Source organism: Anabrus simplex, chromosome 8, assembly GCF_040414725.1.
Source record: "Anabrus simplex isolate iqAnaSimp1 chromosome 8, ASM4041472v1, whole genome shotgun sequence".
In the NCBI taxonomy this organism is placed as follows: domain Eukaryota; kingdom Metazoa; phylum Arthropoda; class Insecta; order Orthoptera; family Tettigoniidae; genus Anabrus; species Anabrus simplex.
Genome location: NC_090272.1, coordinates 5,044,565 through 5,116,653, shown reverse-complemented (window position 1 = coordinate 5,116,653; position 72,089 = coordinate 5,044,565).

The window sequence follows — 72,089 nt, the reverse complement described above, 5'->3', positions numbered from 1 at the left end:
AAATGCGTGCGTTCAAGCCTGAAACTCGAACGGTACCTAAAAAAGAAAAGAACAAACATATATGAATGCAGTGTAGGGTGTATCAGCTAGCCTAGTTATCTTTACAACTCAAAGTTCGAAAACATACCTTTAAAAAAATGAATGTGCTGCAGACTGTTACTCGGATGAATAAAATGCGTACTTTCAAGCCTGTAACTCGAACGGTACCTAAAAAAGAAAAGAACAAACATATATGAATGCAGTGTAGGGTGTATCAGCTAGCCTAGTTATCTTTACAACTCAAAGTTCGAAAACATACCTTAAAAATGCATGTGCTGCAGACTGTTACTCGGATGAATAAAATTGTTGCGTACTTTCGAACGGTACCTAAAAAAAAAAAGAACAAACATATATGAATGTAGATGTCTAACGTAGAAGTTGCTTTGCAAATAAAAAAAGGTAATTAACAGTTCTACCTTACCTTAAGATAAAGGCTGAAGAATAATATTCACTGCAGACGGGAGATGTGTGTGTACGTAATAAACGCATACAGAGAACTGTGAGCACTTCGCGCAGACTGCTGCGGCTAAATATTCTGCTTGTTACCAAGCGGATGTGGAAAAATCGCTGAGCTGACAACTGCGGTACAGTCGGAACGAATGCAACAAGAGCTCCCACCTATAGTCCCGCAGGCTGACGTATTTAAGCCGGAATCGAACCTCCTGTTGACGCCGAGGTGTCAGAATTTAAGAGTTCGATCCTTGGAAAGTTAGCGTGTGATCCTCGACTTCTCGAGGGTACATACGCGGTATTCCTTACCTGTAGGTATTGAGCTAAAGCTAGATCATGTAATGACGATCGCGCAGGCCCCTCGCCTAGCATTTACGGCTTCTAGTTCGAACCCGCTATCCCCGTTGGATGGAGGCGTTAAGCTGCCTTCTTCGGTAGGAGTAGGCTATGTCGGGATATCGATTTAAAATCCTAGTCGGGAAGGGCAGCCGGTCGTATAAAACTATGGTGTGAGGCGGGGTGTGCAAAAAAAAAGCTAGCAATAAGTAAGGGCTGTTGATGGGGACGTTAAACCTTGTGCAGACTCCTTCGAAAATGATTTTTTTGAGTACAAGAGTGTTGATGCTGATTCATTTGTCGGATGGAGGCAATAAGCCTTGTGCAGGCTTCTTCAGTCGAGTAGGCTATGTATCGGTACCGGGATATCTAGTTATAAAACCCGCTACAACAAATTTATCACGTATACTGCGATTTAAAATCCTAGTCAGGAAGGGCAGCCGGTCGTATAAAACTATGGTGTGAGACGGGGTGTGCAAAAAAAAGCTAGCAATAAGTAAGGGCTGTTGATGGGGACGTTAAACCTTGTGCAGACTCCTTCGAAAATGATTTTTTGAGTACAAGAGTGTTGATGCTGATTCATTTGTCGGATGGAGGCAATAAGCCTTGTGCAGGCTTCTTCAGTGGAGTAGGCTATGTATCGGTACCGGGATATCTAGTTATAAAACCCGCTACAACAAATTTATCACGTATACTGCGATTTAAAATCCTAGTCAGGAAGGGCAGCCGGTCGTATAAAACTATGGTGTGAGGCGGGGTGTGCAAGAAAGCTAGCATTAAGTAAGGGCTGTTGATGGGGGCGTTAAACCTTGTGCAGACTCCTTCGAAAATGATTTTTTGAGTACAAGAGTGTTGATGCTGATTCATTTGTCGGATGGAGGCAATAAGCCTTGTGCAGGCTTCTTCTAGTCGGGAGTAGGCTATGTGTCGGTACCGGGATATCTAGTTATAAAACCCGCTACAACAAATTTATCACGTATACTGCGATTTAAAATCCTAGTCAGGAAGGGCAGCCGGTCGTATGGTGTGAGGCGGGGTGTGCGAAAAAAAGCCAGCATTAAGTAAGGGCTGTTGATAGGAGGCGTTAAACCATGTGCAAGCTCCTTCACCAGGAGAAGCCTACATGCCGGTACCGTGCAGGTTCTTTCGATAGGAGTAGGCACTGTGTGTGTTTTAACCTCTCCGTACAATCATGATAGTTTACGTTAGGAACTTACATAGGCTAAATGCTACACATTCCGTGGCAGAGCCAGGAATCGAACTCGGACCTCCGGGGGTAGCAGCTAATCACACCACAGAGGAGGACAATTTCAGAATATTTTACAACCTTAATTGGTACTGTGTTTTAAGAGCTTACACTCAGCTAAGAAGACGTTCGCGAGTTACAAGTGTCCTCGCTCAAGGTTGAGCCGGAAGATACGTATACAATTTCAGCTAACACATGCATTCCACACAACTCGCCCAGAATGACTGTGCTGATACTTATAGGACTGTGGAACAAACCTATAGCCTACAGTATGCATGCCTCTCACCCGGTAGTCTCGGGTTCGATTCTCTTGGGAATAAAAATGTGTTTAAATCACATGAATGTGTTGAGTTATCCTTCCTGATGCAAAACTAGCAGTATCTAACCTCATACACCATGGTTTTACGACCGGCTGCCCTTCCTGACAACTCGGATTAAGAATCTGTTTTACAACGTCTAACACGGGGAATCGGGGATTTACAGCTAGATGCACTTCTTAGATTTTAAATCACGAACTATTGTTTTACGGCCGGATGCCCTTCCTGACGCAAAACTAAGATTTTAAATCGCAAGAATTTGTTTTAAGACTAGTCGCCCTCCCTGATGCAAAACTAGTAGTATCTAAGCTCTTAGTTGCCCTTCCTGACAACTCGGATTAAGAATCTGTCGAGAATCGGGGATTTACAGCTAGCTTAGATTTTAAATCACGAACTAACAAGAGCACGTAGAATTTGCCACCACCGGGGCAGCACTGTTCTCTCTGGATTAAAAGCTTTGTTTCCAAACAAGAGCACGTGGAATTTGCCGTCACCGGGGAGCACGGTGATTAAAGATGGTGGATGACAGCTCTGTCGGAAAAACACATGGGTTTGTAAAGCATTTAGAATTTGTCGCCACCACATAGAGTGTAGCACGGTGATTAAAGATGGCGGATGACAGCTGTCAAAAAAGCACATGGCTTTGTTTCCACGTGGAATTTGCCGTCACCGGGCAGCACGGTGATTAAAGATGGCGGATGACAGCTGCACATAGCCTTGTTTCCACGTGGAATTTGCTGTCACCACATAGAGGGCAGCACTGTTCTCAAAGATGGCGGATGACAGCTGTCAAAAAAGCACGTGAGTATGTTTTCAAACAAGAGCACGTGGAATTTTTCAATTTGCCGCCACCACATAGAGGGCAGCACTGTTCTCAAAGATGGCGGATGACAGCTGTCAAAAAAGCACGTGAGTATGTTTTCAAATAAGAGCACGTGGAATTTTTCAATTTGCCGCCACCACATAGAGGGCAGCACTGTTCTCTCTGGATTAAAGATGGCGGATGACAGCTGTCAGAAAAGCACATAGGTTTGTAAAGCACATAGAATTTACCGCCACCACATAGAGTGCATACTGTTCTCTCTAGATTAAAGATGGCGGATGACAGCTAACGAAATTGCCCGCAGCACAGTGCTCTATTGATTAAAGATGGCGGATGACAGCTGTCAAAAAAAAGCACGCGGCTTTGTTTCCCAACAAGAGCACATAGAATTTTTCAAATTGCCGCCACCACATTTCAAAGGTATCTAGCTAAAGAGTACAGCACTGTGCTCTGTTGATTAAAGATGGTGTATGGTAGCTGTCAAATAAGCACGTGAGTTTGTTTCCAAACAAGAGCACGTGGAATTTGCCGCCACCACATAGAGGGCAGCACGGTGCTCAAAGATGGCTGCTGTCACGTAGAATTGTCTGCTACCACAGGTATCTAGCTAAAGAGGGCAGCACGATGCAATATGGCTGCTGTAAAAAGCATTTTTCAAATTATCCGCCACCACATTTCAAAGGTAAGTAGCTAAAGAGGGCAGCACTGTGCTCAAAGATGGCGGATGACGGCTGCACGTGGCTTTGTTTACCTCGCGCTAGTTAGGTTAAGTTGGTAGCACTAAGGTTTAGACCCGTCAAGATGGCAGCACTGCCGATGACAGGTGACGAAAGAGGGCAGCACGGTGCTCAAAGATGGCGGATAGCAGCTGTCAAAAAGCATGTGGCTGTCAAAAAGCACGTGGCTTTGTTTACCTCTCGCTAGTTAGGTTAAGTTGGTACCACTAAGGTTTATTCCCGTCAAGATGGCAGTACTGAGGTTTGCGATGCGGTGTTGTCTGTCAAAAAGCATGTGGCTTTGTTTACAAATCTGTCAAAAGCACGTGGCTGTCAAAAAACACGTGGCTTTGTTTACCTCATGCTAGTGAGGTTAAGTTGGCACTACTGAGGTTTAGGTCCATCAAGATGGCAGTACTGAGGTTAGCGATGCGTTGTTGTCTGTCAAAAAGCACGTGGCTGTCAAAAAACACGTGGGTTTGTTTACCTCATGCTAGTTAGGTTAAGTTGGCACTAGTGAGGTTTAGGCCCGTCAAGATGGCAGTACTGAGGTTAGCGATGCGTTGTTGTCGATGACAGCTGTCAAAAAGCACGTGGCTTTGTTTACAAATTCAAATCTCCCGCCAAAATTCAAATTTCCCGCCAAAATTCAAATTTCCCGCGGGAGGAGGAGGCCTCTCCCGAGAGCCGCAGGAGGAGGAGGCGCCAGAACCATCCAATTATACTACTGTCGTTAACCTTAACATGTGATCCGATACAACATGTTAGGGGATACCTTTATCCTAAGAACCGAACACTGTACAACGGTTCTACTTGTTTAGTGATCTGAACACATCAATCAATGTTCTGATTACATGTTGTATCGAGTGCTGTGTTCAATTCTAGTCTTGTTATGTTTCAATCTGATCTTCTTAGAACAAAGCTATCCCCTAACATGTTGTACAGTGTTCGGTTCTACTTGTTTAGTGATCTGAACACATCAATCATTGTTCTGATCACATGTAACGACATCGAGTGCAGTGTTCAATTCTAGTCTTGTTATGTTTCAATCTGATCTTCTTAGAACAAAGGTATCTCCTAACATGTTGTACAGCGTTCGATTCTACTTATGTAGTGTTCTGAACACACCAGACAATGTTTTAATCACATGTTGTATCGAGTACAGTGTTCGATTCTACTTATTTTGTATTCTGAACACATCAATCAATGTTCTGATCACATGTTGTATTGAGTACTGGCTGTCTCATAAGGAGCTATGTATAGCCGCCATCTTGCATGCGCCATCTAGCGCAAGCATCCTTAGGGCGTCTCTAGCCAAGGATCCTTAAGCCGCCTCATAAGAGCAACCACCATCTCGCGCAAGCATCCCTAGGGTGTCTCATAAGGAGCCTTGTATAACCGCCATCTTGCGTAAGCATCCCAAGGGCGTCTATGTATAGCGATCATCTTGCATAAGAACCTTTAAGGAGTCATGTATAGCCACCATCTTGTGCAATTAGCGTCGAGAGATGGCTGCTGTAGAATTTTTCTTTTTAAATTATCCACCACCATTTTTCAACTAAAGAGTGTAGCACTTTCTTTCTTTATTCGTGTCAGAAGTATCAACTTATAGATATTTAACAAAAAGCAACATCTACATTTCTACTATACAAATATACAAGTCTATTATACAATCACAGATAGAGCAACAATATTCAAGAGCTAGATGATGCTTGCCCAGTATTGGGCGACGTCAATAGCGTTGGGGGAGGCTGCAATCAAGTCTTTCATAGTGCACATTGAAGGACATAAAACACACTGACATAGATGTTGGATCGTCTGCTGCTCTCCGCAATCACAAAGTGATGAATCACTTGAGAAGCCCCACTTCCGCAAGTTTACTTTGGTTCTGCCGACTTCTGTACGGAGTCTGTTAAGGGCTTTCCATACTGTCCACTTCTCCTGGTGTCCACATGGAAGACTTTCCTTTGGCTCTATCCAGTTGGAAAGGTGGTGGATTCTTTCTTTCCACATTGTGACTCTAGCATTCTCTGCTTTCCCCTCAAGGTTGACTGATGTGCGGAGAAAACTTTTCCTAGATTTTAGCCTCTGTGTGGCTGGTTGGTATCCATAGAGAGGATGTGCTTCTGAAGAAGATGACTGGAGCCTTTCTTTGTTAGCTGCTACCTCCCTACGAATCTCACCGGGAGCAATACCAGCTAAAAGTTGGACCTTCTCAATGGGTGTAGGTTTCAAACATCCAGTGATGATCCTGCAGCTTTCGTTTAAAGCTATGTCGACCTGCTTCGTATGAGCTGACCTGTACCAAACTGGGGAGGCATATTCTCCTGCAGAATAGCATAGAGCTAGAGCTGATGTTCTAATTGTTTGTGGTTGTGTTCCCCAACTTGTTCCTGATAACTTTCGTAGAATGTTGTTTCTGGCAGCTATCTTTTGTTTCAGGTTTTGGCAATGTTTCTTATATGTTAATGTGCGATCCAGCATAACTCCCAGGTACTTTGGCGTAAAGCAGTGTTCCAGTAAGTTCCCCTTCCATAGCACTTTGAGTTTCTGAGAGGCCTGCGCATGCCGCAGATGGAACGCACAGATTTGAGTCTTAGCTGGATTTGGTTTGAGTTGGTTTTTCTCATAATAGTTACCTAGCTCTTCTAATGCAGCAGTTAAAGAGATCTCTGCTTCATCAAAGGTATCAGTTTGAGTAGTAAGTGCAAGGTCATCGGCATAGATAAAGCTTTTAGTATTTTCTGGTAATGGCTGGTCATTAGTGTAGATGTTGAAAAGAACAGGAGCCAGTACACTGCCTTGAGGTAGTCCATTCCTTTGATTCCTCCATCTGCTTCGGCGTCCTTGGAATTCGACAAAAAAGCGACGATTTTCCAGGAGAGTAGCTATCATCTTGGTTACCTTGATGTCTGTAATCATTCTATAAAGTTTGTGTAATAATATCCTGTGATTTACTGTATCGTAGGCGGCTGAGAGGTCCACAAAAGCCACACCAGTAATCTTCTTCATTTCAAACCCGTCCTCGATATGCTGGGTTAGATGTAAAACCTGTGCTGTGCAACTCTTTCCTGGGCGGAAGCCACATTGCTGAGGGATTAGGACTTGGTCTACTACTCCCATTAAGCGATTGAGCAGCATTCTTTCCATTATTTTGTATAGGTGGCAGAGTAAGGAGATTGGTCTGAAATTTTTAGGGTTCGAAGGTTCCTTTCCAGGTTTCAGAAATGCGATCACCTTGGATTTTCTCCATATTTTTGGAATTTTTAGGGAAGTAAAGCAGTTGTTGAAGAATTTTAAAAGCCATGCCTGTGTGGTTGAACTGAAGTGTTTTATTTGTTCTATTGTGATATCATCTAATCCTGCCGCTTTTCCATTTTTGGCGCATTGAATCGCTTTCTGTAATTCCGTTATTTCAAATGGCCGGGATAGGTTACTGGACTTCATTACCTCGCTTTTTAGGATATTATGTTCCATCTTCCTTATTGGGTGATTTGTTTTCCCATTGATGGCAAGCTGATTTGCGATTTGGTTTGCCGTAACATTTGCATGGACTGGTCCCTTTGTTGGATCGTTGCTAAGTCGTTTGAGAAGCTTCCAAGCCTTTCGGCTATCCCTTGACATGTCAGTTTCCTCCATAAGTTTGATCCAAGCATCTTTCTTTGCCTCTGCAATTGAGGAAAGCAGTTTCCTTCCAGCTGAGATAGTGTCTTCACTTAGTGGATCTTCCTGAAACAGTGAAATATATGTGTTCATTTGGGCAGCTGTGTCTGAAGTTAGACCTTGTATATAGTTAACTCTGCATCCTCGTGGTATGGAAGCGCGGGAAGCTTTCTTCACAGCTTCAACAAACTGATCATAAAACTCTGGTGTTGGGTGGATATCTGATATTATTTTATCAAGGGTTGAGCTGAACTTCTCCCAGTCTGCTTTTTTGAAATTATATCTCCTTCGAAACGGAACCTTTATTGGTTGAATTGCAGAGAAAAGTTGACACATTACAGGCCGATGCTGGGTATTTGGAATAGGATTGCACATTGATTTCACACATTGCTGTGCCACGTGTTCACTCACAAATATCAGGTCTGGGTTGAAGCCTCGTTGCCATCTACTGCTGTTAAAGGATGGAGGTAGTTTGGGGTCATGAATAAGTTGTAATTGGTAATCATCAGCCCATTCTAATACAGCTTCTCCATTATTATCATCATCTGTATATCCCCATGCACTGTTATGGCTGTTGAAGTCTCCAACCACAAAGTTTGTCTTTTGCTTGAAGTGGTTATCTGGAATTTTAAAGGAGAAATCTACATTTGGTGGTTTGTAGATGCCCGAAACGGTGCAGTTACTGAGTTCCACAGTTATTATCTCGATTTGATTTTCATTGGTGGTTGCAACAGACAAAATTTGTAAATTTGGTTTGGCAAAAACAGCGCTGCCATACTGTCTGTGGGGAATCTCGGCCACAAGTCTCATTCCCGCTATTTTTGGTCGCCGTAGTTGCTCATCCCTGTGAGTTTCCTGAAGGCATAATATATCACATTTGTAAGTTTGACAAAGCTGGTGTAATATTCCTTCTTTAGATGGAGATAAACCTTCAATATTTACAGATATAATGGTTAGTGTTGGTCTTGATAAAGACCGTTCTGAATATAGCGATTGGGTCATATTGACTGGTAGATACTTCTGGAATGCTGACGTTCAGTTCAGTACTGGAATTTTAATCCAGGTACCTATGCAGGGGCACCACGAGCAGGAATCAGCTTCACCCCCAGTGTAGCACTGAGGTTTGCGATGTAAGATGGCGGTTGACAGCTGCGCGTGAGTTTGTAAAGCACGTGGAATTTGCCGCCACCACATAGATGGCAGCACGGTGCTCAAAGATGGCGGATGACAGCTAACAGAACTTTTCAAATTACCCGCTACTACAGAGAGCAGCACGGTGCTCTGTTCATTAAAAGATGGCGGATGACAGCTAACGAAATTGCCCCGCATGAGGACAGCACGGTGCTCTGTTCATTAAAGATGGCGGATGACAGCTAACGAAATTGCCCGCATGATAGCAGCATAGTGCTCTGTTGGTTAAAGATGGCGGGTGACAGCTGTCAAAAGAGCATGTGGCTTTGTTTCCAAACAAGAGCACGTGGAATTTGCCGCCACCGGGCAGCACTGTACTCTGTTGCTTAAAGATGGCGGATGATGGCTGTCAAAAAAAGCGCGTGGGTTTGTAAAGCATGTAGAATTTGGCGCCACCACATAGAGGGTAGCACGGTGCTCAAAGATAGCTGCTGTCAAAAAGCATTTTTTCAAATTATCCGCCGCCACATTTCAAAGGTATCTAGCTAAAGATGGCAGCACGGTGCTCAAAGATGGCGGATGATAGCTAACAGAACTTTTCAAATTGCCCGCTACTACGTGCTTAAGGTAGTAGCCATAAAGAGGGCAGCACGGTGTTCTGCGGATGACAGCTGACGAAATTGCCCGCAGCACGGTGCTCTGTTGATTAAAGATGGCGGATGACAGCTGCACGTGGCTTTGTGTACTAAACAAGAGCACGTGGAATTTGCCGCCACCACAGGTATCTAGCTAAAGAGGGCAGCACGGTGCTCTCTTCATTAAAGATGGCGGATGATAGCTAACAGAACTTTTCAAATTGCCCGCTACTACAGAGAGCAGCACGGTGTTCTGTAGATTAAAGATGGCGGATGACAGCTGACGAAATTACCCGCAGCACAGTGCTCTATTGATTAAAGATGGCGGACGACAGCTGCACGTGGCTTTGTTTACTAAACAAGAGCACGTAGAATTTGCCGCCACCACAGGTATCTAGCTAAAGATGGCAGCACGGTGCTCTCTTGCGGATGACAGCTGTCAAAAAGCACGTAGAATTTGCCACCGGCATAAAGAGGGCAGCACGGTGCTCTCTGGCGGTTGACAGCTGTCAGAAAAGCACATGGGTTTGTAAAGCGTGTAGAATTTACCACCACCACATAGAGGGCAGCACGGTGCTCTCTGGATTAAAGATGGTGGATGATAGCTGACAAAAAAGCGCATAGGTTTGTTTCCAAACAAGAGCACGTTGAATTTGCCGTCACTACATAGAGTGCAGCACTGAGGTTTGCGATGCAAGATGGCGGATGACAGCTGTGACGTACCACATTTCAAAGGTAAGTAGCTAAAGAGGGCAGCACGGTGATTAAAGATGGCGGATGACAGCTGCACGTGGCTTTGTTTCCAAACAAGAGCACGTGGAATTTGCCGCCACTACATAGAGTGCAGCACTGAGGTTTGCGATGCAAGATGGCGGATGACAGCTGTGACGTACCACATTTCAAAGGTAAGTAGCTAAAGAGGGCAGCACGGTGATTAAAGATGGCGGATGACAGCTGCACGTGGATTTGTTTATCTCACGCTAGTGAGGTTAAGTTGGTAGCACTAAGGTTTAGACCCGCCAAGAGGGCAGCACAGCCGATGACAGGTGATGAATTTTACATCTAAAGAGGGTAGCACAGTGCTCTGTGGTTTAAAGATGGCGGATGACAGCTGTCAAAAAGCACGTGGCTTTGTTTACCTCGCGCTAGTTAGGTTAAGTTGGCACTACTTAGGTTTAGGCCCGTCAAGATGGCAGTACTGAGGTTAGCGATGCGTTGTTGTCTGTCAAAAAGCACGTGGCTGTCAAAAAACACGTGGCTTTGTTTACCTCGCGCTAGTTAGATTAAGTGACAGCTGTCAAAAAAGCACGTGGATTTGTTTATCTCGCGCTAGTTAGGTTAAGTTGGCACTACTGAGGTTTAGGCCCGTCAAGATGGCAGTACTGAGGTTAGCGATGCGTTGTTGTCTGTCAAAAAGCACGTGGCTGTCAAGAAACACGTGGCTTTGTTTACCTCACGCTAGTTAGGTTAAGTTGGTACCACTGAGGTTTAGGCCCGTCAAGATGGCAGCAGTGAGGTTAGCGATGCGTTGTTGTCGATGACAGCTGTCAAAAAGCACGTGGCTTTGTTTACAAATTCAAATCTCGCGCCAAAATTCAAATCTCCAGCCAAAATTCAAATTTCCCGCCAGAATTCAAATTCCCCGCGGGAGGAGGAGGAGGCGCCCGAACTCTCCCATTATACTACTTCAGCCTAAATCCCATGAACAGTTGTTAGTGATCTGTTCCACAGTCTGGAGAGGCATAAGGTTTGCATTAACAACAGATTTGCATCGTTTCGCGACCAGAATATAATGAACCCCGTTTTTATGGATACCGTCAGGGGAATGTAGTCGGGTGTATATGATGCTGAAATAGTGTGTTCGTGCTCCATGCAGAACTGTAGCAGCTTCTCCCCACGATCATTTTGTTACCCAGTGTCGTAAGGTCCAACAGTGTATCTAAGCTAATTGTAATTGCATGTCTCTCCAACCTCTGCTGTGTAATCCACAGGAACCATTATTATTTCTGGCTTGGAATGTTTTATAGAGTCATCCAATTGTCCATACAATTCCTCGATATCATCCTCACTGGAAGCAGCTGTTGGGAAGTGAAGATTACATGGTGTTGTCTTCAGTGTTAGTAGTATAATAGACGGGTTCGGCGGCCTCCTCCTCCTCCGGCTCTCGGAAGAGGCCTCCTCCTCAGCCAGTGGCCTCCTCCTCCTCCTCAGCCAGTGGCCTCCCAGTGGCCACCTCCTCCTCCTCCTCAGCCAGTGGCCTCCCAGTGGCCTCCTCCACCTCAGCCAGAGGCCTCTTCCAGTGCTGCCAACTTAACCTAACTAGCGCGAGATAAACAAAGCCACGTGCTTTTTGACAGACAACAACGCACCGCTAACCTCAGTACTGCCATCTTGACGGGCCTAAACCTCAGTAGTGCCAACTTAACCTCACAAGCGCGAGGTAAACAAAGCCACGTGCTTTTTGACAGCCACGTGCTTTTTGACAGATTTGTAAACAAAGCCACGTGCTTTTTGACAGCTGTCATCGACAACAACGCATCGCAAACCTCAGTACTACCATCTTGACGGGCCTAAACCTCACTAGTGCCAACTTAACCTAACTAGCATGAGGTAAACAAAGCCACGTGTTTTTTGACAGCCACGTGCTTTTTGACAGACAACAACGCATCGCTAACCTCAGTACTGCCATCTTGACGGGCCTAAACCTTAGTGGTACCAACTTAACCTCACTAGCGCGAGGTAAACAAAGCCACGTGCTTTTTGACAGCCACGTGCTTTTGACAGATTTGTAAACAAAGCCACGTGCTTTTTGACAGACAACAACGCATCGCAAACCTCAGTACTGCCATCTTGACGGGAATAAACCTTAGTGGTACCAACTTAACCTCACTAGCTCGAGATAAACAAATCCACGTGCTTTTTGACAGCCACGTGCTTTTTTGATAGCTGTCATCTGCCATCTTTGAGCACAGTGCTGCCCTCTTTAGCTACTTACCTTTGAAATGTGGTGGCGGATAATTTGAAAAAATGCTTTTCGACATGCAGCCATCTTTAATCCAGAGAGAACAGTGCTGCCCTCTATGTGGTGGCGGCAAATTCCACGTGCTCTTGTTTGAAAACATACTCACGTGCTTTTTTGACAGCTGTCATCCGCCATCTTTAATCCAGAGAGAACAGTGCTGCCCTCTATGTGGTGGCGGCAAATTCCACGTGCTCTTGTTTGAAAACATACTCACGTGCTTTTTTGACAGCTGTCATCCGCCATCTTTAATCCAGAGAGAACAGTGCTGCACTCTATGTGGTGGCGGTAAATTCCATGTGCTTTACAAACCTATGTGCTTTTCTGACAGCTGTCATCCGCCATCTTTAATCTAGAGAGAACAGTGCTGCACTCTATGTGGTGGCGGCAAATTCCACGTGCTTTACAAACCTATGCGCTTTTCTGTCATCCACCATCTTTAATCTAGAGAGAACAGTGCTGCACTCTATGCGGTGGCGGCAAATTCTACGTGCTTTACAAACCTATGCGCTTTTCTGTCATCCACCATCTTTAATCTAGAGAGAACAGTGCTGCACTCTATGTGGTGGCGGCAAATTCTACGTGCTCTTATTTGGAAACAAATTCTACTCGCTCTTCAGCTGTCATCTACCATCTTTAATCAAGAGAGCACCGTGCTGCCCTCTTTGTGGTGGCGGATAATTTGAAAAAATTCAGCAGCCATCTTTAATCCAGAGAGAACAGTGCTGCCCTATTTAGCTACTTACCTTTGAGGCGGTTAATTTGAAAAATTATTTTCGACAAGCTGCCATCTTTAATCCAGAGAGAACAGTGCTGCCCTCTTTAGCTACTTACCTTTGAGGCGGTTAATTTGAAAAATTCTAGCTGCCATCTTTAATGAAAAGGGCATCGTGGTGCTATCTTGCGGGTAATATTTTACGTCACAGCTGTCATCCACCATCTTGCATTGCTAACCTTAGTGCTGCCCTCTTTAGCTACTTACCTTTGACAAGCTGTCACCCGCCATCTTGCATCGCAAACCTCAGTGCTGCACTCTATGTGGTGGCGGATAACTTGAAAAAATCTTTTTGACAAGCAGCCATCTTTAACCAACAGGGCACCGTGCTGACATCTTTAGCTACCGCCATCTTACATCGCTTACCTCGCTGCTGCACTCTATGTGGTGGCGGTTAATTCGAACAAGTTTAATCACGCATCGGGTAAGCTAGAGTAAGCACGTGCTGTTGTGATGACATCATCATACATGTTTAGACTTGTCCGTTTTCTTAAGAGTAAGTCGATGTAAAGGAATGTGGTAGCGGTAAATTCGAACGAGTTTAAACATGCATCGGGAAAGCTAGAGTAAGCAAGTGCTGTTGTGATGACGTCATTGTGCATGTTTAGACCTGATCGTTTTTCTTAAGAGTAAGTCGGTGTAAAGCAATGCAATAAGTACAACATTTTTTGAATGCGATCAAATATTTATTTACAAATGTACTACAACAGTGTTCGTTTTTGCTGCTGACAAGGTTGGTGTGCTTCTTAACAACGTATGCTTCTGAAATGCCTCCTGCAACATTCAAATTAAACAAAGCATTTAGAAATATATTATACTAAGTATGTTATGCTTTACAGAGAAGATCATGTACTTCTTACCTTGCTGTTATTCCTTTTCGGAATCATCATCATCATCATGAAGTACTAGAGAAAGTTCATTCATACACTGTGTACAGTGTTCAATCCTCGGATTTGGTCCATCCCAATCATCATCACCATTTTCTCCTCGATGCTTGTAATGTCGCTCACAAGTTCTGCATAAAGCTACTTCGATTGACATCTTACTGTGTAGAGGAAGGATGTCCCAAAAATTATGTACGTAAGAGGCAGCGTACGTATATAAAAATCCTGGTGGTAAGTATTGAATAAGATGTTTCGGCATCGATGATCTACGTTTATAGAACATCTTAATAGCCTCACTCACTCGTGAAACATAAATAAGATGTTGCGTATGAGCATGCAAACAGCATGCACATTTACAGTTTTGTTCCATAGCGTACGATGTCGAAGCACACACTAATGAAAATGATAAAGATCTATTCTTATTTATAGTCTCGTAACAATATTCGTTAGCGGATGGTAAGTAACATCACTCATATGAATAATAAGACAATAGGCTGCTGTGTTAGCAGGAATGTTTTCAGATGTTTCAAATTCTAAACGAATATCAACTGGAGATTCTTTTATAGATTCTTCATGATAAGAGCAGTCTATAACTACAATCGGTGCTTTATTTTTAAATTCTTGAGGTGTAAATAGCGGACGATCTTCTTTCTGATAATACGATGATTGAAATTTACAAAACATGTCATAGAGCATCCCAAACTTATTTTTCTCAAAGTTAATGTCGATGTTTTCGTAGGGATACGTAATTCCATTGAGATATAGTCTAACGTGTCTTAATTTGCAGTGATCAAACAGTGAGCTATCTTTTTCGTGATTGAATTTACGATTAGTTTGAAATCCAAAAATAATGTACAAGGGCTTCTCAGTAAAACGTGATGTTTTAACTGCCCAGCTATGCTTGTTTGTAGGTGGTAACACAGGATATTCATGCAGCTCCCAACTTCTAAAACGTATAGGTAATGGTGTATCATTTTCTACAATCTTGAGCAATCGAAGTTTTTCACGATCAGATAAGGTTACATGTGGGATCCGCCACAGTATACGATGCAGTGTTATTTTCGATTCTACAGGTGTTTCTACTGCTTTAAGAGAATTGTAATCACTTCGATCACGGATTAGAATAAGCTCTTGTTTTACGTTGATTATAATACGTGTAAAGTCTTCTGCGAATCCAAAAATATGTTTCAGTGATAACATACCCGTAAAAGTTCCATCCTCATTAATCATCCAGTTGTTAGTAGATTTTGGACACCATCCAGCCATCCGCAAAAGATTACTTTCTTCATCACAGAAAGAAGGGTAGAGTTTCATTGCGCTTGTAATACCAACATTCTTCGTTCGATCTATTTCAACATTATTTACTTCATATCGCGCTTCAGAAAAGAGAAAAGCTAGAGCATGGTTGTTTAGTTGTGAAGTGCTTGGTCCACTTCCATCAGACTTTTCTAATCGTCCTTCAATATAGAGGTAGCTTTCGTGTGGTAAGGTGTAAACATCTTGTTGATTAATAATAAAATGAATTTCATCATTGTTATTTAATCCAAACGTAAAAGGTTGATAAGAATGAAGCTCACTTCGTACTACACCTTCACGACTTTCTACTGTATTCGTAATGTCTAGCATTTCTTCCATTCTGTTGTAGTAGTGTATATCCTAAATCTTGGAGTATCTGCTTATGGGTATCTGTTAACTCGATGAGTCTCTGCACACATGTAGTATGCCTTCGGAATGTACACCGTGTTTTATAGATGGTTTTCATACTGGTTTAAGATGTAGTTTGTAAGCTACGTACGCGTGCTGATCTAAATGAATAAGCTGATTATGTTTATTTACAAGTCTAAGAGTAATGTTGCTAATGTGTTTTACAGACACAGGATGATAAAGAACTACTGCTGGTTTCTCACAAATAGTATATCCACGTTCCTCTGTAACAATAAAGTCGTGCAGGACGTGCGAAGGTTGTAGATTACTATTCAAGTCTGTAATAATATTACAAGTAATGTTCACATTATAATCATCGAAGAGTTTTATAGGTTGATCAGACTCGTAACGTACGTTCGGTAGGAGCTCCCTCGATGAAAATCCAAGCAGTGGACCAATCGAATCAGGTTGTGATTTGAAGTCAATCTTAAATGATGATTCAATAACACATTTGTGCGTAATGTTGCTTATAGTGATTGAGAACTTGTAATTATGATTACTAAAACTATCTTCCCCAAACTGATCAATTAACGTACTTTCAATATAGTCGTGAATATCATCTACTGTATAACTACCTGAGGGTAGTGTTAGCACATACTCATCGTAATAGAACTTGTTTAAACCATCACGCACATTATAGATTTTATTGTAGCTTTCAAACGATACTAGTCCAAGACTATGCGGCTGATAACCAAGTTCGATTGGCGGATTAAAATAGACCGTTGTTTCAGGTCCTTCTCCACGTACAGCAAACGTTCTTTCACTGTTCGTCATCACGTAGACACTAATACACTTTCTCTACTGTCTGGGTTTGATATAAGAACATAAGGCATAATCGTCCGCACATGCGTGTATTAAAGTTTTGCACACGGTTTTTATTGTAAACAATGTCTGCACTGCTTCCGAAATAACGTATGAGCTCAAAAGGAGGAGGTAAATCTCCATAGCTATCAAAATACCATACTTTAGATTTACGTTTTACATAAGCAACGTAATGAGTTCCAGGTCCACGACTGTCGTCTAAGTTAATTACGGCACTTTCACGTTCACGTGGACGTGCTGGTAGTTGATCACGCATATACACTCCTCGAAAATAATGAATTCCTAGTTGTTTAGCAAACGTAAAAACTTCATCATGCGTTAGAGCTCGATATGGCAGTGCATTCAGTAGACGTTTTTTGGAGAAATGTAGATACCAAGTCCTTTCTTGTATGGCGCTAGCTTCATGTTCACACCTTTGCCTCGTAACGCAATTGCCTCCATCGTCTTGTTATGACGTTCACTCTCTTTCAACTGTTGTTTCGCTTCTTCTACAGCTTTGACAGTTCTCGCTACAGCACTAGCACCACCTAGCAATGACCCTAAAGCTGCTAAGCCAGCAAACAGCGCAGGAAGAAATCCTCCTCGTTTTGGTACAGGAATAATTCGCGCACGTTTACTAAATATTGCTCTGCACTTTGGAGAAATTCTCGCTCTTGCTGCGCGTAACGCCTTAGTAATAGCTACACGAGGATTGTATTCCCCTCGAATAGCTTTTTGCGCAGCCTTTATAACATCTTTCCATCCAACAGTTTTTACTTTCTTCTTCTTCTTCATGTCGTTTGGATATCGTTGTTTCACCATGCTGGACACGACTTTACTAGTCAAGAGCAAATCATAAACTAACCGTTGCCTCTTGTTTCGTTTAATATATATATATATATTACTATTACGTACTTTATGATTCAGTTATCATGAAGATTATAAAGCAGCAAGACACGCTACCTGTTACCGACATTGTACCACATCTCTTACCTAGTTCTAGTACAACTACAAGAAAACGTCATGGAACGTTGTTTCCTTTTACTGTGCGATGTATTATATCAGGTCCGTCGGGATGCGGTAAAACAAATCTTTTACTCACACTTATTACTTCTGTAAATGGTATACGCTTCGAGAATATTTACGTTTTCGCAAAGTCACTCTATCAGCCGCTATATACTATTCTACAAACTGTAATGCACGATCTAGTTAAAGATGGAATAAGATATTTTAAATTTAATTCACATGAGCAAGTACCATCACCAGACGATGTGCTTCCTAATTCTCTAATGATCTTTGATGATGTCGCAACAGAACAGCAAAACGTTATTCGTGCATTCTTTAGTATGGGTCGACATAAATATGTTGATTGCATCTATTTGTGCCAAACCTATTCTCGTGTGCCCAAGCAGTTGATACGCGACAACGCAAATGTTATTGTGCTTTTTCGGCAAGATGAGCGCAACATGCGACATGTGTATAACGATCATGTTAACACTGATATGACATTCGATGACTTTAAACGTATGTGTGCTAAATGTTGGTCATTACACCGTTACAGCTTTTTAGTTATTGATAAAGAAAGTGATGTACAGCATGGACGATATCGCATGGGTTTCGATCATTTTATATGCATTAACACAGAATTACAGTAACTACTTGATTAAAAACCACCATCATGTTAACATCTAGCAAGGAGATCACAAAACATATCATCCAAGCTCGAAACAATATTCGACGGAAATTTAAAGAGCTTGAACGTATTCAAGCAGACACGGATTTATTTTTAAAAACACAACTAAGTACACCACTCAAACAAATTTTTAATTCTACTTCATTACCGCAGTCTACTTCAAGTTTTGCTTCTATGCAAACATCATATCATAAAGAGAAGCATGAAGAAGAAAAGCATGAAGAAGATACGGAAGAGAAGAAGCAGGATGTAGATCAAGAAGAGGAAGATAAGGAAGAAGAAGAAGAAGAAGAAGAACTTAATGATGCATCACCATCTAAGCGTGTTGAGTTTTTAACTACAGATGTTATTGCAGAAACACCTACTACATCGATGCAAAATCTACCATCTTTGTCTGAGGTTATGATTACACCAGAATATCGCAATCAGTTTAGAACTTTTATTCAAGATACCTATGGATCTCTCTTTGCACCTTATATAGAAAAACTTTTTACAGGACAAACTGACACTACCTATGGTATTCGCTACGAAGATGACTGTTTCCCGATAGGAAATTCAAATGTTAAGATTAATAGCAACAAACTCATTGTAAAAGGTGTTACCTATAAACCTACGAAAGGACTCTTAGAACTTCTTTTCTCACGAATACCTGACAAGGATATAATTTTACAAGATGATCTTAAAAAGTATAAAGCAATACTTTTTGCTACCGATGCAACACGACGTAATTACAAGAGAACAGAAGCTGTAAATGCGAATAAGAGTTACAAGTATCGTGAGTTTATTTCTAAGCTGTTTCCGACTCCACGTAGTCTAGACGTTATCTACAAGCCTTTGTTGCCGTATGTGGATGTAAGATACTGGAATGACCCAAACTTACTCGTTGAACGATTACAACTTTTAAGAGCATCGCAAGAGGCTGGTCACACTGGTCACGGATCAGAAATTCTAGAAATAGAAAGAGAACTACGTTATGCCGGTATTATTTTATAATGGCTCGTCAAGAGAAGATCTCACCTGTAAAGGTAAACATCGCACATGAGTTACATAAACCGGCACGTCGCACCTACTGTCGCAGACGCGTTATTACACGAGGAAAAGATGATCTCTGGCAAGCAGACTTAGTAGAAATGATTCCATATGCTTCTAGTAATAAGGGCTATAAGTATCTACTTACTGTTATCGATGTGTACTCAAAGTTTGCTTTTGCACAACCCGTGCGTTCTAAAACAGCAGCTCAAGTTAAAGAAGCATTTAAACATATTGTTGAAGAATCGAAACGCTGCCCAAGGCTTCTTCAAACTGATCAAGGTAAAGAGTTTTACAACAAGGATTTTTCTTCTTACCTCAAGTTACTTGGCATTCAACACTACTCTACGTTCAGTAATCTCAAGGCAAGTGTTGTAGAACGCTTTAATCGTACACTCAAAACAATGATGTGGCGAGAATTTACAGCGCAAGGTTCATATCGTTGGATTGATCTGCTACCTAGACTTTTATCTACCTACAACGATACACCTCATCGCACTATCGGAACAAAGCCACGTCTTGTTACAAAGAATACACCTCGTCTAGATGCTATTCATCTTGTAATCAAAACAGCTGATCCACGTCGCTATCGCTTTAAAGAAGGTGATTTCGTTCGCATCAGCAAACACAAGTCTATCTTTGCAAAGGGATACACACCTAACTGGAGCACTGAAATTTTTCAAATCAGAAGTGTTAAGCTTACTAATCCAGTTACGTATTTACTTCGCGATCTCAGAGGACAGCCTATTGAAGGAGGATTCTACATCGAAGAACTGCAGAAAACAAAATATCCTGATCACTATTTAGTTGAACGTGTTATTCGACGTCGTGGTAATAAACTGTATGTTAAATGGCTTGGTTTTAATAACAGCTTTAATTCATGGATTAATAAAGAGGATGTACTTTAAATCTTATGTGTGTTTTCTTTTAATCCTCTACGTTTCCTTTCTTCTAAGTCACTAGGACATGCTGTAGGATTAAACAACACCTGTAATATGTTTTGACAGTTCATATTTATTTTAGACTATATACATACATTTTTATCCTTTGTTCATGTTACGGTCTTTGTCACTCAGTTTTTCGTTTTATTGCACCAACAACGACAAGTGCTGCTATATTCTTCTGAGCAGCTAAAGCACTAGGTAATAACACATACACACACACACACACACAGCATAACTTTACGAAGCAGATTTTAACAGCTACACTCTATGCAGGCAGCATGTAACTACGTATCAGGCGAACGTGTTCTAGGGCCGCAGGGGAGATGAAGCACGAAGAAAAGAAGATCAATCACTCTATTGATGAGTCCACGCCCAACATGCTTCCTCATCTTTCTCCCAGCACGTTTCTTCACCTTTTCCTTGTTTACTCTCTCCACAGCCATGATAAGTGTTTATAAGCGAAGACAACTCGTTAGTTTTAGGTCCGTGATACAGTTTAATTAGTTGACATGTACGGCACTGTCTCACAGAAGGTCTTCTAGCTAAACTCACGTGTTCATGATGTAAACTACACGTTTGAAGCTCTGACAAAACAGGATCTTGAGTCCACTCACGAGGCACCTTATCCCAAATCTTCTTTACAGCATTCGCAGCTACATTGACCAAAAATGCCTTTGGTAATGCATTTAACTCTTCTTCAGTAAAAGTGTTTAGTTTCTTTTTGCATGCATAAAACTTTACGATCGCCTTTTCAACTGCGTTACACTTAGTATCTGTTAGAAATGACATGATGTCTTTACTCTACAAATGTTTCTTTTACACTAAGGTTATTTCGACACTGCACTTTACATATGTTGTTCACTTCCCGACATGCACTGCGACACAACCAATCAAAGAGCATGCATACATGTTGTAAAGACTGTTTAGTTGTTTCTCTACTATGCTCTTTCGGAAGAGTTTTAAATGATGGGCACCCCAATTCATGCATGTCGATAACTTCACATGATGATGGTAGAAAATCACGCAACCATTCTTTCTTTTCACAACCCTTTAAAAGAACAAGATCTGCTCTTGACAAATGTGCATTCATCATTAAAGGTAGAAAACGATAAGGTATTCCTTTTTCTTCCCACTTCAAACCTAAATTGTTTTCAATCCACTGAGTCTGCTTTTTATCTTCATCTGTTTGCAAACAGTAAGGGAACGGTGGACTAAATACTAAACTAACAAGTTTTGGTGCCCACAACACACAGCAATCTAACACAGCCACCTCTTTAAACACAAACTTGTTTCCGTTTACTTTAAAGCCTTGCACATCAACTATTAATGTTTTCGTCATGTTTGCACTCCACACTCTATCACTGTTTCCCGAAGACTAAAGCTTTTAGTCAACGAACGGGTTTAAACATGCATGATAACGTCATCACTGCAGCACGTGCTTACTCTAGCTTACCCGATGCGTGATTAAACTTGTTCGAATTAACCGCCACCACATAGAGTGCAGCAGCGAGGTAAGCGATGTAAGATGGCGGTAGCTAAAGATGTCAGCACGGTGCTCTGTTGATTAAAGATGGCCGCTTGTCAAAAAGATTTTTTCAAGTTATCCGCCACCACATAGAGTGCAGCACTGAGGTTTGCGATGCAATATGGCGGGTGACAGCTTGTCAAAGGTAAGTAGCTAAAGAGGGCAGCACTAAGGTTAGCAATGCAAGATGGTGGATGACAGCTGTGACGTAAAATATTACCCGCAAGATAGCACCACGATGCCCTTTTCATTAAAGATGGCAGCTAGAATTTTTCAAATTAACCGCCTCAAAGGTAAGTAGCTAAAGAGGGCAGCACTGTTCTCTCTGAATTAAAGATGGCAGCTTGTCGAAAATAATTTTTCAAATTAACCGCCTCAAAGGTAAGTAGCTAAATAGGGCAGCACTGTTCTCTCTGGATTAAAGATGGCTGCTGAATTTTTTCAAATTATCCGCCACCACAAAGAGGGCAGCACGGTGCTCTCTTGATTAAAGATGGTAGATGACAGCTGAAGAGCGAGTAGAATTTGTTTCCAAATAAGAGCACGTAGAATTTGCCGCCACCACATAGAGTGCAGCACTGTTCTCTCTAGATTAAAGATGGTGGATGACAGAAAAGCGCATAGGTTTGTAAAGCACGTAGAATTTGCCGCCACCGCATAGAGTGCAGCACTGTTCTCTCTAGATTAAAGATGGTGGATGACAGAAAAGCGCATAGGTTTGTAAAGCACGTGGAATTTGCCGCCACCACATAGAGTGCAGCACTGTTCTCTCTAGATTAAAGATGGCGGATGACAGCTGTCAGAAAAGCACATAGGTTTGTAAAGCACATGGAATTTACCGCCACCACATAGAGTGCAGCACTGTTCTCTCTGGATTAAAGATGGCGGATGACAGCTGTCAAAAAAGCACGTGAGTATGTTTTCAAACAAGAGCACGTGGAATTTGCCGCCACCACATAGAGGGCAGCACTGTTCTCTCTGGATTAAAGATGGCGGATGACAGCTGTCAAAAAAGCACGTGAGTATGTTTTCAAACAAGAGCACGTGGAATTTGCCGCCACCACATAGAGGGCAGCACTGTTCTCTCTGGATTAAAGATGGCTGCATGTCGAAAAGCATTTTTTCAAATTATCCGCCACCACATTTCAAAGGTAAGTAGCTAAAGAGGGCAGCACTGTGCTCAAAGATGGCAGATGACAGCTATCAAAAAAGCACGTGGCTGTCAAAAAGCACGTGGATTTGTTTATCTCGAGCTAGTGAGGTTAAGTTGGTACCACTAAGGTTTATTCCCGTCAAGATGGCAGTACTGAGGTTTGCGATGCGTTGTTGTCTGTCAAAAAGCACGTGGCTTTGTTTACAAATCTGTCAAAAGCACGTGGCTGTCAAAAAGCACGTGGCTTTGTTTACCTCGCGCTAGTGAGGTTAAGTTGGTACCACTAAGGTTTAGGCCCGTCAAGATGGCAGTACTGAGGTTAGCGATGCGTTGTTGTCTGTCAAAAAGCACGTGGCTGTCAAAAAACACGTGGCTTTGTTTACCTCATGCTAGTTAGGTTAAGTTGGCACTAGTGAGGTTTAGGCCCGTCAAGATGGTAGTACTGAGGTTTGCGATGCGTTGTTGTCGATGACAGCTGTCAAAAAGCACGTGGCTTTGTTTACAAATCTGTCAAAAAGCACGTGGCTGTCAAAAAGCACGTGGCTTTGTTTACCTCGCGCTTGTGAGGTTAAGTTGGCACTACTGAGGTTTAGGCCCGTCAAGATGGCAGTACTGAGGTTAGCGGTGCGTTGTTGTCTGTCAAAAAGCACGTGGCTTTGTTTATCTCGCGCTAGTTAGGTTAAGTTGGCAGCACTGGAAGAGGCCTCTGGCTGAGGTGGAGGAGGCCACTGGGAGGCCACTGGCTGAGGAGGAGGAGGAGGTGGCCACTGGGAGGCCACTGGCTGAGGAGGAGGAGGCCACTGGCTGAGGAGGAGGCCTCTTCCGAGAGCCGGAGGAGGAGGAGGCCGCCGAACCCGTCTATTATACTACTAGTGTTATGTGAACAATCCTGTCATTAGTTCATGAGCAGCCATTTAGTAGACTTCTCGCATGTTGAGGGACAATAATTTCAAACAAATCAAGCCAAACCCCATGGCACAATAGCCCCGAAGGGCCTTGGCGTACCAAGCGACCGCTGCTCAACTTGAAGGCCTCCATATTATGAAGTGTCGTGTGGTGAGCACGACGAATCCTCTCGGGCGTTATTCTTGACTTAGTAGACCGAGGCCACCCATTTCACCGTCAGATAGCTCCTCAATTGTTATCACGTAGGATGAGTGGACCTCGAACCAGCGCTCAGATCCAGGTAAAATCCCTGATAGCGCCTGAATCGAACCCGCGACCTCCGGGTAAGGGGCAGGCTCGCTACGCTTACACCGCTGGGCCGGTCAATAATTGCAGCACTATTAGTTTTAGCATCTTCATAATCCGGTCCAGAAAAATATACCGCATTTCCCTTTAGGGTGCGTTACCTTTTCCTCGCCAATGTGTTTGGTTAATCCTAACGTGTCTAAGTTGTAGTTTTCATTTGCAGTCTCAGTGAGTTGGGGTATTCCATGGTGCAAGAGCACTATTAGTTTCTATATTCCGAGTTTGCTTTGGCGTCGAAGAGGTGGTTTTCTATTGGACGTTGGGAGAAAATTTATTACTTGCGATTCTCCCCATCATCATGTATCATACAGTAAAATAGGACAGAAGTTACACTTCCAATAACTTCTCCGTTTTTGACAGAGACGTTTCCAATTTTGGCCCCCTTAATATTGCCACTGTATACCAGTGCACAACTTAAACGCCCAGTTTCGGGAAATGTTAAGTCGTTTTGAAGTGATGTTACAGAGAGACAGAAGGTTGCGATGCAAAGTCTTGATTTACGAAGGGCGTGTTCTAATTACACCCACCCGAGTATTTTCCTCAGTATCTTAAAAACATTTCTTATATGTCGGCGGTTCGCTAATCGCAGTGCCATCTTCAATGTAGGTCTCAAACGGTAACTATTAATTGGCAAGTAAAAAGAAAGAAAACAGAAAACATTCTCTGCTCTTACAGTTCGATTTCCTTTCAATTCTTCGTTAGAGAAGTCACCATGATGTTTTGGCTCTATCAATCGTGTTCTCAAATGGTAGGATGGCTGGTAAACATTAGCGTGAGAGTGTTGCCCAGGGAGATAATGAAGTTGAATGTCGGAATGAGTAGAAAATAAGCTTTCATCCGGGAGATAGTGGGCTCCGATCCCACTGTTAGCAACCCTGAAGATGGTGTTCCGTGGTTTCCCATTTTCACACCAGGCAAATGCTTGGCCTGTTCCTTAATTAAGGCCACGGCCGCTTCCTTCCAACTCCTAGGGCTTTTCTTTTCCATAGTCGCCATAAGACCTGTCTGTGTCGGTGCGACGTAAAGCCACTAGCAAAAAAAATAAAATAAAAACACATAATGATATAAGGATCACTCGATGAAGGTGCGAGGACGGGAGCTCAGATGCTGTAATATCGCCCAGCCGGAAGAAAGTAAAAGTTCCCGAAGAGACAGGTTTGACAAGAGAATCAGAAACTAAGGCAAACCTCCGTCGTTCAACAATACCATTACACGAATTGAGTCGTCTGCTTTCATAACAGTGATGCTAGTATAGTAAAAGAATCTAGGATGTCCACACCAGCAAGAACTGACGCAAAATATTTTAAACTAAATTACTATATAAATTCGATTATTTTCAGTATACTGTAGTCGTAAGTAATACAGTTTCTCCCAATGTCCAAAAGAAGACCACCACTTCGACGCCAAAGCAAAATCGGAATATGAAAACTAATAGCGCTCTTGCGCCCTGGAAAACACCAACTCACTGAGACTGAAATTGGAAACCTCGTAGTCGCCTTCCTCTCTTGAATATTATTATGATCCCTCCTTGAAAGTTAAAACAAATTAAAATAACATTCGAAAATTCACAAAAGTGCACATCATATGTACACTGATACACACACGCAGATAATTTTTGTTAAAGAAAATTACATTTTGCTTAACGCACAGCGATATCTTTGATTTTTGTTTTCACGTTTCCGAATGAGGCTTAGAACGTAAAGTGTTAAAAAACACGAAAGTTAAAAAAGGCAAGAGGAAAGTCGTCTTCGTACAGGCCTTGAAGGCCCATGGAGGGGTGGAAGTGAAAATCTCGTTTCTTTAATATTTCGATTTCCTGATGGGGAATGGAACCCAGGTCCTTCCAGGCGAACCGAACACACCTTTAACGCCTTTTCCACGAAGCCTTTTCAAAATTTTAGAGGAGAAATAATTTCTAAAACGCATGACAATGTTCAATATATCATCTCAAAGAACAGAGTGTGGCACCGCCATCCTGAGGTACCACGTGCGTCACATTTGATTCGCCTCGGTCATTTATACAAATAAATGCTGAAAATATTAAAATGAAATCATATGAAAATACTGTTGTCTGAAGAAGTGCGAAAAATTTCCTTCTTTCATAAAAATTCCCAACATATGAAAGCGTAATAATAATAATAATAATAATAATAATAATAATAATAATAATAATAATAATAATAATAATAATAATAATAATAATAATAATAATAATAATAATATACGGCCTCGCGTACAAGTGTAAGCATTTTATTCGACGCCATCTGCTCGACAATTTCGACGTTCCGTTTTACTGTAGGCCCGCAAGATGGCAGACAGAGTAAACCGGCCTTGGGCGTCCACGGCTGAGAGTTAATGAATTTTGTCGAGTAAACACCAAATGTGTCACCAGAGATCATTTACATGTCGATGTCGTACAACATGATTGTAGTATCGAATTTTTTCCACCCTTCAAAAATCAGACCTCCTCTGCCGGGTTTGAACAAGCTATCTTGAGATCCGGAGGTCGATGCTCTACAGCAGGATTTATTGTTGCCAAATGAGGTGTTTTCTTATGCCATTAGGCGCTGTAACAACAATGAGGTCATAAAATACCACATTTCGCACGAATAAATAAATGCAAAATTTTGACGTACCAAGTTTCGCAATTTCAGTGATGATATGAAAGATAGGTCGAAAATTATCTAAGACGTATTCGATAAGATAGAACGTCTTGTGAGATCTTCAAATAAATTCAAAATCACAAATGTCCGACTTACCGTTAACGTCTCGAAGTTAAGGTCGTCGAGCCCAGCCTAACATATGTATTGCCCCAAGCTTGAAATGTTAATAATCCTACGTGGAAACAGAGCCTTTCAATTCTTGTATAGATACGGACTAAATGACTCGACTCCGAAAATAACGTGGTGCACTTCTGAGCACAAGTTGCAGGGTTCGATCGCGGCTTAGTCCAGTGATATCTGAAGATGCTCAAATACGCCAGATTTACCAGCGTGTAATGTTGGACAAATTCCTCGCACTTCGGAATCTCTGAAGAACTTAAAGTAGTTAATGTGAGATAGAACCCATAAAATTCTTAACGACTCGTTACTGTTCTTAATAGAAAAAGCGTCAACATTTATAAATATACTTCTCCTGCATCAAAAAGTTTCTTCCAGGAAATCCATCAACAGAATATTAAATGCCGGGCCTAATGGTCCTGCTTGTCCGTGATTCAGCTCTACGTGGCCTTCCTCACGAGAAGTGGTGTTGCCTTATTCAGGTCATCACTCAAACTTGTCTGATCATCTGCATCTGGGTTCGGTCATCACCTCGTGATCCTCAAATAGCACAGCCAAAGGTTAAACTACGAGCCACAGACACGAGTGAGTGCTCTCCTCACTGGGCCAGAAGTTACTATTGTAGCAGGATTTACGCTTTGAGTAGCTTTTTTTGCAATATTTACACGTACTCGCAATGCACGAATGTCTTCACTAATCTAAGTCCATTTAATCATTATTTATTTGCATACTTTCCACGATTATGGGCTGGCGAAATGTAATATTTGAATATACCAGGGGGCCCGCTAGCGCCGTACTTTGTACTCGTAAATTCCCTCATGCCGTTATGACGAATGGGATGTCTAATAACTTATTTTCACAGTGGCATTAGTGTCTGGAGGATGATTACGTGAGAATACGAAGAGATAATAACCGGACGGCTGCTTGGTGTATGTTCCTCAGCGCTACCCGTCTAATGCGCCCCCTTGCGTTAGTAAGGCTGGTGGCTCAGCAACGACGAATACACAGGCTTCTGGTCGGAATGCTGCCGAATCTCGCGGACGGTATTCCTGCCTTCTGTACACGTGTTTAGCCGAACAGAGTTGCATAAAGAGGTAATGGATCGTTCAAGCCACATACAACGAAGAAGCAGCTTTTTGGTGGAGTTCAATTTCTGTACGTGTATAAATTAATGAGTTATTACACTTTATTTGTCTGCTCCTTTGACATATTTCCAAATGCACCCTATAACAGAACGTGTGTAGTAAAATGCCTGCTATTTGTTTCACATCTGAAATACAGAACGTCGTAACTTTACTGTGCAAAGCAGCGCCTAGGCGTCCCGTTCAACATCATTGCATGCAGGACAATTATAGGTAGATAAGCGTGGGTGCGGGTATAATATAAATGCTATAATATAAATGAAAATTAAATACCACAATTTTATGTATAACAGTCCTTTTAACAATCATAGCATCAGAAATTGTCCCATTTATATCCAAAAGTGGCGGTTTTAGGCAGCATAAATAGGTATTATCCCGTTAAAATTGGCACTAAATCAAGACACGTATCAACATTTGCAATAGGTACTGCTGGTCACCTAAGTATTTAAATTGGAATTATCTCATGGACGACTCCTTGACTGAATCTTCAGAGGGTCTCAGGTTTGATTCCCGGCCGGATTGGGGAATTTAATCGCACCTGATTAATTCTTCTTGCTCGGGGACTGGGTGTTTCTGTTTTTCCCAACACGCTCATCTTCATATTAAGACAAAAATCACACTACCAACCACCAAATAAACAGGCAATAGTCACTAAATCCCTTTACATAAGGTTGGTATCAGAAAGAGCATCCAGCCGTAAGACAGGGCCAGTATATTGGGTGAACTGGATTGCTCACTTTGACATCTACCTTATTTGTATGCGTGCTACTTAACAACACAACTGTCAGTATTTCACTGCTGAATGGTCAAATATCAGGGCAGAGCTACGCAAAGTATTTACTGAAGCTCCCTATGAGTCTCCACTCAGATTATAGATGAAGTTGTTTCCTGTTTTAAGCTTCGATACAAAGTTTCCTAGAAGTTTGAGTTCTTCTTTTTCTTTTTGTGAAGTGTTTCGTCAACAATCATACCCAGAAATTTTCACGGAATATTGAAACAAAGCACGGTGTAATTAAGAGACACTCTTAACTGGAAACTGGCCGACTGCCTTTTCCATACTTGGCTCTAGTTTCCATTTACGGAAATACGATGCCAGCACACGCATACCCGTGGTTCTGAACGCCTGAGAATGTTTCATATCTCCACTGTGAGTGGCAATCGCTAAGTGATTGGCATAAATAAATTTATGACACACTGTTGTAGGAAGGTCACATGTATATATATATACATTGAATAACGGAAAGCCCAGTGCAGAACCTTGTGGTAGAACGTTATCAAATTTTCTACTGCGACTCGTGCTGTCGTTTATGACCATAACAACGTATCTATTGGACTGCTTATTGTCATCAAATGAGCTAAACTTCGGCATGAAATGACTTGCAGTAGCTTGAATATTATCCCTTGTCTTCGAACAGTGTGATAGTCTGCATTCAGGTCATTGAATACCGTACAGGTCTCCGTACGTCTTTCAAAACTAGCTGTCGTGACAGACATCACTTCTCAGTACAACTACGGCTCAGCCTCAAGCCAGCTTGTTGTATTGGAATTATTCCAATCCCTGCACAGATTCTCTTGTACATGAGTCTCTCAAACAGTTCCTGACACATGGTTAAAAGGGCTGTAGGATGTTAAGCCTCAAGCTGATCAGTTAGTATATCAGGATTAGGAATGGCAAATATGTTTAGTTTCCTTTAACTCAGCAGGCAACTTCGTAGCGGTGCCGATATCAAAACAGAATGCAGTTAGCCGTAGCTTTGTCTTAGGTACAGTAGGACAAAAACTCGGGGAAGATGCCGTCAAATCCAGCAGCTCTACTCTGTTTGACATACTTGAGAGCAGTATGTAACTTAGTGAACAGGTGTGGGAAGGATGAGGTAATTGCAACGTAATGGATATCAACATCAAATTCTCTGGATAGTACAGTCATCCTTGGTAGATGTATCGACGGTTCAGGGAAGCAGAGAAGCCGTATGTTGCATGTATCCACCCCGACATCGTCGTGTTGGATTAATTGATAGCTGATGTGCTCTAAGGCATTAGTCTGAACATTTGCGAACAGGGTTTGAAACCCGAGCGGGTCGCTGGTCGAGCCCTGGTCAATGCACCTGAGATTCTTGAAAAGAAAAGTCATGTACCCATGATTCAGATTTCACGTAAAACTGGAGATTCTGTGACTATGATCGGGAAATCTCGGTGATTGACAGCAGCCTATGCAACCCAACGAGCTGAACAGTGAAGCGTGCTGTCAATGGGGTATAAATTGCATTCTCATAGGGGAATGCTAAATGGGAAAGTCTCCGTAAATTAGTACTTTCTCCGAATAATAATAAGAAGGAAAAGAAAAATATTGGAAATAATGTGAACATTTCTCAAGAGATGTCCCTACTATCAAATTACGTTGCGCCCTCTGGAGTGAAGATGAAATATTAAAATCCAAGATAAATTTTGTGTGTTAAAGTTTTCTAAACTGGATGTTTGGTGTTTCATTTTGATGTTCAAAAGTTATCAACACTTCTATCTCTTACTGCCAACTTAAGGCGTTGGCCGATGAGAAATTTTGTACATTTATTTATCTACCAATCAACATTTTCTGATATTTATTAAATTGAACCAATAATAATAATGGGTGGGTCAGGGCTTTGGCCCAGAATTTTCTGGTATTTTACTCTCCGCTATAAAAAGCGAGGGATGGTGGGCCATTTTGTCTTTGTGATCGCTCTAGTCTAGTGTGTGTTCGTAACGGAGGCGGGGGCTGCCTCTTCGATCTTCGGGAGGTCCACCAGCTCAAGGTAATGGCAGATTCCGATTAACATGTGATAGTCTTTCAAAGCTAACTCGAGGGGAAGGTTCCAAATCTTTAGTGATATAACTTTTATTTTCTCAAATGTAAATTTCAAACAAGTCGAAAGAACTTAACCGATATCAGGGAATAGAGAGTGAGGTACCCTCTTGTAGTCCCTTTCAACTTGATATTGAGGTGACGATGATTTTGTAACCTTTAAATATATGTATTTGTTAGGAGCTGCCTGGCCGAGGCGGTAAAGGCGTGCTCGGTTCGCCCGAAAGGACGTGGGTTAGAATCCCCGTCAGGAAGTCGTAAAACTTAAGAAATGAATTTCACTTCCGGAGGTGCATATGGCCCTGAGGTTCACTCAGCCTACACCAAGAATGAGTACCAGGTTAATTCCTTGGGGAAAAGGTGGGCGGGGGTAGAGCTAACCACTTTACCCCATCACGTGCCGAGGTTACGAATGGTGGAAGCCTTTACCTTCCATCCCTCCAAGGGCCTTCATGGCCTCTACGGAGATGACTTTACTTTGCTTTTTTTAAATATTTCTCTTCATCTAGTCACCTCCATAGTGTACGCTTAGCCTCTGTAACGTCGGGCCATAAGCCCAATTATGGTTTTCGGTATTCCATGTGAATTTAAAGCAGTGCAAGTTTTAGCCTCCGAACATGTTTCCTTTCTGCCAGTAACTTTAACCTTTTGTTTTCACCAAAAGCCAGGTAGAATGGGTACTTGTTACAGTTAACCTTTCTCATTTTATTTTAAGGCAAATCAGACCGTTGAGCAGTTAAGACAGTGAATACTGTAGCTTGTGCCCTTGATAGGCCTGGACATTGTAAATTTGTAGAGCAATGAAGCTCTTCCACTGATGTGAAAAGTGGGAGATCTGTCTTCTTGACTGTTGGTTGAAAGGAGCCGCAGCGCTCATGTAGGGAGCTTCAAGCTCAAGGTTGATTGTTCTGATTTTTCCCCCCTAGCTCACAATCTAGTTTTTGTACCTCGTTTTTGTACCTCATGTACTATTTGCTTAGCAAAGTTTAAAGTTGAAATTTGAAAAGAAGCACAAAAGATATAAGGAAGAAATATAGCTAAAATTGTAAAGGTTTAAATTAATCTTCTGACTCTTCTATATCCCCCCACACGTCCTTTCACCTCTGCGTTCCATAGAAACTCAATAATAATAATAATAATAATAATAATAATAATAATAATAATAATAATAATAATAATAATAATAATAATAATAATAATAATAATAATAATAATAATTTGTTGCCTCGTGTAATCACGTGCATTTCGACGGCTATACCAAGGACTGAGTGGCCTCGTATGGGGATATCAGCCGCTATGAAACAGGAGTAGGCTTCTCGGACGTATTCTGGGCCGTGGCTCCTTTGTGCTGTACAGGTTCTTTGAACTCATTCTCACAGAAGCACGATAATCAACATCTTCTGAAATAACCTCTTCGTGTTCCTATATTTCCTCAGTACAACCAACATATTTCCCCTTGGTACTCTGCTATAAGAGTTCTCTAGATCTATGAAGTATAACTATAACTGTGTATTATTCTCGTAAAGTTTCTCAATTACTTGAAATCTGCTGGCCCCGTTGCCTAGTAGTAACTCTGGGTTTGAATTCCGGAGAGGTCAGACATTTTTGCATGGATCTGAGTGCTGGGATGAGGTCCTCTATGATAAAAGTTAGAGAGCGTGTGAGAGGATTTGCCGTACCGACCACACACCTTGTAATCTGACGAGCATCGCGAGGAGCAGCGGTCACTTGGTAGGCCAAGGCCCTTCGGAGCTGTTGTGCCGTGGGGTCCAGCTCGGTTTGACTTGATTTTCTACCTTTCCCCTTTGGACTGAAACCAACCATTTTATTCACCGTATTTGATGGCACTACATTTTCTAAAATGCCTGTATACACCTTCTCTTGTACATTGAGTGGCCAAAAGTGACGGGAAGGGACGTGCCGTGTATGTCCCCTGTGTGTCGCGAGTAAGCCGACTGTGAACGTGGGATGATTAGACGCGAATTCGGATTTCCGAGCTCAACAGTGCGGAGGGTGGATGTTACCACCCGCGTGAAGACCACAGGTCGCCTCCGCCCAACCATACTGGGCTACTGTGACTCAGACCACCGCCCATCTGAATGTTCGGAGTCCGGAACGCATTTCTACCAGGACTGTAAGGAGGCAAGTGCACCGCATAGGCTTCACCAGCCGACGACCAACTCGTGTCCCTTTGCTGACGCCTCGACACAGAGCTCAACGACGTGCATAGGCCCGCAAACATGGGCAATGGACCAAGGAACAGTGACCGCGTGTGGTATGGTCCCAGTTCCACTTGTATCGAGCTGATGGGCGCGTGAGAGTCTGGCGTATGCCTCATGAAATTCTGGATCCTCCGTGTATAGGAGGGAGGACTGTGCGGCGTTCCCATGGTCCCAATTAGGCCCCATTGTTCGGCTGCAGAGAGCGCTGACAGGTGCACGTTATGTGGACATGCTTTCAGACCATCAGCATCCCTTTCTGGCGCTAAAGTACCCTGGTGGAGGTGACGCTCTGTAGGGGCACGCATGTCGCTGGCTGTCGATACTGCTGTACGCTCCATGAACCCCACAAGACCAACTGTGGGTCCTCACCTTGCCTCGCCGTACTGCTGCCGCTTTGAGTTCTCGCGAGAAGCAACTCCTTATTAAGATCACAATTAGTGTCCTCCCATTATTTTTGGCTACACAGTGTATATTAATCATTGAAATACCACAGTATTGTTGCAGTCCTTTCTGTTCCTTTGCTTAAGGATTGGTACAGTTACTGATTTCCCCCAGTTCAAATGTGCCTCACTCACATTGCATGCTAATCCTGTTACTCTTCGACGTCGTTCTCTGATCTTTTATAATAAAACATTTTGTGAAATATCAGTTCGGCATCTTCGTCCTTTAGTATAGTTATTGATCTCACGAGATATCGGCAACCTGAATGATAGGCGAAGCGATCTGATTGGCTAATTTGAAAACAAGAGTGCGAGATATCGAATTACTTATCAGTATGACCAACCCCGTAACGCTCATGTGCCCGGATCACTTTCTTTTGGACCACTCTGTATGGAGAGAATCACTTTGGTAAACTAACGTTCGATCATGTCAGATCAGTAAAATAAAATAGGAGGTGGGATAACTTGAAAACATTTATGCTCTTTAGGTCTTTCTACCCGTAGAAATGCAGCGTCTCTCGCCAGTGTAGCAGTGGGCTCGTCAGTTGCAAGCTGGCGGCTAGTGAGACACCACTGGGAACTTAACTTCTTTGCTAGTGGTTTTGCGACGCACCGACACAAACAGGTCTCATGGCGACGATGGGATAGGAAAGGCCTAGGAGTTGGAAGGAAGCGGCCGTGGCCTTAATTAAGGTACAGCCCCAGCATTTGCAATGTATGAAAATGGGAAACTACGGAAAACCATTTTCAGGGTTGCCGACAGTGGGATTCGAACCCACTTTCTCCCGGATGCAAGCTCACAGCCGCGCGCCTCTAACTCGCCCCGTGAACTTAATTTTGATATATAGGCCAAAGACAGGCATTTGTACAAGTGGCAGCCCTAGTGCACCGTGAGGAGGCTTGCTGTGGTGTCTCAACGGCGCACTAGCCCACTGCTACACTGGGGCGAAACGCTGGTGGCATGACGAGCTTAAATATTTTTAACATTTGCAATTGACAAAATTACATTATGATTTCCTTCTGGAAACGTAGTTTTTTATTACTGGAAGTTTCTTTAAGGTGGGAAATATAAAGCTTGAGAATGGAAGTTGGGTAGTTTATTACATGGAAAGGTAAATGTCTTCAGTACTTGCGTCATACGACACCGCACAATTATCTGTGCTCCATGCACGAGCATCTGGTAAACAAGTGTTCCCAGAAGACGTGTGGAACGAAGAAGGTTCTTCACACCTTACCGGTAATTAGCGGGAACAGACTGACCAAACCAAACATTCAGTTAATGAAGGTGTTACGAGCAGCCTCAAGAGTAGAACGCCTTAGTTATGACAGAGAACGCTGTTCTTCGTGAATCAAGGAAGATTTCTGGAAACGGACATCTCCACTCAGTAGATTCGAAGTAAAGTTTAAGACCCATCATCTTTGACTTAGGCCTATGATTTACTGGCAATCTTCCGTTCAGCATGTACATTTCCTGCGAATATTACTGTATTATGTCCTTCGGGCTGTTCGAAAGATATTTTCAACTTTCATCTATCATAATTTTAAATTAATTTTCATTAATATCCTATTTAGTTGTTTGGCAAATTATAGGTACATATTGGTATAATTATGATGCCCAATTTTTATTTTGAATTTATATTACAAACTAGCGAATGTACCCGTGCTTCGCTACGATATTCTACATTGTATTCGAACATCGAAGTAAATAGTGTACATGCAGTAAATAAGATTGTTTTAAAATTGCATGTCCCTTAGCGTTATCCGAGAAAGAGCATGGGGAGGTCCCCGTACGTTGTTTCCAATGTAAAGTGTTTGTTACGGATTTGTGATATAACGGCAGGCTCACTTGCCTTCTGGCATTCACAATCGAGTTGGGAAGTTTACATTATAATTACAGGCCCCAATGCCTACTACGCGGACAGAATCGATTTGCGGAGTTTTCGTTAAAATGACAGCCCCCCTTTCCTACTTCCAGACAGATTACAGTTGAGGAGTTTCTATTTTAATGGCAGGCAATTACCCTACTATCACTCGAAATTGAGTTGTGCAGTTATCATTATAATGCCAGGCCCATATTCCTACTGCCAGCCAGCTTACTGCCAGTCACACCAAGTTGGTGAGTTTCCATCAAAATAGCAGGCCACTATGCCTAATGCCAGTCACATTTTAGATGAGGACATTTCTTTATAATGGCGGGCACCCTTGTCTACTGCCAAACACAATTGGGTTGGGGAGTTTGAAACAAAACTGCATGCTCACTTGCCTTCTGCAAGTCAAATCGAGAAGTGAACTATTCATTACAATTGTAGGCCTTCCTTACTAATGACAGTTACACAGGAGTTGGAGAAGGAACCCTTTCCTACTGCCAGTCAAAGCCGGTGTGGGGAGTACTGATTACAATAGCAGACCCACCCTTTCTCGATCGCTAAAAATCGACATCAGTGAATATATATAGATCGACATACGAAAGTATATGCGTGTTTACAACATTGAACACCTTCATTTACAGATTAAATGCTACTAAACGTACGTCATATCGACAAAGGATTATACCAAAAGACACGCCGGATTTAGTGGCCTAAATGGCTGGTCGTATGATATGTCATCTATTCTTGGGTCAGATTGAGTTAGAAACGTGGAACAGGGTAACGTTCTTGTAAGATTATCTCACATTACATTACTTTTTGGATAATTATGTGACAGCTACGTACATAGCATTTGGCTCACATATGGCTACTGGGTGGGCCAATTTTCGTGAAGAGTTTGATGATTCTGTATTTGATATAAGTAACTGAAAGTATGAATTATGCATGTAAAAATTCCAAATTGACTTAACATCGATTAATAGAGAAAAATCAAACGTAAAAGGGATACAGATACGGCAAAAAGACATAAGACCAAGGTTGTAGATCATTCCAAATTGAACGGAGATTGTGCAATCCGTTATGTGATAGGAATTTCCGAAGGTCTGCACCATCATTAAAATTGCCTGCATATTTCGATATTCTTCGGGGATAAAAAGGGAAAATTTAATGATCCTGGATGTTTTTCGTTCGTTACAGGCTAAAACGTATAATTTTGTCAAATTTAAATTATCTTCCTTTTCTTCTGGCAGATTATGCCGCAATCTGGATTTTGGGCGAGGCGGGAAAAAATTAGGACTTTGAGGAAACTAAACCAAAAATTATGGAGATGGCCATTATTACCCCTTAAACGGAAAGCTGTACGAAAATTTCACCAAAATAGTCAGTGTAGAGGCACACAGTCGTTACGATTTCATTTATATAGATAAGGAATCTGCTCCATGTAAAACACCTTTTGGGCTATGTCCGCTGGACTTAACCTGCAAAAGTGACCATTCATGATATCTCCCTTATTAATCCTCCTGACGAAAAAATGCACATGAAAAAAGGTTTAGAGGTGGAATTCCATCACGTTTGTTCGATTTCCAGTCAGGTTGGTCTTGGTCTGTATATATTGTGGAAGAGTAAAATCACCATTTCGGTTCCCTATAAACCGCCAGTACATTCCGGAACATGAAATGTTATTTACGATTAAAACCTACCTTTGGACAGGTGGATGCTAAATGTAAATTTTGGTTCGAATGTCTTCAGTAGTTTTCAAGTTGTAAGGAATACGCTTTACACGCAGCCGCTCGTGAGTGAAGTCTCCCTTATTAATCCTCGTATCGAAATGATGCACATGAGAAAAACGGTTTAGAAATTAATTTCTACCAAGGTAGGTAGATTTCCATTAAGTTTGGTTGTGTATATTTTGTGGAAGTGCAAAATCGCTGTTTCGGTTTCGTATAAACCCCCAGTCAGTTCAGGGATTTAGAAACAATATTTGCCCTAAAACCTATCAAGGACAGGTGTATTCTAAATATGAGTCTTGGTGGAAATACATCCAGTAGTTTGTAGCACTCGCGTACATACGGCGTAATTAAGGAAGAAAATAATACAGTTAAGAAAGTTGAAAGTAATAGAAAATGGATTATAACTGAGGACAGCCGGATAACGACAAATATGTAAATGCCAAGTGAATGTATTGGAAAATCAAATGACCCTCAATAAATTATGCTAGTGTGAGTTATGGATATAATAAAGCGGTAACAGAGGATAAATTTAGGTCCACTGATTCTTTGGTAAACAAATAATAAGATGACTAATGTTGTTATTACTTAATCTATTCGAGGGCGGTTATAACATCCGACGATATTCCGCCAATATCACGCAGATAGGCCGATTGACGCCTCTATTGCCTTCTACCCAAGGAACAACCACGAATTTAAAAGCACGATGAGGAAAATGGCAATACGTTACTTCCCTGCTGGCATGCAGTCAGAGACGTTGCCATGGTAACCTATAGGTTCGTTGTCGGTCTGTCGGTCACTCAATGCAGAGCATGATACCAGCGGAAAATTGTAAATTTCTCCGTCATGTGAAGAGTAAGGTGAATTATGAACATAACGAACGTTGTTTATAATGAAGAGACGTTTCACGTACGGTAAACGAAGTTTACAGAAAATCAATAGTATAAGAGAAAATGGAGGGAAACCATTCTGGTTTTCCTATAAACTCCCCGTCTATTCAAATATTTTAAAATGATATGCATATCAAAACCTTCCCCGGGATGAGTATACTCTAAATATGAAGCTTGGTTGAGATCTATCCAGCCGTTCCGACGTGATGGTGGAAAAACCATTCAGGTTTTCCTATAAACCCCCGTCTATTCAATGATTTTAAAATTATATGCATATTGAAACCTTCCCTGGGATGAGTATACTCTAAATATGAAGTTTGGTTGAGATCTATCCAGCCGTTTGGACGTGATGGTGGATAAACCGTTCTGGTTTTCCTATAAACACCCCGTCTATTCAAAGATTTTAAAATGATATGTATATCGTAACCTTCCCCGAGATGAGTATACTCTAAATATGAAGTTTGGTTGAGATCTATCCAGCCGTTTCGACGTGATGGTGGAACAGACAAACAGACAAACAGACAGACAGACAAACAGACAAACAGACACGAAAAGTAAAAACCACCGATTCGGTCATGAGTTGACCTAAAACGGATAAATATCTGAAAAATTGGCAAAACAAAAGAAATTACAGACAGCGGACCCCTACAATTTTATTTATATAGATTAATTTCTTTTAAAATTGTTCCTTACCGAGCTCGATAGCTGCAGTCGCTTAATTGCGGCTAGTATCCAGTATTCGGGAGATCGTGGGTTCGAACCTTACTGTCGCTACCCTGAAGATGGTTCTCCTTGGTTTGCCATTTTCACACCAGGCAAATGCTGGGGCTGTACCTTAAATGAGGCCACGGCAGCTTCCTTCCCACTTCTAGCCCTTTCCTGTTCCATCGTTGCCATAAGACCTAACTGTGTCGGTGCGACGTAAAGCAAGTTGCAAAAAAAATGTTCCGGGGTTATCTGTGGAACGCGGAGGTGAAAGAAGGTGCGGGCTGGAATGAGTCTATCTACAAGAGACAAAGATTAATTTAAAACTTTAAATAAAGGTTATACAGTATTTATTTTCAGAAAATTAAATGTTAACAAACAATATTTCAGGTACAAAATAGCAATTAGGATAGAAGAATAGAAAACTCAACGATTGGTAATTTACAAGTTTTGAGCTTCACGCTCCAAATTTACAACTTTCCAATATTGCTAATGTTGCGTTTAGATAGGCAAGGAGAGAAATGTCCCAAAACACAATTTTCAAGAGCACTTTGCTCCTTCCCAAGGCACCACTCAATATCAGAAGTGAGCTGACATGCTCTCCAAATTCAACGAAGGAGACTGCGCTCCCAACCCTTACAGCCTGATTAAGGCCACCTTAAAGTTTACATTACAGATTAGAGCTTCTTGCTTAATAGAAGTACATTACTAGGCCTCCCTAGGCACAATCTACAATTTACAATACCATATGAATTTTAGTTGACACAGGGGTATCTAGGGTACCCATTCTACTGGACCTTCGTTAAAAAGAACAGGTTAAGTTAGTGGCCGAAACACAAAATGTATTGAGGCGTACACTTGCGCTCCTTGAAAACCAAGTTTAGAACGCTACTGGGGCTTGCGGCCCGATGATGCAGAGGCAAATCCCAAACTTCTGAGGTGACTAGAAGGACAAGTTAATTTATGATTTACAGGAGGCAAACTGTTACAAAATCGTAGTCATCTCAAAACAAATTGAAGGGGAATTCGAGAGGGTAACGCACTCTCTATCCCCAATTTACAGTTTAAGTCTCTAGGACTTACATGAAGTTTTACAAGAAAAGAAGAAAAATTTACATGTTTAGAAAATTGGTGGTTACATAGTTAAAGATTAGAACCTTCCCCTCGGGTCAGTTTGCGGAGATCACTACTTAGATGTAGAAACTGTTGACCGTTACCTTAGCTGATGTTCTGCCTGCCGAAGATAGAGGCCCCCGACTCCTGCCTTAACACACACACTCAGTAATTCGATGATCAATAAGACAAGTTAACTTGAAAAAGCCGCAGTTTTGTACCCGAGAGAAGGGTTCGAGAAGGCTCTGGACTAAATCCTGACACACCCTCTCATTTTATTGGATAATCACAAGTTACAAGAAGCTTATGATTGGCTGAATAAAATAAATACAGAAACTTTACCATTGGCCAGTCTCAAAAGCTGGCGGGATGAGGAGGTTGTGTTGCAAACCTTGAAGTACCAAAAATAATGATAGTCAATTCAGTTGAGGAAACCTATACACACAAAATTTCTTCAAATCTCTAATTATTCCACTTTGCACCAGAGTGCATGATCTCAGTTCTTTAGTGGAGACATCTATGGAGAAAAGTGCGAACTTCTAGTAATACACCAAAACAAAACAAAGAAATCCAGTCAGTTTAGGAAACTTTAAAATAACATATTCCTCTGTTATTTAGTAGCGACATCTTCTGATCAATGTCCCAACTTCATGCACTAGCTGTTTCAAGATTTGTCGATAGATAGCGTTCCTTAAGGCGCCTCTTTGAAATGTGCGGGGTTAAGGTGTTCCTCCCGGTACAAAAATGTTGCACTACTAAAGACAAATAAATAAATAAATAAATAAATAAATAAATAAATAAATAAATAAATAAATAAATAAATAAATAAATAAAATAATCCCAAGAAGAACATCGAAAAAAGAGAATACAGTATTACACAGTAAAGATACTAAAACTATCAAATTAGCAAATGCTAATCGTCTTCACCAGTTTTCTCCAGATGTGCAGAACTACACAGCTGCTGTAGCACGCATAGAAAGCGAATGTAACATCCTGAGCTTTCACTCTGATATTCCCGTACGTTACTTCTTTAAGTACGTCTATGAGGCTTGTCTTTATTGATCCTCTGTACTGCACCCGACCCCTACCCATAGAGTCTCCGGGGATCAATCTTTTCCCTGTCGGGTACAGTACTTCAGTTTCTCAACAACTTCTTCAGCAAACTGCCCCTTCTCAAGTTTTCAGAGCTCCTTCCTTTCCTGGCTGTTTTTGTTAAATTCCTCCACTCCCGTATTTGAGTTCGAACCTCCGTGTCACTGCGTGTTTCTCATACCTGATTCTCAAAGAGTTCCAGTATCTAATTTAACTTTTATCAACCGTGCAGGCGTTTGGTTCCTACAAGAGCTCATTATCCAACTGTTTCCTTAATTCTCAGATGATTGTGCAGTTATCCAGCAGTCTTCACTTCCTTACAGAATCATTCATTGCTCTCATTTCATTTCAGATCCGCATTCTAAGATATCTTCCTTCACTCCCAGTACCTTGTCATCTCCAGTTCTAATCACTTTTGTGTCCTTTGCATGATCTTTAGTTCATAGGGGAGTATACGAACGCAGACCACAAGCGACTTGTCAATTTATGTATATACATCTCTACTGCAAACGCTCTGCTTGTCCAGATGAATCAGCCACAACTGATCTGCAAGTAGCTAATCGCGAGGTACTACACGAACAGTCCAAAGATGGAAGAAATAGATCCAGACATCCATCCTGAATAAACTGTTAAATAATAATAATAATAATAATAATAATAATAATAATAATAATAATAATAATAATAATAATAATAATAATAATAATATTAATAATAATGGCGAAGTGAAGGTCACAAAGCAGTTTAAATACCTGGAAGAAATTATCAGCAGCAACGGGATGGATAAAGAGGCCATGGAAAATAGAAGACTTAAGTTGGAAAGGCTAAACACTGCCACCAAAGCCATTTACAACAAAAAGAATCTTTCCATCAATGCGAAACTAAGACATTATGATGCTGTGGTAAAACCAGGGATTCTGTATGGGGTGGAAACAGCAACACTAACGAACCTGGAAAAACTACTAAAGATTGAAAGGAGAATATTGAGGAGGATTTACGGCCCAAGGGTGGTAGAGGGAAACTACAGATTACGCTCAAATAAGGAGATATACAAAAGAACAGAAGACCTGGAAACAACAATAAGGAAAAGACGGCTGCGATTCTATGGATACATGGTCAGAATGGATCCAGCAAGGTTAAATAAATAAATTTTTAATTAAATATACTAGTTGAAGAGCCAGGGGGGATATGCCAAGCAGATGAAGGAAGAACTCAAGAGGTTAGGAATTGCAGATGAAGAATGTCGTGATAGAGACCAATTCAGGAAAAGACTTTCCAACATAAAAGTTCTTGTTGAAGAAAAGAAAGAGCGCAGAGGGGGAAGATGGACTGAAGAGAGAAGAGCGCAACATTCTGAAAGAATGAAGGCACTGTGGAGAAAGAGGAAGGAAGAAGGGATGATAAGAACGAAGTGAAGTGGTATTGGCGTGGTCCTAAGTTTGGCCGGTTCGCAAGAAAGAAAGAAATAATAATAATAATAATAATAATAATAATAATAATAATAATAATAATAATAATAATAATAATAATAATAATAATAATAATAATATCACAGCATCTCCCTTCTCTCAGTAACATACAAAATTCTCTCCAAAGTCCTTCAAACTCGGGCGAATACCAAGGAGGCTTTAAAAAGGACGATCTTGTGCAGAGCAGATCATGAACTTTAAGTCTGTCCTGTCGTACCTAAAATCCAGGAATAAGAATTTTATAGTTACTTTTGTTAACTTCCAAAAAGCCTACGATTTCATAGATCGACACACACTCCTCCGCATTCTGAAGGAAATGGGCTTAGACAACAAAACGAGAGCTATCATTCAACAGACCTTAACTAGCACTACGTCCAGGGTGAAATTCAGGGGAGAAATTTCGAACGCCTTCGAAATCAGGACTGGTGTTAGGCTTCTCTTCAACTGCGTTCTGGAGAAAATCATTCGGGAATGGCGCAAGGAGACGTGCAAGGAAGAGGTTGAGAATGGCCTTAGAATAGAATATAAGAGAGATGATCTCATCATAGACTGCCTAGCTTTTGCAGATGACCTAGCGATCTTTTCTGATTCCCTAGATACTGCTGAAAAACAAATTAACCAACTGAGAATCCAAGCAGCAAAAGCTGGCCTCCAAATCTCTTTCCAAAAAACAGAGTTTATAACCAACATCAAGCCAGTTCCCAGAGAGCTCATTGTAGAACAGGGAAAAATCAAGCAGGTGGAAAAGTTTAAGTATGCGAGTGTATAGTACCTAACAACTCTGAGAAAGAAGCAATCATGCGCAGAATCAACAAGATGGAGGTGGCATATCAGCTGACTAGGAATGTCTACAACAGAAGATGAGTGTCCATCAACGCCAAGCTTAGGCATTATTGGTCGGTTGTACGCCCGGAAGCACTGTACGCAGCAGAATGCCTTGCAATGAACAGAAAAGGTCTGATGGAGGAGCTAGAAGCTAAAGAAAGAAAAATCCTGAGAAAGATTCTTCGACCGATCAAAGAAAATGGTGAGTACAGGAGACGACACAACAGCGATCTGTACCAGCATATGGAGAGGATAACGGACACGATTCGGAAAAGGAGGATTCATTTTTATGGCCGTATAGCACGCATGAGCACACAGAGACAGACCAATAGGATCTTTTCCTACTTTCTTAACAAGAAAACCAAGTGACCCTGGTTTATCGAAGTTGAAAAAGACCTTCAAGAAATAGGAATCACACTCGAAGACATCCAGAAACGTGCTCCTCTCCAGAAAAAGCTCCAGGGATACAAGAGCTTCCAATAAAGGCCAAAGTTGAAAACAGGCAAGAAGTGGACGATGAAAGAAAGGAGGCTCACAGAACGAGAATGCGGGAGTACTGGGGAAGAATTAAAGCTCAAGGATGCAAACGGTTGAAATAACGTGGTCCACAGCCGGCCGAAACGAAGAAAGAAAGAAAGAAAGATGAATAATAATAATAATAATAATAATAATAATAATAATAATAATAATAATAATAATAATAATAATAATAATGGTCTGAGTAAGACGAGGATCAATTACCAATTGAAGGGTTTTGGGGGAGAAAGCACGTAGCTCCATCTGTAAATGACAATGTGTTAGACATTGGTCCTGAAAGAAGAAAAAATCCTCCGTCCGGTGAAACACTCTGCTAGCTCTCTGCATTAGTCATAAAGTGAAAAACTGGAAAGTGCTACCTTTGTCACGAATTTGGAGGGTGGGCTGGGGGGGAGGAAGAGGAAGAGGGAGACCCTTGAGCTACCTGGATTTTTAACCAAATTGTTCTGACCCTTCCCGCCAGACGGCAGTAAATGAGGGACGCATTCATCTTCTGCCATGGCGCACATTTTCAGACAGTTAGTACAGGAGATTTTCTGCTTCTCAGAGAGATGTGTACCATCTTAGTAAGACGAGGATTAATTACCAATTGAAGGTGGAAGACAAAGAAAATGAATAGTAATCCTATAAATTTGGGGAGTAACATACGAAAAATTTGAAGAAACAAAGGAATAGCTATGTTTGTAAAGCCGGAAAGCTCATTTGCTTGCGAACTCAAGGCCTCGCGTGTAAGTGCAAGAGAATTACAAGGAAAGAAAAAAGATGACTATTTAGGCCTATGTGGTTTAACGACTATTCAGAAGAAATCTGGTGATGGAATGACCGAGAGCTCACTTATTTTACAAATATAGTTAATGGACACTTACGTGTAAATTACCAAGATTCGGAGTAGTATAATTGGATGGTTCGGGCGCCTCCGCCGCCGCACGCCTCCGCCCGCCTCCTCCTCCGCCGCCGCCTCCGCCGCCGCCGCCGCCCGCGGGAAATTTGAATTTTGGCGGGAGATTTGAATTTGTAAACAAAGCCACGCGCTTTTTAACAGCTGTCATCGACAACAACGCATCGCTAACCTCACTGCTGCCATCTTGACGGACCTAAACCCCACTAGTGCCAACTTAACCTAACTAGCATGAGGTAAACAAAGCCACGTGTTTTTTGACAGCCACGTGCTTTTTGACAGACAACAACGCATCGCTAACCTCAGTACTGCCATCTTGACGGGCCTAAACCTCAGTAGTGCCAACTTAACCTCACTAGCGCGAGGTAAACAAAGCCACGTGTTTTTTTGACAGCCACGTGCTTCTGACAGATTTGTAAACAAAGCCACGTGCTTTTTGACAGCTGTCATCGACAACAACGCATCGCTAACCTCACTGCTGCCATCTTGACGGGCCTAAACCCTACTAGTGCCAACTTAACCTAACTAGCATGAGGTAAACAAAGCCACGTGTTTTTGACAACCACGTGCTTTTTGACAGACAACAACGCATAGCTAACCTCAGTACTGCCATCTTGACGGGCCTAAACCTTAGTGGTACCAACTTAACCTCACTAGCGCGAGGTAAACAAAGCCACGTGCTTTTTGACAGCCACGTGCTTTTCAACAGATTTGTAAACAAAGCCACGTGCTTTTTGACAGACAACAACGCATCGCTAACCTCAGTACTGCCATCTTGACGGGCCTAAACCTTAGTGGTACCAACTTAACCTAACTAGCATGAGGTAAACAAAGCCACGTGCTTTTTGACAGCTGTCATTCGCCATCTTTGAGCACCTTGCTGCCCTCTTTAGCTACTTACCTTTGACAGCTGTCATCCGCCATCTTTAATCCAGAGAGCACAGTGCTGCCCTCTTTAGCTACTTACCTTTCACAGCTGTCATCCGCCATCTTTAATCCAGAGAGAACAGTGCTGCAATCTATGTGGTGGCGGTAAATTCCACATGCTTTACAAACCTATATGCTTTTCTGACAGCTGTCATCCGCCATCTTTAATACAGAGAGAACAGTGCTACCCTCTATGTGGTGGCGGCAAATTCCACGTGCTCTTGTTTGGAAACAAACTCACGCGCTTTTTTGACAGCCGTCATCCGCCATCTTTAATCAACAGAGCACAGTGCTGCACTCTATGTGGTGGTGGCAAATTCCACGTGCTCTTGTTGGGAGACAAAGCCACGTGCTTTTTTGACAGCTGTCATCCGCCATCTTTAACCAACAGAGCACTATGCTGCGGGCAATTTCGTCAGCTGTCATCCGCCATCTTTAATCCAGAGAGAGCAGTGCTGCACTCTATGTGGTGGCGGTAAATTCTATACGCTTTACAAACCTATATGCTTTTCTGACAGCTGTCATCCGCCATCTTTAATCCAGAGAGAACAGTGCTGCCCTCTATGTGGTGACGGCAAATTCCACGTGCTCTTGTTTGGAAACAAAGCCATGTGCAGCTGTCATCCGCCATCTTTAATCACCGTGCTGCCCTCTATGTGGTGACGGCAAATTCCACGTGCTCTTGTTTGGAAACAAAGCCATGTGCAGCTGTCATCCGCCATCTTGCATCACAAACCTCGATGCTACACTCTATGTGGTGGCGGTAAATTCTAAATGCTTTACAAACCCATGTGCTTTTCTGACAGCTGTCATCCGCCATCTTTAATCACCGTGCTGCCCTCTTTAGCTACTTACCTTTGACGGCTATCATCCACCATCTTTAATCCAGAGGGAACAGTGCTGCCCCGGTGGCGGCAAATTCCACGTGCTTTACAAAGCTATATGCTTTTCTGACAAAAAAATTCTGCTCTCGAGATACTTACCGAACTATACTTACGAATCCGCTCATCACCTTCTTTCTTCTATGAGTAATAAACAAAAACTCTATCTTGCAAATAAGGAGCGGGAGGAAGGTAATACCTAACCTAAAATAAAAGAATATGTCAATTCTACATTATTTATTTACATCTTGTATGTACAAGTTTTATCTCGAATCATTTTACCCTAGCGTACTTCTCGATGCAATTCTTGAATGTACAAGTTTAAACTTGCTGTACTACGCTCTCAGCGTACCTCTTTGTGATGTAAGACAGCGTAACGTAAGTACACACACCTCTAGCATAATGTTTATGTAAAGTATTACTTATCAATACTACTATGCCCCCAGGCTAGCGTGTTGGTAGAATTTGGAATGACAAACCGTTTACAATCATCGCTATTAAGGGCTACCTTACTAATTAAATGTGTGTACAACTGGTGCTTCTTGCTTCTAATGACAGACATTTGCTTATGCAAAACAGGTGGATTACTTTTAATGCAATTGTTATAGTTTTCAAAACTTAGCTGATTCTGAACGACATTCTTTTTAACCCCCTTCAATCTCTTTATTTGTAATTCATTTAAGAGTTTTATGCAATATGACTTGGATTTAGTACCTAAAAATGAATCGATAATATTCCCAGCACATTCATCTTTCATTTTACCTAGAACCTTTTTGTTCACTAGCGGTAGATGATATTGATTATCTGCAGGATAGTTACTTGTATCAAACCTACCCAAGTCAGGCTTTATATCATTGTAATAGTCATCAGTTTTGATTTGATAAATAAACGAATCGGTATCTGTGTAGAGCAATTGCGCATTATGCGCGTACTTCTTCATCATATAATCGTAATGGAATTCATACATGAGTGTTTTAGCCAATTCAAGTACTGCAAAGCCGACGTAGGTAGGTTTGTCATACTTAACCTTGACACGATTCATCTGTATAATAACTAAATTCTCATGTATGATGGTGCAGCTGTGGAAATTTGGTTTACTTATTAAATAGTTAGCACCATACCTTTTCTTAATATTATCCCAGTTTGTAATCAATTTTACATCAACGCGTTTGTCAACATTCTCCATAGTCTTACCAAACACACTGTTATTCATGAGCTTGTAGAAATCTTTTTCAAACTCGTTAACCGCATTCGTTCTTAAATTATTGTTCAGATCGATATATGGCTTTAGCCACGGTGACTGATTAAATTCTAGTACGCGATGAATTTTGGATAACTTCAAACCATGCTGCAAACACTGTTTTAAATTTCGGTAATGAATGATATACTTAGATTTATCGCATAAATTAGCAATGAACATTTTCGTCGTTGATGCAATGTACGGGGACTTCGTATTTTCAGGGCAGAACGGTAGGTCATTATGAGAAGTGTGTAACTCTTTAGGATACTGTAAGTCAACTTCGAGGAAATAACCTTTATCTGCTTCATCACCTAGGGCGTGTAGCTGTAAAGCATCAATTTCGCACTGCGTCAGCCAGCGGAAACCACTCACCGGTAGATGCTGACTCATCGCCCACCCATACTGATTATTAGCATCGAGGTAAACGATATACCGAGATTCCTGACTGGAATCGAAACTCGGCATGTACTTATTATTAGCACTCGAATACCGGCCGCTGCACTGACTCAGACCGCCTCGAATGGATGCTTTTATAAAGTGCACCATATCGATATCGGTCAGCAGTTCCAAATTCACACGCGTGTATTTTAACATCGCGTCCCAACTTAACCCAGGTGCAGTAAAATACTGACATGGGTCAAGGCTGTAGGTGTTCATGCAAACACAGCGAAAATTTTCAAAAACATCAGCTAACAAAAGTACATCTGTCTTTAAATATAAATCGGAGTATTCACCCAGCGTTTGAATGTGGAACTGCTCCCAGATATGTTGTGCATGTAAATAGTCATCATCACTAATATCTGCTGAATTCAGCGAGCTGTAAAAGGATTGTTTCGATGGTAAGGCACGTTCTTCGAGGCGGTCTAAGCAGTCGAGATATTCGTAACAAAAACACCCTTACGCCGAAGTAAATTAAACTGCGCTTCTTCAGGGAAAACGCGTCGAATTTCCGTAAATTGTTCTGACTGTAAATGACTAGAAAGTTTATCGAGGCTACTCGCCATAAAGCGAAACGAGTCAAGGAATCTCAGTTTTATAGAATGCTCAGCATCTACTTTTACAGACTTTGCAAACGCAATGTACCGCTCTTTATTCTGAGGGATTATATCTACTTTTTCATCTGAAGCTCCAAATTGTGAAATGATGAAATGAGAGTCGTAACCAGATAAGTTATGAAAAATTACAGGGATAAATTTAGGAACTCTATACTTAAGATTACAGCTATAATGAGCGGCACATCTGTAGAAACCAGTTAAATGATCATGATCAAAAACTTTAGGGTCATTTTCGGAAAATTCCCCATCACAAATGCTACACTTTGTAGCACGTTCATGATCATTTAACTGAATTTCGGTGAGTGGCTTCATAGGAATATTACTATTCAGAATACGACCGAGACGAACTACATCACTTTCAAGTCTTTCTAAAAATACTTTAGCAGCATCATGTCCTCGATACAGCTCTAACTTGTTAAGCGTACTATCGTAACTACACTTGATGTAATACGCGAAGCTATACGGGACATGCATGTGCGTAGTATTAGTGAAAGAGTTGTCAGGATTAGGTGAGCATGTGTTGCATGGTGTGAGGATGGCTTCAAAGTCTGCATAAATCACGAACGGTACCCACATCTGCTTGTGAAAATTTGTAAATTTTAAAACATTATTGCCTGTAGTAGGTATCTCTGTACGTACATGATTGCAGTCATTCTTGGAATGCTTCGTTAACTGATCTTCATTTCTGAAATACTGCAAGCATCCATCACATAGCCACTTTTTGTTACACCTGTTTGACAACTGACTGCCAACAAGTCTACTCAGATTTTTAATCCAGCAAAAGTGGCTATTCACACTGTTTTCAATATAGAGTAAATTAACGTGAGTACTCTTCTTATGACATGTATAATACAGAGGACCTACTACAGACTTTTTCTCTACACCATACACATTAATACTAATGTTATTTAGTTCCTCAAAGCGCTTAATATCTTTTAACTGTACAGGAAATTCTATACTATCGAAATTTAGCTGCGTTGAATAGTGTGGATAGGATGATGTTCTATTCGCTACATTCCGTTTCACAGGATTTAAAGCTGACATCACCGCCCATGCAAAACATGCTTCGTCATTGTTTAGGATGTTTACAACAGCTTCTTTTCGCTGAATCCATGTCGGCAGCTCGATGTACGATGAACCTCGCATGGGATTGTACTTATTGATGTTAACTTCTAGATACATTATCTCAACTAAAGCCCACCCTGATTCCTTTTCCTGAAATTCCTCGCTCTTAGTTGAAATAATGTTAGAGACATCCCTAAGTACATCACCAAAATTAGTCGACTGACGTATGATAAAATTCTTCGTATTAAATGATTTAATGTCCGTTATTTCGGATTCATCCGTGCTTTTAATGTACAAGGCGAAAAGTTCAAAATTAACTTTAAATAAACTATGATTGGACAAAGATTTAGCAAGAAGCTGTTGTACATCCGGTTGAACGCAATTTAAAAAGTTTGAAGTGCTCTGAAACTTTTGACTGGTGCGAATTCGGTAACTAGCAATCCTACTTTTAAATGCTGTATTAATTTCCTCGATGTTTGCGTTACTACCACTTCTACACGCATTATTTTTATGTGCATTACTCCGTAAGTGCCCCTGAAAATGCGAAGATGGTACATCAGTGTTACAGTGCTCGCAGTGAATAGTTTGAAGTTCATGATTTTTTCTAGGTTTTTTACTACTAGTACTTTCTACAGCTACATCAGTAGCTGCACGCTTTTTCCCTACTACTACCTGAGGGCAAGTAGATATTTGATGTTCCTCTGCTAGGTGATCCTCATATCGCTCTACGTTAGCGAAATACACACTACAAACTTTACATAAAGCAGATGTTATGCTAGGGTGTTTTGATTTCATATGGCGCATGAAGTTATCACGCCTTGCAAACGTTACATTACATTCCTCGCAGCAGGGGGACATCTGTTCATGATTTTTTCTGGGTTTTTTACTACTAGTACTTTCTACAGCTACATCAGTAGCTGCACGCTTTTTCCCTACTACTACCTGAGGGCGAGTAGATATTTGATGTACCTCTGCTAAGTGATCCTCATATCGCTCTACGTTAGCGAAATACACACTACAAACATTACATAAAGCAGATGTTATGCTAGGGTGTTTTGATTTCATATGGCGCATGAAGTTATCACGCCTTGCAAACGTTACATTACATTCCTCGCAGCAGGGGAACATCTGAAAAGAGAACGACCGATAGAGATTAGGTGAAAGTTACGGAAGAAACCAAGTTTCAGCGTATTGAGGTTGGACATGGCTGTGAGTTAGGCCTATAGCATGAGGATTGAAGAGAACAACTAAAGTTACGATGTTCGGAAGAAACCAAGTTTCAGCCCGTTGAGACTAGACATGGCTATGTATACGTGTTTGAAATTATACCACGTCTATAGTATGAGGATTGAAGAGAACAACTATTTATCAATAGACTAAAGTTATGATGTTTTAGAAGAAACCAAGTTTCAACCCGTTGAGGATAGACATAGCTATGTGTACGTGTTTGAAATTATACCACGTCTATAGCGTGAGGATTAAAGAGAACAACTATTTATCAATAGACTAAAGTTACAGAAGAAACCAAGTTTCAGCCTGTTGAGGGCAGACATAGCCATGTGTGCCTGTTTGAAATTATACCCCGTCTATAGCGTGAGGATTAAAGAGAACAACTATTTTCAATACTCTAAAGTTACGGTGTTTTAGAAGAAACCAAGTTTCAGCCTGTTGAGGTCAGACATAGCTATGTGTACGTGTTTGAAATTATACCACGTCTATAGCATGAGGATTGAAGAGAACAACTATTTATGATTAGCTTAAAGTTACGATGTTTTAGAAGAAACCAAGTTTCAGCCTGTTGAGGGCGGTCATAGCTATGTGTACGTGTTTGAAATTATACCACGTCTATAGCATGATGATTGAAGAGAACAACTATTTATCAATAGACTAAAGTTACGATGTTCGGAAGAAACCAACTTTCAACCCATTGAGGTCAGACATAGCTATGTATGCGTGTTTGAAATTATACCACGTCTATAGTATGCGGGTTGAAGAGAACAACTATTTATGATTAGCTTAAAGTTACAATGTTTTAGAAGAAACCAAGTTTCAACCCGTTGAGGTCAGACATAGCCATGTGTGCCTGTTTGAAATTATACCCCGTCTATAGCGTGAGGATTAAAGAGAACAACTATTTTTCAATACTCTAAAGTTACGATGTTTTAGAAGAAACCAAGTTTCAGCCTGTTGAGGTCAGACATAGCTATGTGTACGTGTTTGAAATTATACCACGTCTATAGCATGAGGATTGAAGAGAACAACTATTTATGATTAGCTTAAAGTTACGATGTTTTAGAAGAAACCAAGTTTCAGCCTGTTGAGGTCAGACATAGCTATGTGTACGTGTTTGAAATTATACCACGTCTATAGCATGATGATTGAAGAGAACAACTATTTATCAATAGACTAAAGTTACGATGTTCGGAAGAAACCAACTTTCAACCCGTTGAGGTCAGACATAGCTATGTATGCGTGTTTGAAATTATACCACGTCTATAGTATGCGGGTTGAAGAGAACAACTATTTATGATTAGCTTAAAGTTACAATGTTTTCGAAGAAACCAAGTTTCAACCCGTTGAGGTCAGACATAGCCATGTGTGCCTGTTTGAAATTATACCCCGTCTATAGCGTGTGGATTAAAGAGAACAACTATTTATCAATAGACTAAAGTTATGATGTTTTAGAAGAAACCAAGTTTCAACCCGTTGAGGTCAGACATAGCTATGTGTACGTGTTTGAAATTATACCACGTCTATAGTACGCGGGTTGAAGAGAACAACTATTTATCAATTGCTTAAAGTTATGATGTTTTAGAAGAAACCAAGTTTCAACCTGTTGAGGGCAGACATAGCTATGTACGTACCCCGCGTGAGGATTAAAGAGAACAACTATTTATCAATAGACTAAAGTTACGATGTTTTAGAAGAAACCAAGTTTCAACGAATAGAGGTCAGACATACCTTAAAATCTTCGCGCTGCAAACTGTTACTCGGATGTATAAAATGCGTGCGTTCAAGCCTGAAACTCGAATGATAATATTCTGGTCGTACCTAAAAAAAAAGAAGAAACATATATGAATGTAGTGTAGGGGGCATCATCTAACCTAATTATCTTTACAACTCAAAGTTCGAAAACATACATTTTAAAAAAAAATGCACGTGCTGCAGGCTGTTACTGGGATGAATAAAATTGCGTACTTTCGAACGGTACCTAATAAAAGAATAAACATATATGAATGTAGATGTCCAGCGTAGAAGTTGCTTTGCAAATAAAAAAGTAACTAACAGTTCTACCTTACCTTAAGATAAAGGCTGAAGAATAATATTCACAGCAGACGGGAGATGTGTGTGTGTGTGTACGTAATAAACGCATACAGAGAACTGTGAGCACTTCGCGCAGACTGCAGCGGCTAAATATTCTGCTTGTTACCAAGCGGATGTGGAAAAATCGCTGAGCTGACAACTGCGGTACAGTCGGAACGAATGCAAACAAGAGCTCCCACCTGCAGGCTGACGTATTCGAACCTCCTGTTGATGCCGAGGTGTCAGAATTTAAGAGTTCGATCCTTGGAAAGTTAGCGTGTGATCCTCGACTTCTCGAGGGTACATACGCGGTATTCCTTACCTGTAGGTATCGAGCTAAAGCTAGATCATGTAATGACGATCGCGCAGGCCCCTCGCCTAGCATTTACGGCTTCTAGTTCGAACCCGCTATCTACCGAAGTAGCGAGAATGATTGAAGAATGTTGAGGGTGATTCATTTGTCGGATGGAGGCGTTAAGCTATGTGCAGGCTTCTTCTAGTCGGGGTACGCGATTCAAATCCTGGTAACTTATGCCGTCGGGAAGGGCATCCGGCTAGATCATGCAATGACGATCGCACAGGTCCCTCGCCTAGCATTTACGGCTTCCAGTTCGAACCCGCTATCATCCGAAGTAGCGAGAATGATTGAAGAGTGTTTGAGTGTGATTCATTTGTTGGATGGAGGCGTTAAGCTGGCTTCTTCGGTAGGAGTAGGCTATGTCGGGATATCGATTTAAAATCCTAGTCAGGAGGGGCAACCGGTCGTATAAAACTATGGTGTGAGGACGTTAAACCTTGTGCAGACTCCTTCGAAAATGATTTTTTGAGTACAAGACTTGACGGTGATTCATTTGTCGGATGGAGGCAATAAGCCTTGTGCAGGCTTCTTTGGTAGGAGTAGGCTATGTGTCGGTACCGGGATATCTAGTTATAAAACCCGCTACAACAAATTTATCGCGTATACTGCGATTTAAAATCCTAGTCAGGAAGGGCAGCCGGTCGTAAAACTATGGTGTGAGGCGGGGTGTGCAAGAAAGCCAGCATTAAGTAAGGGCTGTTGATGGGGGCGCGTTAAACTTTGTGCAGGCTCCTTCGAAAAATGATTTTTGAGTACAAGAGTGTTGGTGGTGATTCATCTGTCGGATGGAGGTAATAAGCCTTATGCAGACTTCTTCGGTAGGAGTAGGCTAGAATCGAACTCGGACCTCCGGGGGTAGCAGCTAACTACTACACCACGGAGGAGTACTATTTCAGAATATTTTACAACCTTAATTAGTACTGTGTTTTAAGAGCTTACATGGGACTCAGCTAAGAAGACGTTCGCGAGTTACAAGCCGCTTATCAGCACGCAGTGTCCTCGTTCAAGGTCGAGCCGGAAGATACGTGTACAATTTCAGCTAACACACGCATTCCACACAACTCGCTCAGAATGACTGTGCCGATGCTTCAAGGACTGTAGAACAAATCTATAGCCTACAGTATGCATGCCTCTCACCCGGTAGTCTCGGGTTCGATTCTCTTGGGAATAAAAATGTGTTTAAATCGCATGAATTTGTTGAGTTATCCTTCCTGATGCAAAACTAGCAGTATCTAACCTCATACACTATAGTTTTCAACCGGTTGCCCCTTCCTGGCAACTCGGATTAAGAATCTGTTTTACAACGTCTAACACGGGGAATCGGAGATTTACAGCTGGATGCACTTCTTAGATTTTAAATCACGAACTATTGTTTTACGGCCGGATGCCCTTCCTGACGCAAAACTAAGATTTTTAAATCACAAGAATTTGTTTTAAGACTAGTCGCCCTTCCTGATGCAAAACTGGCAGTATCTAGCCTCTCACGTCATACACTATTGTTTCGACCGGTTGCCCTTCCTGACAACTCGGATTAAGAATCTGTTTTACAACTTCTAACACGAGAATCGGGGATTTACAGCTTAAAGATGGCAGATGACAGCTGTCAGAAAAGCATATAGGTTTGTAAAGCACGTAGAATTTACCGCCACCCGGCAGCACGGTGATTAAAGATGGCGGATGACAGCTGTCAGAAAAGCACATGGGTTTGTAAAGCATTTAGAATTTACCGCCACCACATAGAGTGTAGCATCGAGGTTTGTGATGCAAGATGGCGGATGACAGCTGCACATGGCTTTGTTTCCAAACAAGAGCACGTGGAATTTGCCGTCACCACATAGAGGGCAGCACGGTGATTAAAGATGGCGGATGACAGCTGCACATGGCTTTGTTTCCAAACAAGAGCACGTGGAATTTGCCGTCACCACATAGAGGGCAGCACTGTTCTCTCTGGATTAAAGATGGCGGATGACAGCTGTCAGAAAAGCATATAGGGTTGTAAAGCGTATAGAATTTACCGCCACCACATAGAATGCAGCACTGCTCTCTCTGGATTAAAGATGGCGGATGACAGCTGACGAAATTGCCCGCAGCATAGTGCTCTGTTGGTTAAAGATGGCGGATGACAGCTGTCAAAAAAGCACGTGGCTTTGTCTCCCAACAAGAGCACGTGGAATTTGCCACCACCACATAGAGTGCAGCACTGTGCTCTGTTGATTAAAGATGGCGGATGACGGCTGTCAAAAAAGCGCGTGAGTTTGTTTCCAAACAAGAGCACGTGGAATTTGCCGCCACCACATAGAGGGTAGCACTGTTCTCTCTGTATTAAAGATGGCGGATGACAGCTGTCAGAAAAGCATATAGGTTTGTAAAGCATGTGGAATTTACCGCCACCACATAGATTGCAGCACTGTTCTCTCTGGATTAAAGATGGCGGATGACAGCTGTGAAAGGTAAGTAGCTAAAGAGGGCAGCACTGTGCTCTCTGGATTAAAGATGGCGGATGACAGCTGTCAAAGGTAAGTAGCTAAAGAGGGCAGCAAGGTGCTCAAAGATGGCGAATGACAGCTGTCAAAAAGCACGTGGCTTTGTTTACCTCATGCTAGTTAGGTTAAGTTGGTACCACTAAGGTTTAGGCCCGTCAAGATGGCAGTACTGAGGTTAGCGATGCGTTGTTGTCTGTCAAAAAGCACGTGGCTTTGTTTACAAATCTGTTGAAAAGCACGTGGCTGTCAAAAAGCACGTGGCTTTGTTTACCTCGCGCTAGTGAGGTTAAGTTGGTACCACTAAGGTTTAGGCCCGTCAAGATGGCAGTACTGAGGTTAGCTATGCGTTGTTGTCTGTCAAAAAGCACGTGGTTGTCAAAAACACGTGGCTTTGTTTACCTCATGCTAGTTAGGTTAAGTTGGCACTAGTAGGGTTTAGGCCCGTCAAGATGGCAGCAGTGAGGTTAGCGATGCGTTGTTGTCGATGACAGCTGTCAAAAAGCACGTGGCTTTGTTTACAAATCTGTCAGAAGCACGTGGCTGTCAAAAAAAACACGTGGCTTTGTTTACCTCGCGCTAGTGAGGTTAAGTTGGCACTACTGAGGTTTAGGCCCGTCAAGATGGCAGTACTGAGGTTAGCGATGCGTTGTTGTCTGTCAAAAAGCACGTGGCTGTCAAAAAACACGTGGCTTTGTTTACCTCATGCTAGTTAGGTTAAGTTGGCACTAGTGGGGTTTAGGTCCGTCAAGATGGCAGCAGTGAGGTTAGCGATGCGTTGTTGTCGATGACAGCTGTCAAAAAGCACGTGGCTTTGTTTACAAATTCAAATCTCCCGCCAAAATTCAAATTTCCCGCCAAAATTCAATTTCCCGCGGGCGGCGGCGGCGGAGGCGGCGGCGGAGGAGGAGGCGGGCGGAGGCGTGCGGCGGCGGAGGCGCCCGAACCATCCAATTATACTACTATTCGGTTATTAAAATTAATCATTTTGTAGTGTACAACTTTGTTCTATGAGGATTTTTGTTCGTCTGTATCGGGAAAATATATGGAGTACAAGAAGGACTGTTTTACATTTATTTGGTGAAAAAAATCAGGCATCTCAAAGGATTACAACAGTTCACTATAGGGGTTAGCAATATTATCTAACAATAGACGAGGGACCACTCGGACCTCTTCTGCTAGGTTCATTGAAGCAATGCTGATGTTTTAACCCAATTTGTTTTGATTATGTCAAAATGTGCAAAAGTGGGTTTATCTGGATATTCCTTCAATATTTAATAATATTTTATTTTGAATAGTGTTATTTTATTAATATTTTATTGTTATGCTTGCAGTATACCTCAACCTTGCTACTCATGTGGGGTTATAGCCTGTCCCATGATCGTGTCCTGCTTCGTGAGTGACGACTGATAATAGTCACAAGTACGTTTCGTTGTCTGTTTTCAAGTAATTATGCCAATCACTTTGTTTCGTCGGACCTTTTGATGATATATGTCCTTGTTTACCCCGCACTGTCACGTCGCGTCCGGCGGTTTCGTTCTTGTGAAACTGTACACAAAATCTTTGTTTATACATTTTGTAGCAATTCGGAAACTGGGGTATTTCTAAGTGAACTGTTGGGCAGTATTAGCATTTTATACACGGAACTTTGAGCAGAATGTTTTTACTGCCTCTATCAATTTAATTTACCAAACAACAGTTTATTGTGGTCCGAGGTTTAAACTTCAGCCAATAACATCAATTTTGAAAGTTAATTATTATTCAGAAACCGATACAGACGTGTTCGATAAAGTATCATTGATTAATAAATAATATTCTTCATTTAAAATCTGGATAATTGGATGAACTGAAATTTCCGGAATTATCATAGAAATGATCAGAACTTTTTGTTTCCGCAAAGACTATAATTTTAACACTCTATGTCTTCTCAAAATTAATGAATACGTATGTGACCTAATGCGTTTGCAGGGATGCAAATTCGGCAACGGATACTTGACAGCAGAGTTGAACAAAAGTGTATGTGTCGTAAAATTTTTTGACTTGTTGCGCCAGCTGTGCGTCCTCTTAACAAAACGAGTTACGCAGCAGCTCGAGTTTTCACCACTCAATGTCATGACAACTTTGTGCAACCCGTAAAAAAATTGGTGAAAGCTGTAATCTTATTGCACTTTTTGCACAGTTTTCTTATTATCAACAGTCAATAACTAATATCATCTTAAGTATTACTCCTAGAAGTATGAACGTGTCTTTAAAATGCTCTGTATCTTATTCCAATTTTAGAATTATAAGTATCTCAAAAATGAGAAATCCGAATTTAGGTCTCTTTCCACACAATGGATTTTTTCTGGAACATCATTCTGTGTAGAAAGAGCCTTCTCACTGATGAACTACTGGAGAACAGAAAGATGACCAGGGAAAGTATAAAATCTTAGCTAAAAAATAAATTTAACTGTGACTGCAGCCACAGTAACTTATGAACTGGTGAAAAATGTTGAAAATATTATACAAAAGCTGTATCATCATAAAACTACACAAATAATACTATCTTCATGTAGTGTTCAGAAGTCACATTTCTAAGGCCAGATTATGGTTTACTAAAATTTCTAAATTTCTCGCAGATATTCTCAAAGGAATATGGTAGCCCAAATGTGGTGTTGCTATACAACTTGTTATATTGATGCCAATCTAGGCACCACTGAAAGCTACACCTAAACGAATCCGGCTTTACAGATATTAACTCTCTGACCTCCGGTCTAACACTTCTACTAAATCCGTTGATGTCATCGCGATGGACCTAAATTGCTTCACAAATGCAAGGACTTTCCATAAATGTAGTACCACCTCATATCTTGAACACAAGTAGAACCTGCCGGGACAAAGTTCAAATTCATATTGTGTTCACCTCGCACGCCATGATGTAATGGTGTATTTCACTTCAACAATAAAGAGGCAGGCCTTGGAGGATTCTCAGAACGAGCTGTCTTCCTCAGAGTCTGCACTAACGAGTCAAAGGCAAGAAAAATAATATCGCATGTCCATATTCGGCGTGCAGGCCGTCTCTGTGGCTTAAATTACCTTCAGTTTATTTTGTGCAATTGTTTTATTGTTATCTTTTTGCCATTATGTCGCTTCGTCTCCATTGCTGTGTTTTACTCACTTGTTGAAAGCGAACGTCTTCTAACAAATGTAACAGATTTGTTTTCGAATAAAATATTTGTAATACAACAAACAAAAGTCATGGCTCTACACACTGGCAGAAGTGTAGAACATTCTTTAGCCTATCGTTATAACGCAGAGCACGTCTTGACTAGCGGTATACTGTGCCGTGGTCAGTCACCATAAAATCCACAGTTCAGCAAGCAATTCGGTTTGGAAACATCCTAGCGATATGAGCTACGAATTTTAGGTAAATAAAATATAAAAAATATGAGAATATATTCCTTATTTATTCCTAAAAATTAGATTTTTTTAAAAAATCATTGTTATCCGGTCGATTAGATTATCAGCTTGCCTTCTTTTACCACTACGAGCGTTAATGTAAGTCAACGCGCAGTTTCACTTAATCCCTTATAACTACAATCGGTGTGGATATTTTGAAAAAAAAAAAAACCTGTGGGTATTGAACCGAGGAACACAATATAAAAAGAAATAAGTTAATTTGGCTAGGATTTGGATCAAAGGAAGAAGTGTAAGAAACAAGCGGGAACTGCATTCAGGCCGTAAGTGATTTTCGAAATTTTTATTTTTTTTTAGTTTGATAGAGAATTCCAGGACTCAGTATTTAAAACCTTTGTGGAACCTTCAGCGCTTGGTACACCGTAGGCCTAAACCAATAATAATAATAATAATAATAATAATAATAATAATAATAATAATAATAATAATAATAATAATAATAATAATAATAATAATAATAATAATAATAATAATAATAATAATAATAATTGTTCCGAGGTATCTGTGGAACAGCAGGGGTGAAAGAAGGTGCGGGATGGAAAGGGTCCAACTACAAGTCCGAAAGATGAATTAAAATTTCAATAAAGGTTATATTTTCGAAACTAAACAATGGTGACATAGAATTTTGAGCATACAACAAATAACAACAAGTTAAATCAGGTACACAATCAAGAAGTCCAAGATTAGATAAAAATTTAACCAGTTTCCACTAGGGGAAATAACAAAATCGGATAACAGAGTAGTTTTACAAGGAAAGCCCGAGTTTCGGGTTCTTTACAAGTTCTGGCGTCCGAGCCCCATCAGACCATCTTTGAGCTTTAGCTCAACAATACCAAGTTACAGAATTACATTTCAAAGGGCAGGAAACCCCTTCATTACAGGGTGCGTTGGCTCCAAAGACACATATTGGGCCTCCTAGAGGCACATCTATCACCTCAGAAACAGCTAACCCGCTCTCAATTTCTCACGTCTGTTAAAGGCAACAACAAACTTTCCACTAAACTGCCTCTCAAGGCACAATTATAAATACGCAGGGGTATCTAGTACCCAACCTACGAGGCCTGAATAGCAAATTAAAGGTTAATTAAATGGCCCAAACACGAAGATGGAGGCAAGTACTTGTACTCCTACATAAAAGCTTGTTAAAACCTATGTGGCGCTAGGCCGATAATACAGGGGTTAATCCCAATCTATGGAGGTGACTAGTCTGCAAAATAAATTGAACACTTTAAGAAGGAAGAGAAAAACGGTTACGAAAACGTAGTCACCTCGAATTCCAAAAATGAAGGAGAGCTCGAGAGGGTAAAGCACTCTCTATCCCAGAATTACAGTTAAAGGAATTGTAGTTTTTACATAGAGTGAAAAGGGATTTACATTTTAAAGAGATGGGTTGGATATTAAAGGTTTCGAACCTTCCCCGAGAATTAAACTGCTGAGCTAGCAAGAAATACAGATGTTAAAAGGCCATTACCTTATTGAAGAACGGCTTCCTGAAGAACGAGGGGCTTCCCGCCCCCCGCTACATATTCACACACTGAGCAAGATGTTACAAGAGTGGCCCGGAGACATGAAAGTCAGCAGTTTTTATACCCTCGCGGAAAATTCGAGACCTTTCATGAATGATTACGACCCGCCCACAAAGTTTTATTGGATAACAGCAAAAACTTATACACAAGGCGATGAAGAAACACCTTATTGGTGGAAAATTAATTACAGAAATTCCTGATTGGCTACATTCAAAACAGGCGGAAAGAAAGGATTAATATTGCCAACCCACAAATGACAGAACGAAATTTAGTAAAGACAAAAGCTATGAATACAAAATTTCTTCAAGGAAGTTCATTTCTTCACACTAGAGTGCATAATCATAGTTTTTTGGTAGAGACATCTGTTAGAGAATGTCCACACTTCTTGATCAATGAAAAACAAAAGTAAATCAAAAACACACAATGACATCTTCTGATAAACAGTAGAGTTAGTTCCGTTGTTAAAGTTCCGGGTTTCTGCAGTAGGGAGGTATTTTAAGGCGGAAAATTCAAATGTGCGGCGTAGAGGTGTACCAACCGGTACAATAATAATAATAATAATAATAATAATAATAATAATAATAATAATAATAATAATAATTATTATTATTATTATTATTATTATTATTATTATTATTATTATTATTATTATAAATGCACTCCAGATAGTTATAGGATAGTTGTTTGTACGGCCGGCCCCGCGGTCTAGGGCGTGCACCTTAGCCAGAGGTCCCGGGTTCGATTCCCGGCCACATCAGGAATTTTTACCTTATCTGAGCGCTGGTTCGAGGTCCACTCAACCTACTTGATTGCAATTGAGGAGCTATCTGACGGTGAGATAGCGGCCTCGGTCTAGAAAGCCAAGAATAATGGCCGAGAGGATTCGTTGTGGTCACCACACGACACTCCGGAATCAGTAGGCCTTCGGGCTGAGCAGCGGTTGCTTGGTAGGCCAAGGCCCTTGGAGTTAGTTTTGTTTTTTCTGATATTTGTACGATTAGTTCTGGATAGCATCATAGTCAGTGACAGGTTGGAAATATCTTCCAGCGCACAATGTACTGAGTAACCCTGATCTTTATGCAAAACTCATAGCGAAACCGTTGTGTAGGCCCTATAGTTAGTCTGTTGAGTAAGTTTAAATGCCTGAAAACCCGACAGTTTTTGATACAAAGGAATTGTGTATGAGCTAGGAAGATTTGCGAGTAAGGAGACGAGTTGCTGTACTAAGCGCTATGTTCCGAGCTGTCAGTGGAGAAACCATGTTAGCAGACGAAGAATTTTGAGTTTCTGCTTTTTGTTGAGTTTTTTTGCGAGCCATCATACGCATTTTCCGTATCGATTTTTACCCTGTTAAAGGAAATAAAAAACACAACGGTTCCATCTGATCCATAATGTTTATTTGCTTAAGGACAATTAAGAACTGTAAAACATCTTCAACTTCATATGTTTGGGCGTACTGTGTCCTTAACAGGGACACATTCTTACATGTCTTACTGTTAAAAAGCACATTAAAAGATCTGTTTTTGTCCTAACGGTGGACACCAAATAATCGTACACTTCGTGAAATGTAGCTACGAGGATTTTGTTAAAAAGCTTTTGCATAACACATGAACAGTGACAATGCCTAAGTTTATAGCTGTACGCTATTTTTAACAAGATATTTTAGTGACAGTTAGTTAATATACCATATTCCCTTTCCGCCCGCCCGCTTTTCCATGATACGTACTTTTTAGTATAATGAAGGTAAAAATTAATTAATGTTCTTGTTGTGGACGGATGCCTCTATTATGAACGAACTGAGCATCGAGGAACGTCCGTCTTCCCGTGTGACTAGGCCACATTTTCAGAAGAGAGCCTTGTGCAAGGTACTAGGCCACGGGGAAGGACAGCAAGTAAATGGTTAGATAAGACTAAGAAGATCACGCTAAGGAAAGCTGAAAACCGCTTTGGAAGGAGACATCTCGTTAAGAGGTCTCGACGCTCAGCAATGAGCAAAACGAGTAATGACGAGCAGGACTCACAGAGAACACTAGTGCAGCCCGACCTAGGACAATACCTATTGTAATCTCCTTCCCACAACTTCCCGGGTCACTGATGACTCACCCACCGTACACAAATTCCTTTACTATCTCCAGACATCCTGAAAGTTGGATTTCACCTTGCTGGTCCTTTTTCATGTTTATCCCTAGACAATAGTTCACTCTTGTGAACAGGTCAGTGAGTTCCTCTTCGCTTCCAGCTATAAGAGAAGTGTCATCTGCAAAGCGCAAGTTTCCAATTTTTCTGCCGCCAACCAAGATTCCACCATTCCAGCCATCGAGAGCTCTCTTGAAGACACACTCTTTATGGATGTTGTAGAGTTGAGCTTATCATATGCAACCTTGCCTTACTCCATTTGTTAAATTGTCCACTTTTATGGTTGCTGCGTGGTTTGTATAGAGAGCGCTCAATAATGATACTAAATGCTGTGGAATGCCACATTCCTTTAGCACCTACCACAACTTGTCCCACATAACGCAATCAAAGGCCTTTTTGTAGTCAAGGAAGCAAAAAAAAAAAGGCAGGGACACAAAACCCGCGACTTTTCTCGATTATCTGCCTCATATTCAGGATTGACTTTCGTGTTCCGTTACTTGCGAAAAGGCCTGCTTGTTCTGCGGATTTGTGAGATTGCAGAAATGGTTTGAAGCGTTGATTTATTATGTAGAGCAGGACTTCGCTTGCACGATAGTACGATAGTTGGCACAATCCCTTATGGACCTCTATTTGTAAGGAGGACTTAGTACGGATGTTGTCCAGTCCTTGGGCCATTCACCACTTTTCTACACTATAGTACATACACGCGTGCCATCTTCCCCCATCACTTTCAGCATTTCTCCGGAAATATCATCAGGACCTGGGACTTCATAATTTTTCAGCTGATTGACGGCATTCACGATTGCACTGAAAAGAATATCAGATTCCTTGCCAGAAAAATTTCGTGTTCGGGAGAATTTTTCCTTCACAATACAGCGTTTAACACTATTGTTTCCATTGCTCTGTTCCTTTGTTCTTATCGGTAAAGCGGTTAACTTAATTCGCTTTAAACAAGTAAACAGTGCTAGTGGTTGAACGTGGCAAGGATTGGGAAGGAAGCTTTCTCTTTACTATTGGTTTTACGTCCAACCACACAGATAGGTCTCAGGGAGACGATGGGATAGGAGTGGGGAAAAAGCTGCCGTGGTGTGAAAATGGGAAACCACGGAAAACCATCTTCAGGGCTGCTGACGGTGGGATTCGAACGCACGTTCTGCTCGCTCGGTGAGTGCAGTAGGAAGATAAATTTGGAAGTGAAGAAGAAATTATAGGGATAAAAATTGCGGAGTGGAAAAATTTACAATAGGGAGATGGTCGATAAAGTTCTGACTTCTTTGAATTCATTTAAGGAAATAACTGACAGGAAAAGTTGCACGTAGGCGGCAGATCAGTGGTCACTTATTGCTTAATAAAAGAAAAATGTCCCAACTTAACTCCTCAATAATCTATCATAATGGAAGGCATTTAATTTCATATTTGACTTAGTTAATCTGTAACTGTGAGGTTCTTCGGCCTGTCAAAACTAATTCAGGTTAAAATGAAGTTTAGAAAATAAGGGAAAAAAGAAAATACTTAACTACAGATTATACCTGAATGTAATTATAATTAGTTTGTACTGACTGAATAAACTAACAGTTATAATCGATAAATGAATGTTCCTCTTACGGAGTGACTGTCCCATACCGAAACGTACAACATAGTTGTCGATTTAAAAGTTTGTATCGTTTAGTTTGTTGTCAAATCGTATTCTGCGGATGATACACTGACTGACAGAGCAAATGCAACACCAAGAAGGAGTGGTCAGAACTTTATGCCAATTGCAGGGTAGACTGACGTCACTGAGGTATGCTCATGATGTGAAATGCGCCGCTGTGCTGCGCACGTAGCGAACGATAAATGGGACACGGCGTTGGCGAATGGCCCACTTCGTACCGTGATTTCTCAGCCGACAGTCATTGTAGAACGTGTTGTCGTGTGCCACAGGACACGTGTATAGCTAAGAATGCCAGGCCACCGTCAACGGAGGCATTTCCAGCAGACAGACGACTTTACGAGGGGTATGGTGATCGGGCTGAGAAGGGCAGGTTGGTCGCTTCGTCAAATCGCAGCCGATACCCATAGGAATGTGTCCACGGTGCAGCGCCTGTGGCGAAGATGGTTGGCGCAGGGACATGTGGCACGTGCCAGGGGTCCAGGCGCAGCCCGAGTGACGTCAGCACGCGAGGATCGGCGCATCCGCCGCCAAGCGGTGGCAGCCCCGCACGCCACGTCAACCGCCATTCTTCAGCATGTGCAAGACACCCTGGCTGTTCCAATATCGACCAGAACAATTTCCCGTCGATTGGTTGAAGGAGGCCTGCACTCCCGGCGTCCGCTCAGAAGACTACCATTGACTCCACAGCATAGACGTGCACGCCTGGCATGGTGCCGGGCTAGAGCGACTTGGATGAGGGAATGGCGGAACGGCGTGATCTCCGATGAGTCACGCTTCTGTTCTGTCAGTGATAGTCACCGCAGACGAGTGTGGCGTCGGCGTGGAGAAAGGTCAAATCCGGCAGTAACTGTGGAGCGCCCTACCGCTAGACAACGCGGCATCATGGTTTGGGGCGCTATTGCCTATGATTCCACGTCACCTCTAGTGCGTATTCAAGGCACGTTAAATGCCCACCGCTACGTGCAGCATGTGCTGCGGCCGGTGGCACTCCCGTACCTTCAGGGGCTGCCCAATGCTCTGTTTCAGCAGGATAATGCCCGCCCACACACTGCTCGCATCTCCCAACAGGCTCTACGAGGTGTACAGATGCTTCCGTGGCCAGCGTACTCTCCGGATCTCTCACCAATCGAACACGCGTGGGATCTCATTGGACGCCGTTTGCAAACTCTGCCCCAGCCTCGTACGGACGACCAACTGTGGCAAATGGTTGACAGAGAATGGAGAACCATCCCTCAGGACACCATCCGCACTCTTATTGACTCTGTACCTCGACGTGTTTCTGCGTGCATCGCCGCTCGCGGTGGTCTTACATCCTACTGAGTCGATGCCGTGCGCATTGTGTAACCTGCATATCGGTTTGAAATAAACATCAATTATTCGTCCGTGCCGTCTCTGTTTTTTCCCCAACTTTCATCCCTTTCGAACCACTCCTCCTTGGTGTTGCATTGTCACAGTCAGTGTATATTCACTAGAATTGTTCGAAGGCGTCTTCCTGTTCTAATTACTATTAAAATATAAGATTATATATGATATGTTTATTCCTGGAAAAGTAAATGACCCTGAGATTCACTCAGTCTCCAACAAAAATGAGTACCGGTACCAAGTTCATTGCTGAGGTGACAGATATAAAATAAGTGAGCTAGGTCAAATATGGCTTTTATATCGGTCGGTTTTCAGCTTTTCGAGCTTGCTGAACCGGAGTGAAAGCTGGGTTGACTCAAGGACTTTGCTTTGTTTTGTAAAAGTATACGAAAGTAAAGCATGAAAGTTAATCTACGGCATGATGGTAAAATTTACACAGGCCTATGTTCAAATGCAGTATTTTATGTACACTTCGTAACACACTGTCGAACGTAAGGAGCTATTTAGTGAATAATTAAATAAGTAATGATAATAAATAGGAAATAATATATGTAAACTTCTCTACTAAATGTGAAATATAAAATAATACTTACTTTCGGGGGGCTTAGGAGACCGAGGAGGCTACATATTCTATTTCTACCCTAAGATAATTGTGAAAGAACGGGAGGAAAATTATAATAATAGGCAGATGATACATGCCCATGATCGGGTATGTTACTACTTTTAAAGAATTACATCTTTCTGGTATGGATTGCTCATGACATTCAATACATAATTCTACTACTGCAATGGATCTGAACGAAATACTAAAAAGAAGAGGCACTCCTCAATTCCAATCTGACGGTAAAGTCAAGTGTTGTTGGACCGCCAAAAATAAACAGGCAGTCATATTTATTAACTTCCACCCCGCGAAATAATTAAAACATTCCCTGTTTAAATTAGTGTATTAGTCGTTATGGAGTTCGTAGCATTCTTCCCTATTAGTACGGATTTATAAGACGTCGAAAATGACAGTCAGAGTTTGCCCTTCCCGTTCAGATAGGCTGTGGTTCGAAGTGGAGTTTACTCGGCTTCCACGGCACAGTAGCATTAAGGCGATGTTGCTCTCGAGCTGCCAGGAGATAGCAGCACTCGTCATGTTACAGTTGGAGTTGTTGAATGAAAACGTACAAGTAGTTTCCTTAGAAATACCACATATCTGCTCGAGCGATGCTGACTTCACGACCGTAGCAGACTTCAAGTAGAGATCAGTGAGAGGTTTGTCCGACTGCTTGACTGAATGGTCAGCGTACTGGCCTTCGGTTCAAAGGGCCCCGGGTTCGAGGATTTTAACCTTCTTTGGTTACTTCCAGTGACTTGGAGGCTGTGTGTTTGTGCTGTCCCCACACACTATTCTCCACCACAATAACACGAATGCCACCCACCCTCATTGGAGGATCCCCCTTACAGGGGCTGCACTTGGCTAGAAATAGCCACACGAAATTATTATAGCGAGAGGTTTGCCAACAAAGACAGACATATTGTCTTTTTCTAGAACGGGTATAAATGAAAAATGTTAAAGTGTGTTAAAACCCCATTTTCATATTCATCGTCCAACAAGACATTTTGGAATGGCACTGCAGCAAACTTGTTTCTTTTTTTGATCGCTGAAGTCTGAGGGCGCCATCTAAACTTTCGTCATCTCTCATAATACTCGAATAAAATCTACTTAAATAAAATCTCTACCATCAACGAACTTTGTTGTCTTTTATCAATAAATGTTGAACCCATTTTATAAAATATGTTCATGTAGTACACTGTTTTCTAAGGCAACCTTTCTGGAATTGCTTCCGATGTGGCGCGTCTACAGTGGGTGACAAAAGTTGTAGAGCACGCTATATTTATCATAAAACGTGTATTCAAAAGTATGTTTTTGTGTATATTGATAAGTAAATCATATTAATATATTTGTTGTAGTAGAGGATAACACTTCTCAAAGATTATTTCATTTATTTTCAACAAAAGAGCAAATATATTTTTCTCGGTGGAACTATTTTCTGAATCATACACGAAAGGAACTATTTCCATGAGATGCTTGAGCTGACCCTACGAATAACGTAGGCTACAACGAGAATGGGAACGGGTGAACAGAACGTAGTCCTCACGATTGGGTGGATCACTGTTTCGCACTGAAGTGGGAAGTCCAGCGAGTTCTCCGAAGCTAAGGTTGGAGAGTCAGGGACACCCAGGAACTACTTTTACCTGCACGTGAGTCATACCCGTGACAATGAGATGACACTCTCCTTGCGAACAGAGCAGAAGGAGCCAGCTTTATCTGCAGACACGTTTTCTTTTCATTACATCCTTTCACAATTATGTTTAATGATGGGAGACGCCGTAGGGGAGTTAAAGCAAATACTTTAACACACCCATAGCGGCCAGCTCTATCTCAACAGCATTGAGTGGAGTGCGAGGTGTTGGCATGTAGCGTGCAGGTGTGACCAACTCTATAAATACGTCTCCACTCATTGGAAATACTTGTTAAAATAATTGAACAATCATAATAATTAAGAAGGAAATTTTAAAATATGAAATACCTCCATAAACGAGCATTATGGTAGCCCGCTAGGTCTTTAAAATTAAAAGCCGAATTCTTTTGAGGATCCACCCAACCTTCCTGGCTTTTCTGAGCACTTTGAATTATCTTAGCCTATTTTTATGGCCGGATACCTTTCGTGTCATCAAACCTATGTAAAAGTATGTTTTCACTATTGCGTGTTTCCGTGGTGGTTTGTCGTGTAACGTGAAGAAGAACACAAACACACAGTCCCCGAGCTACATTGATCAAGAGACGCGATTAAAATCCCCGCTCAGCCGGCCCTCTGAAATTAGTAGCCTACTAGTCACAGTTTGCTTTACGTCGCATCGACACATATAGTTCTTTTGGCGACTATGGAATAAGAAAGGTCTGTTGTGAAAATGGGAAACCACGGAAAACCATGTTCAGGCATACCGACAGTGCAGTTCGGATCCACTATGTGGAGGATGCAAGCTCACAGCTGCGCGCCCCTAACCGCACAGCCAACTCGCAGCGTACTACTACTAACAATAATAATGATACTTGTTTTACGCCCCTCCCCCTTAAATGAGGGCAAGTACGCTGACGACTGAGCCAAAGCACCGGGCGGGGAGGATAACATGTTTCATTAAGGTTGTGAAAATGAGAAGTTGTAATTGAGGCACAGAAGTGGCAAAGGCCAACGCAAGGCTAGAATTTATAAGAACTATATATTTATATTACCTTTTATATATTTATTATATAGAAAGCCCTGAGGGCGGAAGCGGTACAATGCATCCGTGGTAGGGGATGGTGGTGCTGATTACTATTTTAAGAGGAAGTATAACCGGGCAACCATCTTGTTACGTCCAATATGAGGGAAAACCTGGAGGATGTCCGACACTTCTTAAAATGAAGGTAGGGTCTATAATTGCCTGCTGCCATTTCTTGACGTATACAGTACTTTTGTATCCGTCTCTTGGCACAGGCCAGAGTAAAGTGTAGTCCCAGTCTCATCCACGGCTGTGACAATATGGGTAGTGCTGAGTAATGGCATTCAGAGCACGACTAGTGCATCTGAGTGTTATGAAAGGTGTTGCTCATAGGGTCGGTCGTGTTGCAATAGCACTTTCTGACCCAGTGAGGAAAGCAATGGCAAACTACCTCACTCCTCGTGTTGCCTAGTACGCCTCATTTTCGTGCTGCCATTGGTTTTTGCGGTTTCCTTATAACCGCATAACTTTTGGTGGTGCAATTTGAGGATCCAACCAGCCTCTGGGCTGATGACCTAACAGACAGACAGGGTCTATAAATGGGGAAGGGCCACGAAGGCGTGAAAATGGACTTGTAAACTTCATACAGACGGTGTCAAGAGTTGACCAAGGAAGGTCGGATAGTAAAGGTGAAGGAAGTGGAAACAATGTCAGACTCAGCTTGGTGAACCGTGGTGGTCAATCCACGCTCCCTGGCAGGCTTGGATTCGATGGATGCTACCCGTGTGGGTGCTAGAATAACATCCACAGTATGTCCTTCTGAATGGTGACCACGGTTCTTCAAGCTGAGTCTGACATTGTTTCTACTTAATAGTGTCTGGTCTTCACTTTCATCTTTCTTATATGACCTCTCTTGGTCAATTTTTATTATCTTCCTACCAGGACGGTGTTAGGTTTGCTAAGGCTGGGGAAGAATTTCGTTTTCACGCCCTTCGTGGGCCTTGTCTTTCCTTCACTCTCCGCAGTGTCCGTCCTCTTCCATTCGCTACATCACCAGGCATTTTGTACAAAGTCACTTCGTGCAACTTACAAATGCATTACACTCTTTGCCTTTATTGCTCGTATTTTTTCCCCTTCTGTCTTCCACAGACCTCATTCGTTTCTTTAAAAAGCAATTGATCATTGCTTTGGAATACTTATTAACATAATGATTAAAATAATGCTTATATATGTAAAGCTCATTTGGCTTAGTTTGCAGAGCCGTAAACGGCAGCGATAATACTTGCCAGTGTTCTCCACACCAAGCCATATCGGTAGCGGCACTATCGACGCTGTCCGGTATTGGTGTATTCAAGTACCTAACTGAGAAAGTACAGAAACTTCTGAACACAAACTGAACATTGTTTATTCAAAAGGCGCAAATTCCACCCTAAGAAAGTTGTGGAAAAATGCAAGAAACGCATAATAAAAGGCGCATGGAACATACCCATGATCGGTTATGGTACAACTTTTATGGAATTACATCTTTCTGCTCTTGATTGGTCATGGCATTGGATAGTACTCATGTACTGCAATGGATGTGAACAAATACTAAAAATGAATTTGAAGTGGAAATGGAAATGGTACCTTTTAAAGACACACTGCTGAGTTATAATATGACAGTGTTGTTGGACCGTTAAAAGTAAACAGACAATGACATGTATTAACTTCCATACGGCAAAATAATTAAGCGAATTTCCCGGTTAAATTAGTGCATTACTTGTTATGGAACTCTAATTTTGTGTTTTTGTCTTCACTAACCAGTAACCCTTCCCAATCGACATCATAGGTATCGAGGTCAATCAATCAATCAATCAATCAATCAATCAATCAATCAATCAATCAATCAATCAATCAATCAATCAATCAATCAATCAATCAATCAATCAATCAATCAATCAATCGATCGATCAATCAATCAATCAATCGATCAATCAATCAAACAAACAAACAAAAACAATCAATCAATCAAACAAACAATCAATCGATCAAGCAATCAAGCAAGCAAGCAAGCAAACAAAAACAATCAATCAATCAAACAATCAATCAATCAATCAATCAATCAATCGAACAATCAACCAAGCAATCAAGCAATCAAGCAATCAATCAAGCAAGCAAGCAAACAAAATCAATCAATCAATCAATCAATCAATCAATCAATCAATCAATCAATCAATCAATCAATCAATCAATCAATCAATCAATCAATCAATCGACTGATCAATCAATCAATCAATCAATCAATCAATCAATCAATCAATCAATCAATGAATCAATAATCTCCATTGAGAGCTGTCACCCAGCTGCCGATCGGCTGCTTGCCTACATCTTTCTTAAACATTTCGAAAGAACTTGGAAATTTGTCGAAAATTTCCCTAGGTCATTTATTTCAATCTCCTACTCCACGTCCTCTATATTCATATCTGTCCTCTTGAATTCCAACTTTATCTTCATCTTTCCTACTTTTATAAGCTCCACTCAAGCTCATCCGTCTACCAAAGTAATTCCTCTCCACTGACAGCTCAAAACATACCACATAGCCAAGTAGCTTGTCCCCTTTCTCCCACGTCTGAGACGAGTCTAAGTGGAAGAAACAAGTATAGTTTATTCCTTCCATAAAAATTCCAGCTGCGAATTTTATTGTGATTCCTTCTGGTGGTGGTAGACTGGGCGACCACCC